General features: G+C 49.4%; 2 protein-coding genes across 2 annotated transcripts; one reads left to right on the top strand and one right to left on the bottom strand.

Moving 5' to 3' along the window:
* Nucleotides 1-759: 759 nt before the first annotated feature.
* LOC143774321 (uncharacterized) lies at nt 760-17,719 on the top strand. Its single transcript, XM_077261783.1, has 5 exons — nt 760-1,071; nt 13,096-13,234; nt 13,372-13,451; nt 13,976-14,233; nt 14,400-17,719. Exons 1-5 carry the CDS (start codon nt 1,011-1,013, stop codon nt 14,693-14,695), a joined length of 834 nt encoding a protein of 277 aa, XP_077117898.1. The 5' UTR covers nt 760-1,010; the 3' UTR covers nt 14,696-17,719.
* A 10,861-nt stretch (nt 17,720-28,580) lies between these two features.
* On the bottom strand, nt 28,581-52,731 carry ARRB2 (arrestin beta 2). Its single transcript, XM_077261782.1, has 15 exons — nt 52,445-52,731; nt 39,632-39,662; nt 39,111-39,171; nt 38,262-38,306; nt 37,867-38,063; nt 37,722-37,781; nt 37,149-37,216; nt 31,580-31,715; nt 31,416-31,500; nt 31,206-31,278; nt 30,987-31,124; nt 30,818-30,901; nt 30,662-30,735; nt 29,922-29,976; nt 28,581-29,778 (listed from the first exon to the last, which is right to left on the bottom strand). Exons 1-15 carry the CDS (start codon nt 52,465-52,467, stop codon nt 29,682-29,684), a joined length of 1,227 nt encoding a protein of 408 aa, XP_077117897.1. The 5' UTR covers nt 52,468-52,731; the 3' UTR covers nt 28,581-29,681.
* Between the last annotated feature and the right edge of the window lie 19,358 nt (nt 52,732-72,089).

The following is a 72,089-nucleotide window of genomic DNA, read 5'->3' as shown; positions in this document are numbered from 1 at the left end:
GCAACAATAAAAAGAAAAAAACGCACCTGAAAAGTAGCAATAAAGCAACAGGCAAAAAACGCAAGAAAAAAAGCATGAGTGGAACAAAAAATGTAGCAAAAAAAACAAAAAAGCAGTAAAAATGCACCTGAAAAGCATGAATTGAACAAAAATAATGCACCAAAAAAGTAGCAAGAAAAAACGCACCTGAAAAGTAGCAAAAACACACAAAGCAAAAATACAAGAAAAAAAGCATTGTTGTGTTTTTGTTTTTTATGTTGCCTTTATTTCTCCATTTATGCTTTTTGTTGTGTTTGCGCTTGGTGTGTTTTGCTGCTTTTCAGGTGCGTTTCTGCTTGTTTGGGGTTTTAGTGTTTCATTTTTGCTTTTTTGGTGATTATTTTCGTTCCATTTATGCCTTTTTTTGCTGCTTTTTTGTCACATTTTAACTTTTTCTGGTGCGTTTTTTGCTCCAGTCACGCTTTTTTCATGTGTTTTTGCTGGGTTCGTTTTTACTACTTTTCAGGTGTTTTTATTTTTGCGTTTTTATTGTTTCATTTTTGGTGTGTTTACAACGCAGATTATCCCCTCTGGACAATAACATCTCCAGGTCATTGCTGGGCTCCGACCCAATTCTGAAGGTTTGCTACAATGTATCAGAGCACTGAAAACGTGTCAGACTCACAGCCCAGACACAAGATACTGGAACAAACCCTCAGCTGTGAAGAAGAAAATATCAGGAAGTTTAAGGAAAAGCAGATGACTCAGAGCTGTAATCACGAGAAACCACCAGTGACGGAATGTCGGCCATCAGCGGGAAAATCCGGAGCGAAAGGAAAGTGAAACTGGAGGAGGAGGGAGGAGGAGAAAGGAGGAGAGAGGAGGAGAGAGGACGAGGAGACGGACGGACAGACAGACCGGGACACATTGGAGGAGTGAGGGACCCGGGGAGACGTCTGCGCTGCGCTCCGGTCCGTCACCACTAGGAGCCGCATCCACAGGTCACCCCGACATCCACAGGTCACCCCGACATGCGGGCTCCGGGGAATCTTCTGTTCCTCTTCCTGATTTTGGAGCTGATCCCACAGCCAGGTATGTGCCGCACCCCGTACAGGACGGCAGGCTCACATGGAGCGGAGCGCACTGCGGCTTTCAGGCGTTACTGGACAGCGGATCTATGGAGAATTTCTGGTGATGTACTGGGAGACCATGAATGGAAACACAGCTCTGCTCCACCTGACACGCACAGCTCTGCTCCACCTGACACCCACAGCCCTGCTCCACCTGACACGCACAGCCCTGCTCCACCTGACACGCACAGCCCTGCTCCACCTGACACGCACAGCCCTGCTCCACCTGACACGCACAGCCCTGCTCCACCTGACACCCACAGCCCTGCTCCACCTGACACCCACAGCCCTGCTCCACCTGACACGCACAGCCCTGCTCCACCTGACACCCACAGCTCTGCTCCACCTGACACCCACAGCCCTGCTCCACCTGACACCCACAGCTGCTCCACCTGACACCCACAGCCCTGCTCCACCTGACACGCACAGCGCTGCTCCACCTGACACCCACAGCGCTGCTCCACCTGACACCCACAGCGCTGCTCCACCTGACACCCACAGCGCTGCTCCACCTGACACCCACAGCGCTGCTCCACCTGACACGCACAGCCCTGCTCCACCTGACACCCACAGCGCTGCTCCACCTGACACCCACAGCGCTGCTCCACCTGACACCCACAGCCCTGCTCCACCTGACACCCACAGCCCTGCTCCACCTGACACCCACAGCGCTGCTCCACCTGACACCCACAGCGCTGCTCCACCTGACACCCACAGCCCTGCTCCACCTGACACGCACAGCCCTGCTCCACCTGACACCCACAGCGCTGCTCCACCTGACACCCACAGCGCTGCTCCACCTGACACCCACAGCCCTGCTCCACCTGACACGCACAGCCCTGCTCCACCTGACACGCACAGCCCTGCTCCACCTGACACGCACAGCCCTGCTCCACCTGACACCCACAGCGCTGCTCCACCTGACACCCACAGCGCTGCTCCACCTGACACGCACAGCCCTGCTCCACCTGACACGCACAGCCCTGCTCCACCTGACACCCACAGCGCTGCTCCACCTGACACCCACAGCGCTGCTCCACCTGACACCCACAGCCCTGCTCCACCTGACACGCACAGCCCTGCTCCACCTGACACGCACAGCCCTGCTCCACCTGACACGCACAGCCCTGCTCCACCTGACACCCACAGCGCTGCTCCACCTGACACCCACAGCGCTGCTCCACCTGACACCCACAGCCCTGCTCCACCTGACACGCACAGCCCTGCTCCACCTGACACCCACAGCGCTGCTCCACCTGACACCCACAGCCCTGCTCCACCTGACACCCACAGCCCTGCTCCACCTGACACGCACAGCCCTGCTCCACCTGACACGCACAGCCCTGCTCCACCTGACACGCACAGCCCTGCTCCACGGTGGTGTTCTGTTGGCAGTTATCATATATTGCTATAATACAGAGATAGCGCCAGTATAAATTGCTGATAAAGCCATAAATATTTATTGAATGAAACCACATAAAATAATAAATAGATGGAGTGTAAACAGGGTGCAGGGACAGGAGCCATATATAGTAAATGAGGACAGTGACCTGTGTATAAGGTACCGCCTATAGTGCTGCAGGTACAAGAAGTGACAGGAGGCAGAGGTCCTGGATCTGCGCTGTGTACACCACATAAGATACATGATGAAGAAAGATGTTTGTATGTCGTCCCCACCGCCCCAACGCACGGTTCACTTCTTCTTCAGGAGGCGTATATAGTGTTGTTGTTGTTGTAGTATAGTATATGGCGGTGATATGTGGGCTCCGTATGGCGGTGACACGTGGGCTCCGTATGGCGGTGACACGTGGGCTCTGTGTGGCGGTGATATGTGGGCACTGTATAGTAATGATATGGGGGCTCTGTATGGCGGTGATATGTGGGCTCTGTATGGCGGTGATATGTGGCTCTGTATAGTAATGATATGGGGGCTCTGTATGGCGGTGATATGTGGGCTCTGTATAGTAATGATATGGGGGCTCTGTATGGCGGTGATATGTGGGCTCTGTATAGTAATGATTTGGGGGCTCTGTATGGCGTTAATATGTGGGCACTGTATGGTGGTGATATGTGGGCTCTGTATAGCGGTGATATGTGGGCTCTGTATGGCGGTGATTTGTGGCTCTGTACGGCGGTGACATGTGGGCTCTGTATAGTAATGATATGGGGGCTCTGTATGGCGGTAATATGTGGGCACTGTATGGCGGTGATTTGTGGGCTCTGTATGGCGGTGATTTGTGGCTCTGTACGGCGGTGACATGTAGGCTCTGTATGGCGGTGACATGTGGGCTCTGTATGGCGGTGACATGTGGGCTCTGTATGGCGGTGACATGTGGGCTCTGTATGGCGGTGACTTGTGGGCTCTGTATGGCGGTGACTTGTGGGCTCTGTATGGCGGTGACTTGTGGGCTCTGTATGGCGGTGACTTGTGGGCTCTGTATGGCGGTGACTTGTGGGCTCTGTATGGCGGTGACTTGTGGGCTCTGTATGGCGGTGATATGTGGGCACTGTATAGCCTTGATGTGGGCTCTGTATGGCAGTGATTTGTGGGCTCTGTATGGTGGTGATTTGTGGCACTGTATGGCGGTGATATGCCTTTCTTCTCCTCTCAGCAGTGGCCCCACAGCCGTCATCACACACTGATGAGACGTTTCCCTCCTTATTGTGGGGGATGTGATGTACGAGCCTCCCCCGGCCCCCTGTACTGTGTTATTATGGGGGGCATTGTGTCCCCTCTCCGCTGTGCACATAGTGGGGAGAGGCTCCGTATGGGAGGAACAACAGACGCCGCACAGCATTATTCTTGGCTTCCAGCAGGATGCAGCCGTCCATCCAGGATCAATGTTATTGCTCCCACATCATCCAGCAGAGCCGGCAGCTGCTCCGCTCCTGAAATCCTCTGTGCTGCTCCTTCCCTGCTCAGTATATGACTGGTCAGCCGGGTACAATGATGGTGCGGAGCAGGCACAGGAGCGGGATTCTCCACCTCTCTTGTGTCCTTTACCACAAGTTTCCATTACCGGAGAGCCGCCTCTTTAAGTAAAGGTTTTAGAAAAACTCCGAGAACCGAAGAGCTGGCACTTGGCGCTGTTAACCCGTCTGCTGCGCTTTCTCCCGACAACTGATGACGCTGCAGCTCCGGCACTTCTCATTGGTTGGGCTACTGTTTTTTTTCCACTTATTCAGATATTTCACACAGGACAAAACATTCCACAGCCTGATCACCGACTATATTATTATTATTATTATTATTATTATACATTTTTATAGCGCCATTTATTCCATAGCGCTTTACATGTGAAATACAGGGAAAATATAGACAAATACATTAAACATGAGCAAAAAACAAGGCACACGGGTATAGACTGGAAATGGGTGTGATCAGTGATTATACAGGAGGAGGTGAGCTGTGGCATCACCTATTGTGAATAGTGGATCCTGTGTCATCTACTGTATATAGAGGTGTTATCAGTCATTGTACAGGAGGAGGAGGTGAGCTGTGACATCACCTATTGTGAATGGTGGATCCTGTGTTATCTACTGTATATAGAGGTGTTATCAGTCATTGTACAGGAGGAGGAGGTGAGCTGTGATATCACCTATTGTGAATGGTGGATCCTGTGTTATCTACTGTACATAGAGGTGATATCAGTCATTGTACAGGAGGAGGTGAGCTGTGACATCTATTGTGAATGGTGGATCCTGTGTGATCTACTGTATATAGAAGTGTTATCAGTCATTGTACGGGAGGAGGAGGTGAGCTGTGACATCACCTATTGTGAATGGTGGATCCTGTGTTATCTACTGTATATAGAGGTGTTATCAGTCATTGTACAGGAGGAGGAGGTGAGCTGTGATATCACCTATTGTGAATGGTGGATCCTGTGTTATCTGCTGTATATAGAGGTGTTATCAGTCATTGTACAGGAGGAGGAGGTGAGCTGTGACATCACCTATTGTGAATGGTGGATCCTGTGTTATCTGCTGTATATAGAGGTGTTATCAGTCATTGTACAGGAGGAGGAGGTGAGCTGTGATATCACCTATTGTGAATGGTGGATCCTGTGTTATCTACTGTATATAGAGGTGTCAGTCATTGTACAGGAGGGGGAGGAGGTGAGCTGTGACATCACCTATTGTGAATGGTGGATCCTGTGTTATCTACTGTATATAGAGGTGTTATCAGTCATTGTACAGTAGGAGGAGGTGAGCTGTGACATCCCCTATTGTGAATGTTGGATCCTGTGTTATCTACTGTATACAGAGGTGTTATCCGTCATTGTACAGGAGGAGGAGGTGAGCTGTGACATCATCTATTGTGAATGGTGGATCCTGTGTGTTATCTACTGTATATAGAGGTGTGATCAGTCATTGTACAGGAGGAGGAGGTGAGCTGTGACATCATCTATTGTGAATGGTGGATCCTGTGTGATCTACTGTATATAGAGGTGTTATCAGTCATTGTACAGGAGGAGGTGAGATGTGATTGGTGGGTTCTCACTGTTTTGATGACTGTTCTGTATTTTCCCTGTTATTCCTGACATTTGTGGTGATTTGCGGCTTTCTTGTTAATCGGACGTCGGACCCTCTGTGACCTGAGATCAGGACATATCTGCTTGCTATATGGGGGGCACATTACCTGGAGCCGGTGGGTCCGATACTGAACGCCGTGTGTGAATAGGATACTATCTGCAGTTAGAGGGAGAGCAGCTTTGTCTGTAGAAAAACTTGATATCGTTATAGCGCTTTTATCCCAGACACTGGGGGTCTCAATTACCTCAGGGAGCCCCTGCTGATCCTATAGGAGGGTTTTGGCTTTTTTCCTCACTTGCAGTATCACTTCTCACCTCTTCTGGCAATAATTCCACAACAGCGCCCCCCAATGTGCGGGGCATTTCTGAGAGCTACATTTTGGGAGTTATCAGAAAGTGAGACTATTATGGGCCCCTGTTGCTTATAAACGCCGTCATGGTGCTGTGGGCACCACGTGGAGATAAGATCTGTATGTGAGGCGATGGTTCATGTCTGGGCAGTGTCTGCCGTTACCTCACAATGTGAGGAATGTGTCTCCATGGCGGCCGGTGTAACCCGTTCTACCCGCCGCCCCGGGAAATCTGTCACTGTAGGAATGGCCCGACGTCGCCCTGTGCGGTCCCGCACTGACCCAGCGGGTATTTCCGGATTAGGGCTCGTATCTACCACCGTTCTTCAGTCCTGGAAAGTGGGACAAGTGTCATGCCATTTTCATGTGATCCGATTGCAGTGAAATTGTAACATGGGCTTTTCCGTAGAACAATTCTTCTGTCATCTACACATCGTTCATAGGCCCCGGGAGTTCAATTCACTGACGTCAGCGCGAGCACCATGGGAAAAGTTATAACCTCGGGGATTGATGTCACCTGACAATACAAAGGTGACATCAACCCCCCCAACTATCACCGCACTTGCCTCCACTACAGGGCAAGTGGGAAGAGCGAGGCCAAGTGCCAGAATTGGCACATCTTAGAGATGCGCCTTTTCTGGGGCAGCTGAGAGCTGATGTTTAGTCTGGGAAAGGCCCTTACCTCGGTTATTAATATTATCCTGCAGCTGTCTGCCTAGCCTTTGCTGGTAATTACTTATAGGTAAAGTATTTTTTTTATGGGGTCCCCCATTCAAGGCTAAGTATACAGTTGTGAGCTCATATTAATAGCCTGGGAAGCTCCATGGTTATTACCCCCTTCCCAGGCTATAAACATCAGCCCCCAGCCATCGGCTTTCCCTCAGCTGGTTAAGAAAATGTTTTTTCAGACAATTTCTTCAGTAAGCTGCACTGCACTAACATATGTGACTGACATCTTTATATCTATTCTAACCTGTCAGTGTGATCTTACTGTATGCGGCACATGAATTGCCGCTTTTCAAAGGACATCAGTGCGTAAAAAACAGAGACATCCGCATGGTCCAAGTGCCGCCTGTTTTTTTTTTTTTTCTTGCACCCATTGACTTGCATTGACAAGGACAATCACTTCAACTTTTTTTTCTTTAGTCCAATTTCGGATGAGAAATAAAATCTCAGATGAGGCAGGACTCCAAGAATAACATTGGTCAGAGCGCAGTTATTTTATCTGACTGCACTCGTCCGTTTTCCTCTCCGATGAATATGAGCCCATACAGCCATACTCAGCGTCCCCATCAGAGCTCACAGAATGAATGCCTGGAATATCGGCCATTGGAAGTGTCTGTGGAAATGTGAGAATTCAGAACAGGAAGTGTTGTCATAGGGAAAAGCCAGTCTCTGTAGTAATAATAGTCGGAGTGTGAGCGGAGCAGATGTCTGGCGCCGATTTCACTCCTGCAGTCCGGTGAGGGGTTAATAATCTCCGGGGGCTTCTTCTGCTTGGAACATAGAAGAGAAAATGATGTTTTATATCCGGAGTTTATGATTTTCCACAAAACATCGACTGTGATGCGATCCAGGAGCGAAAACAGAAAGCTCCTGACAGCGTTCTGTGAGGGTCCGGGGATGGAGGATCTCGGGTGGTACTATGGGGGCGCTGTCATATCACTGCCGGGACTATGGGGGCGCCGTCATATCACTGCTGGGACTATGGGGGCGCCGTCATATCACTGCTGGGACTATGGGGGCGCCGTCATATCACTGCTGGGACTATGGGGGCGCCGTCATATCACTGCTGGGACTATGGGGGCGCCGTCATATCACTGCTGGGACTATGGGGGCGCCGTCATATCACTGCTGGGACTATGGGGGCGCCGTCATATCACTGCTGGGACTATGGGGGCGCCGTCATATCACTGCTGGGACTATGGGGGCGCCGTCATATCACTGCTGGGACTATGGGGGCGCCGTCATATCACTGCTGGGACTATGGGGGCGCCGTCATATCACTGCTGGGACTATGGGGGCGCCGTCATATCACTGCTGGGACTATGGGGGCGCCGTCATATCACTGCTGGGACTATGGGGGCGCCGTCATATCACTGCTGGGACTATGGGGGCGCCGTCATATCACTGCTGGGACTATGGGGGCGCCGTCATATCACTGCTGGGACTATGGGGGCGCCGTCATATCACTGCTGGGACTATGGGGGCGCCGTCATATCACTGCTGGGACTATGGGGGCGCTGTCATATCACTGCTGGGACTATGGGGGCGCTGTCAGGGCAATGAGGAAAAACACTTTTGGGAGAGTGGAGGGTAATCTGGTGCTACTGCTGAGGGCTGACTAATGGCTTCCTAGTGTCACTGTGGAGTTTACACTGTACACAGTATTCGGTTCTCTCTGATGACACTGTTGATGGTACACGATTGACAGTACTAGAGACCTCTGATGAGCCCTTATAGGGTGCCATATTTACTTTATTAAAGACCCAGTTGAGGGCACTAATGGCACCTTTTGAGGCCCTCTGTTTGCAGTGTTGAGGGCACTAATGACACCTTTGAGGCCTTCTGGTGGCTCTGTTGAGGGCAGTTTGTTGGACTCTGAGACCTACCATAGTTGATACATATATAGAGAATGTTACAGGCACAGATAAGGTCTCTGTCTTGTGCTCAACATCTAGAATCCCACCAGTTTGCTATGACATTTCAGAAGACCCCTTTAAAGAGTCATTGATTTCTTGAATTTTGAAGACATCTGTTCCAGACTTATTAGGCCTCATCAGGGTAAGGTCTTCTGTAGAACCATCATACAGTAAGTGGGACGTCAGTGTTGGTCTAATAACTGACATTCTCTGTGGGTATATGGGCTCCAGGGGAATAAAGAACGTGTGTCCTGATTAGCCAAGAGGAATACTGCCATCATCTCATGCTTTACAAGCCATTGTGGGGTTAGATAATTCCTCTCAATTGTGCAATTCTTGTTTGAGCTACTCGGTGGATTCTTTATTGCCCTCGATTAATGCCTTACATCTGGTTGGTGTTATGGGTCACTAGGTGGATCAGAGTATTTGGTGTGGTGAGATACAGCAGAGCAGGATAACCCAAGCAGCATATGGAACAGCATAGCTGAATTCTCAGGTCGGCACATATGGCAGAGTGGAATAGTGAAGCTGGAAATGCAGTTGAGCCGAGTAGGTGATCTGTACTTGTAACAGCAGAGAAAGGAATGCAGACAGGCACTTTGTTACAGCAGAACCGAGTGTGCAGATGGCAGCTTGGAACAGCAGAGCTGGATATGCAGACAGGCACCTTCATACAGCATATCTGAGTCTGTAGATAAAACCGTGGAACAGCAGAGCCATGTACCTTAATTCTGCAGAGCTGAAAATGCGGACAGCACATTGGAACAGCAGAGCCAAGTATGTGATATAGTACCTTCTAACAGCAGAGAAAGTGAAGCGGACAAGCAGTCGTTTATAGTATAACCGAGTGGTGTACAGACAGCAGCTTGGAACAGCAGAGCTGGGTATGCAGATGGGCACCTTAGTACAGCAGCTCCACAGGGGAGCAGAGAGCACAGTGGAACAGCAGAGCTGGGTATGCAGATGGGCACCTTAGTACAGCAGCTCTAGAGGGGAGCAGAGAGCACAGTGGAACAGCAGAGCTGGGTATGCAGATGGGCACCTTAGTACAGCAGCTCTAGAGGGGAGCAGAGAGCACAGTGGAACAGCAGAGCTGGGTATGCAGATGGGCACCTTAGTACAGCAGCTCTACAGGGGAGCAGAGAGCACAGTGGAACAGCAGAGCTGGGTATGCAGATGGGCACCTTAGTACAGCAGCTCTACAGGGGAGCACAGAGCACATTGGAACAGCAGGGCCGGGTATGCAGATGGGCACCTTAGTACAGCAGCTCTAGAGGGGAGCAGAGAGCACAGTGGAACAGCAAAGCTGAGTATGCAGATGGGCACCTTAGTACAGCAGCTCTAGAGGGGAGCAGAGAGCACATTGGAACAGCAAAGCTGAGTATGCAGATGGGCACCTTAGTACAGCAGCTCCACAGGGGAGCAGAGAGCACAGTGGAACAGCAGAGCTGGGTATGCAGATGGGCACCTTAGTACAGCAGCTCTAGTGGGGAGCAGAGAGCACAGTTTAACAGCAGAGCTGGGTATGCAGATGGGCACCTTAGTACAGCAGCTCTACAGGGGAGCAGAGAGCACATTGGAACAGCAGGGCCGGGTATGCAGATGGGCACCTTAGTACAGCAGCTCTAGAGGGGAGCAGAGAGCACAGTGGAACAGCAGAGCTGGGTATGCAGATGGGCACCTTAGTACAGCAGCTCTACAGGGGAGCACAGAGCACATTGGAACAGCAGGGCCGGGTATGCAGATGGGCACCTTAGTACAGCAGCTCTAGAGGGGAGCAGAGAGCACATTGGAACAGCAAAGCTGGGTATGCAGATGGGCACCTTGGTACAGCAGCTCTAGAGGGGAGCAGAGAGCACATTGGAACAGCAGAGCTGGGCATGCAGATAGGCACCTTATTACAGCAGCTCTAGAGGGGAGCAGAGAGCACATTGGAACAGCAGAGCTGGGTATGCAGATAGGCACCTTAGTACAGCAGTTCTAGAGGGGAGCAGAAAGCACATTGGAACAGCAGAGCTGGGTATGCAGATAGGCACCTTAGTACAGCAGTTCTAGAGGGGAGCAGAGAGCACATTGGAACAGCAGAGCTGGGTATGCAGATAGGCACCTTAGTACAGCAGCTCCACAGGGGAGCAGAGAGCACATTGGAACAGCAGAGCTGGGCCTGCGGATAGGCACCTTAGTACAGCAGCTCCACAGGGGAGCAGAGAGCACATTGGAACAGCAGAGCTGGGCCTGCGGATAGGCACCTTAGTACAGCAGCTCTAGAGGGGAGCAGAGAGCACATTGGAACTGCAGGGCTGGGTATGCAGATAGGCAACTTTACAGCAAAGCTAAGTTTGTGGACAGCACCTCGGAAGAGCAGAGTTGGGTATGCAGACAGACATTTTGTTACAGCAGAGCCAAGTGTGTGAACATAACCATGGAAGAGCAGAGTTGGGTATGAAAACGGGCACCTTGCTACAGCAGATCCAGGAGTGCGGATAGCACCTTGGAAAAAAAGAGCTAGGGATGCAGACAGGCACCTTGTTACAGCAGAAACAAGTGTGCGGATAGCACCTTGGAACAGCAGAGCTCTGATTGTTGAATGAAACTTGGAATAGATTAGTCCAGCAGCTAGGTATCAGCGAGGATGACCAACTACCTTTAAAGGCTTTGGAAAGTAACATCTGAGGAACATCCTGGGTTAAATTGGTAACCTGACCTGTGCAATGACAAAGGGAGCTGGACACTGGTGAAGGCAGGTGCGTGGCCCGGCCCTGGAGCCAGGACAGATGAGTAACAGTTTACACGATGGCAGCTCATTGGGTAGCCGGGTCTGATTTAAATCACGATCCTCACGAGTCAGTGTGTCTACCCCATCTCGTGTGGACTTTCTCTACTTTCCAAAAACAACCCTTGTGGGGGTCTCTTTCTACTCAGCTCATGAAAGATTCCAGCTGAGAGAAGTCTTCTGCCCATTGGGAGATTCAGAGATGGACGACATCCGCTCATAGTTGAGATCCGGAATGTGATCCAACTATGGATTTACTGAAGTCCTACAAGACATGGGGTTAAGAATGAAGGATGGCGCCATTCATAATCCGGAAGCTTCCTCTGTGTTTACATCTTGAGATATTATATGAGACATCTGCTCCTGGACTTACGACATCAGGCAGCTGTGCACAACTGGGACTCGGAACCATCTGCAACATCTACAAACCCTACTTGTTAGACCAGTCTCTTGACAATAAGTTGATCAGAAATTGTTTTCCGTTCTTTGACGTCAAGCGATCAGCTGCGATCTGTGAGTAACACTAACAGTAAGTGTTCAATTTCCCTGCAGCGCCTCCACAGGAGAAATGAAGCACTGCACTCTGTCCCTTCACATCAATAAGCCATCTTCATACTCCAGGGTAGGACAGGTCCTCCAGAGAGGGAGACGTTCTCTATGTAACCTCGCATCGTATGTCTACTACAGAATGCTTTGGTTTTTTTAACTCGTTCCTTTTTGTAGGGTTCATTCATTTTAGCAATCCGTTGACTTTCTCGGAGACTACCATAACTAAACTAAAAAAAATGCTCCAACCTAGGGGTGAAATATCCTGCTGACGGGTCCTCTTTATGAATATTCAGGAGAAGATGGGATAAAATGTGGGTGGATTTGCCAAATTTATAGACCCCAACTAATTATGAAAACTGCCTTTAAAAATGTCCGATTTTGTTTGTGAAGGCGTGTGTCCGATTATTATTGTCTCATTGGGAATTTCCGTGACTCATAGAGAATTCTGCAGGGACTTATTGTTGTCATTTAACTGGTGGAGCGATGGGTTAATCATTAACCATCCCAAGGGGAGAACTTAAGGTCTGGACTCTGCAATGTTTTAACATGTGGAGGAATGTGAGCACTGACACCGCACCTTAAATCATCCGTAAGAGCGACAGATGGAGAACGGCAAACATTCCCTGATAAGAGGGGGCGATGTTACAAAATGTGACATTTATCACACCGTTTTCCATTATCGCAAAAGGCACAAACTTGGTCAAGTGTGTCCATGGTCCTACAGATGACGCTGGGACTGTATTACTACTGGTGCACACTGGTTCACAGTCTTGGGCCAGAAGGTACGTACAATACAACAGTCCTACTAGTGCACAGTCCTGGCGCCACTCACTTTCCCAGCACTACCAGTTCACACCTTCCCTAGTGGCACTGGTGCAGTCAGTCCTGTAACATTTCGACAATGTGTCATCACCCCTTTAAAAGCTATTGATGGATAATTTCCCAGTCCTACCAGTGCACATTTTTTCAACCTTACCTTGGCTGTTTCTCGCGCCTGAACGTTCCAACCGGTGAAAATCGAAATAGGGCTTGTGGTCCAAAATCAGGACTTTGTTTGATCTGTAGCCGGGGAGAATGTAGAGAGCAGGACGCTCGGATTCACTGCATCATTCTGATTGATTGTCTCTCATCTTTTCTCAGGTGTCTCACAAGGAGGCAATAACTGGAAATATTTTCCAAACTGTGGAGGATTCCTCAAGGATGCCAATATGAATGATCGATTTTACCTAAATCTGGTTGAAAATGCCACATATGAAAAATTTGCCAACAATATCGTCAAGTAAGAGAGATGTCTATGTATACAGGGGCTCCATCCTCTATATACTTAATCCCAGACACCTCTTGTCTCTGCCTCGTTTTTGGCTCTCTTTCTTTGTCTTCTCATCACTTTCTTGTCTAATTTTCTCCCATTTTCAGATTTAAGCTACCAGGAGGAATCTTCTGTGGAGAAAGAGGAGAATCATGGGTGGAAAATGTCATCAATTGCATTAACCAGGGTGAGATTCTCCATCTCCTGCAGCAATAAGACTATGGATGTAGAGGAGCAAATCATCACTGATGGGCAAAGATTGTCTCTGAGGACGTTCTATCACCTCCACGGATATAATTACTAGTGATGATCGAGTATACTCGTTGCTCGAGATTTCCCGAGCACGCTCGGGTGGTCTCCAAGTATTTGTTAGTGTTCGGAGGTTTAGTTTGCATCACCGCAGCTAAATGATTTACAGCTAATTGCCAGCCAGTCTACATGTGAGGACTCCCTAGCAACCAGGCAACCCCCACATGTACTCAGCCTGGCAATTAGCTGTAAATCATTCAGCTGCCGGTATGAAAACTAAACCTCCGAGCAGTCATAAATACTCGGAACCCACCCGAGCGTGCTCGGGAAATCTCGAGCAACGAGTATATTCGCTCATCACTAATAATTAGTTGTCCAATCTAGAACTTTATTACTCATTTGTGCGATCATAGATCGATAAATGTTTGGTCTCTTCTAATGACCTTGTTGTCCTCTTTGCAGATAGACAGCCTTGTCTAAAGCGGACAGAAATTCCCAAAGGCTCAAACGAGAAGTTGCTCTCAACCACCCAAAAAACCACATATACAACCAAAGAAGCTCCGTTTCCGGGACAGTCTACACAGACTTGGAAAGGAGGAACAAAGACGTCTTCAGAATCTGCTAATAAAAATCCTGGTACCTTGCAGAAAACCCTAGAGACCATCATGGGTGCCACCACCACAGCACAAGACTTGGATCAGAATAACGACTCACAACATGGTACGGAGAGGACAATGATAGGGGGTGGAGTGAGGGAAAAGTATTGTCTTCCTGAGGATTGATAGGTGGTGCTTCTTCAGGTTTCTCAAAACTGGGCCAATATTATTTTTTTATCTTTGTCTCCATCCAATGCCCCATGTTCATATTTCCTCCTCTTCCCTCACAGGTATTAAACAATCAGCAGAAAAAGAAGACGAGAAGAGCAAAAAGAAACAAATGATGATAGCCATTATCTCATTGATATTAATAGTCCTGGCGATGACGGCCATCGCGACATACTTTGTTTGCCGGAAGGGGAAGGTTACCAAATGTACAACAACATATAACACAGATATAAACATGGTGTACCAACAACCACTCGTAGAAGAGCAGGAACCAGGAGGTGAAATCATTCCGACGTCTTGTGTCTTAGAGGAGAAGAACTGTCTACAAGACAATATTGCTTATGAGGTCCAGAACTGAATGCGCTGACTTTGTCTTTTTCAAAGTTGCTTACGTGTGTGGTTTTTTCAGTTTCTTCTAAGGGAACTTGGCAATCTTGACCAGAACTGTGAGATTTCTACAGCAGTCCAGATATTCAATTAAAGAAGCAGTTTCTGCCTCTACCGCAGAAGGAAGTCTCAGCAAACGAAACTTGAGCTTCATGATTTTCATCTAATCGAATGCAACTTTATCCTTGTGTCAATTAGGAGGAGTTGTGGACACAAAATCTTGACCAGCACTTTGAGGTTTCTACAGCAGTCCAGATATTCAGTGAAGAAGCTCTTTCTTCCTCTACCACAGCAGGAATTCTCAGCAAACAAAACTAGAGCTCCATTTCTCATGGCCAGTCAATTAAACCTAATTTCAAAAGGTAGTTGTGAAGGGTGAGACAACGAAACTTGATTTGTTTAGGTTTCCATAGCAGTATAAATAATCAATGAAGCACTTTCTGCCTCTACCACAGAAGGAAGTCTCAGCAAACGAAACTTGAACTCCAGTACCTCCGGCCAATCGATTCCAATTCTATTCACATGAAAGTTAGGAAGGATGATAGACACCAAATCTTGACCAGCACTCTGAGGCTTCTACAGCAGTCCGGATATTCAGTGAAGAAGCTCTTACTGCCTCTCCTACAGCAGGAAGTCTCAGCAAACAAAACTTGAGCACTAATTGATTCCGGCCCATCAATTGCGACTCTATTCATAGGATAAGAATGGAACAAATAAGAGGGGTCGTAGACAACCAGTCTTGACCAGGACTTTGAATCCATCCAAATATTCCATAAAGAAGCTCTGTCAGCCTCTACCATAGCAGGAAATCTCAGCAAACCAAACTTGAGCTCTCCATTACCTGCAGCCAATCAATTATACCTCTATTCATAGGGAAGAGAGGGCTGGGAAAAATAAGATGAGCATTAGACACCAAATCTTACCAGCACTTTGACGTTGATACAACAGTCCAGATATTCAATATATAAGCTCTCACAGCCTCTACCGCAGCAGGAAGTCTCAGTAAACCAAACTTGAGCTCAATTTCTTCTGGCCTTTCATTTGCAACTTTATTCATGGGTCAGTTAGGAGGAGATGTGGAAATAAAATCTTGCCCAGCACCATAAGGCCACATGAATAACACTACTGTCTAGATACTCAGTGAAGCTATGCTCTTTCTCTCTACCATAGCAGCAAGTCTCAGCACAATATTTAAGTTAACCAAACATGAGCTTGAGTTCTTCCGGCGAACAATCTGTAGCTGCATTCATAGGATGGTTCAGGGATGAGGAGTTGTAGATACAAAATCATAACAAGCATTTTGCAAAGCAAGGTTTCTACAGAAGCTATATGAAGAACTGTGTCCAGACACTCGGTGAAGCAGCTCTCCCTGTCTTTATCATGGTGGGAAATGTCTACAAGACCTAACGAAAACCAAATCAGCACAAGGACGTCTAGTCAGTTATTTTGAACTTTATTAATAGGAATCTTAGGAAGGGTTGTAAAACAATATTTTGACGTTTAGTGAGGTTTTTACATCAGCCACATGATCAGCTCATCCAGACACCCATGGAAGCAGCTCTCTCTACCACAGCCAGAACTCTCAGCACAATCTCAAGAAAACCAAAATATGCACAATTTTTCCTTGCCGGTAAGCTTCATAGACCCCAATTCTGTTCCCTTTCAGACAAATTAACATTTGAAAACCCCTAAAAATGCCATCAACAAACACAACTGTACTCAGGAACTAAGTTTCAGTTGTAGTTATTAATTTAGAACTTCCTACTTCCAGGTAGAAAGATGCGTAAACCCCAAATGCATTGTTGATTTGGTGTCTACCACCCATTTTGTGACAGTAGAAGACTTCTTAACTGGAGCTTTTAGAGCTTGCCCCCAAAGAAAATGGCTGATTGTCCAGTAATATAGGAGTTAAGGGCTTGGTCATGGATGATAGTATGCCAAGTTTTGACCTCCGGTTCAGAGAAGAATAAAAGTTCTACCTTAAGGCCATAAAGTCCAAGGTGTCCCCTACAGTACTGAGGAGCTTGGATGGTCACCTTGGGCAGAGATATATGGACAAGTCCAGGCCATAGAATGAGCCATGAGAAGTTTGTGATGGTTTCCAGCATCTTCTCAGTGTGGATATGAAGGAGCTGAACATTGGACCATGTCACGGACTGTTCATCTCCTATCGTGGGGATATTTGGTCACTTAGGAATGGTCTTGGGTCATGATGATGACCTCGTAGTCGCTGTCAGAACGAAACAGTCACTTCTTGAAAAAAGAAAGAATGAACTTCTCAGTTTCTGAATGGATTTTCAGCCGACAAACGTCACTGTATGATCATCTGAGCGCGGGCGGCTGCAACAATTATAGGATCAGCTTTTTTATTTTTTTAATTGTTTAAGTGGACCTCCGACTTCCGTGGTCAGTAATTATTAGATACGGGATTTTGATCTCTCACAATTGCTTTTTTAACGGTTTTAACTTATTTTATATTTCATCTGCACTGTATTGAGATTTTTCTACATGGAAACCATCATCAAGTTGGTGTTGATGGATCTGTTTTTTTTTTGTTTTTTTTCTTGTAATGTGCAAATTAGTACTTTGAGATCCTAGTGGTGACCTGTCCGTGTGTGGGTTCTGTCCCTTTACCCTTTCTTCTTCCATAATGTATTATCATGCAGGTGTACGGAGCGGGCTCAGGAGCTGATCCTGCTCCATACCGGGCGAGCGCCGGCTGTGTAATATTGCTGGCATCTGTCTCCAGCAGCAGCGACCGGAGCTAGAGCTGATCACTGCTGTTTAAACAGGCATTTAAGTGGTGAAATCATGTGGTCCTTGTGTTCCGGTGCCCATAGGCCACAATGGTTATAAGGGCAAGTTGGGGAGTACCGGAGACCCCCATAGCTGCCATCTTGGTACTCCCGTGAAGTCTATAGAAAGGGCTTCATAGGAGACCCCAATTTTCCCTGAATGCTGCAATACCGATGTACTAACAGGAAATCCCCTAGTTGTATACAAATATTGTATTAGCATTAATTATTTAACCCTTAAGGTAAACGCTAAATGAATTGAATTTTTTTTTACCATAAAAAAATAAATTAAAATAAATAAAAAAAAGTTCTGCATCGTCGTAATCGCTCTGAACTGCAGAATCAGGTTACTAGGTAGATTATTCTTTATTTTTATTTTTTTAATCCGACAAACGCCGCAAAAACTAAGCACGCACTCTCCATCCCCACCTCAAAAAAAGAACGTCGGAATTGCGTTTTTTTGGTTTTTTTTCACATTTGGTTTTTCTTTTTCAGGGCATTAAATGGTAAAATAAACGGCGTAAAAACCCGAAAAAATATAAACGAAAATAAAAAAGTTTAGAGAGGGGAAAAACAAAAGTGCAAAAAAAAATGAAAAATTGCTGCGTCCCTATAGTCCTGATTATTAACCCATGCATCATCGTGGCCCCACAATTCAACTTATCCGAGCTTTCATCATTGTGGCCTCATATCTATTTACCTGACTCATTCACAATAGTTCACCCACTTGCTGATGGTTTTCATGTAGATTTTTGTTATAAATATTTTTTTTCTCCTTTTTGGGATTTTGTAATACATCAGAAATAATGATTTTTAAGACATTGGATTCTTTTTCCGTTTGTTCTTACGTTGTCCGGGTTCTGAGGCCGTGTAATCTGCTTATAATGGCCCCGTACAGAGACCTTTCTGGTGGAGGAAGGGGCTGCTCCATGTTGGGTCTGGGAGCCGGAAAGGAATCTATCACCCATTGTACATATCTTCTGTTTTAAGAAGGAAATGTGATTCATAGGAAACTTTGCTAATGTCATTTGTTGTTGTTGTTTTTTTTTATTTTTTACATTAAAATGTAAACTTCTAATTTGCAATGCTGGGAGTTGTAGTTTTGCAATCGCCGTAAAGCCACAGAGTGGAGACCATTGACGTAACGAAAAAAGGGAAGATGGACCCACAAAGGAAAAAAAATACGGGATGTGGAATCGAGGGTAAAAAAAAAAAATGCAACGCAATACTCTGGACGGGCTTCACTGCAGTATAATGGGGTGATGATGATGATGGTAGTGGGGGATCGAAGCTTTGAGCCGTTGGATCCTTGTCATATATGGCCTGCTCTCTGGTGGTCCGGTGTCCTGAAAATGTCCCTGATGGTCCATTAATATGAAAATACCTTGTGATATATGACCTAGTCTCTAGTGCTTTAGTGTCCCCAATATGTAGTAGTGATGTTTTCTGATCCCTGGTGGTCCAGTAGTCTGAATATTTGAGTGGACGTTTCCTGATCCCTGGTGGTCCAGTGGTCTGAATATTCCAGGTAATGTTTCCTTATTGTCCACTAGTCTGAATATTCAAGTGGACGTTTCTTGATCACTGGTTGTCTAGAAGTCTGAATATTCTAGGTGATGTTTCCTGATCCCTGGTAACCTAGTGGTCCAAATATTTCAGCATCAGGTGAAGTTTTCCAATCCCTGGTAGTTCAGATATCCATGGATTGTGCCAAACTGGGATTTTATAGACCCAGCCTGGATAATATTGTGCTCCCATTGCCATGTGAGATCTCTGATATGGAGCGGTCCCTTCTGGCTGGGGGGCAGGCACCTTCACCTTGCCCTGACTAGCACCTCTTTGGTAATTAGGATGTACAGAGTCACAGATTTCCCTTCCACTGACTGTCAGCTACATGTTAATTACTATGTAAAGCCTCCATGTCTGCTCTCCATCAGATAACCTGCTTCAATTACCTGTTCATAGCAGGAGGTGCAGGCAGTGATCCAGTGCTGATCTCTATCACTCATATCTCCAGAACAAAGCACAACAGACAGGAGGCGACGTGTTTATATAGTATAAGCTGCACTGACATATTTGGCACAATTTATAGAAACTATAGTCTTTACAGGATTAATTAGCCTCATTGGATTGCCAAGGGCTCGAGTTAGTGCATAAATAAGGGTGAGAGTGCAGGAGAGACACACAAAATAATCAATGAGTTAAAAAAAGTGAATTTTACTCCATTTAATTCTTTTATGGCATTCTATAGTAACCAAAGCCTCATGGGAACCATTCTAAGAAAGGAAATACTAGTTCCACCACATTCTAGAATAGGGGGGGGGGAGGGACGTCGTCGATGTAGCGCCCATCCCAAAGAGCATGCAAATACCTTCACAAACAACAAAAAAATTAATCAATTTCTCCTACGCTCTGAGAAACTGCAGAAATATTCTACCCCGCTTTACAAAATTAAGTGACATAATTAAGTGTCAGTGGATGCTATCAGTGGTGACAATGCAGGGACAAGACAAAGATGATAACCACTGAGTTAAAAAGGGAAAAAAGTGGATTTTACTACATTTCCTTAATTACATCCTCCAGTCACGAAAGTGTCACAAGAACTATACTAAGAAAGCCGTAGGGAATACTAGTTACGCCACATTCTTGAACAATAGGAGAAAAAACATCGTCGATGTAGCGACGATGGGAAACAAACAAAAAGCTTCAGAAACAAAATAAACCAAATAATGAATTTCTTCCACTCTTTGAAACACTACAGACGTATCCAACCATGCTTTCCAAATTTCGCAACATAGTCGAGTCTCAGTGACTTGATTTCCCAGCAATAAATGAATCATGGATATAAAAGCAAAGTTACACAGGAGGAGCTCACAGTACAGAATCCAATGGAGGATATATGAATGAAAACAGTGGATCATTAACCCTCCGCATGCTGCGTAGCAAGGCAGAAAAATAAAATCCAGCATACAAGTTATTCCTAAGTGGTATAAATAGGTGGGGTGTAGAAGGATGATAGACCAATAAAAGCAGGAAAATGGTGCAAATCTGCATATGTTCACAGGTTTAGGAGGAAGTGCTAAGAAAGGGGAGAACCGGCTATACTTGTATTGAATAAAAAGAGCATAAATAAGCTATGTACAAGTGTTATTAAAGGGCACCAAAACCCATGTACCCTGTACATGTAAAACCGTTACCCACCACTAGAGGGTGCACAGTACAGCTAGAAATGGATTTACACCAAGTCAAATTACAATCATCTTCAACTTGCGCCCTCTAGTGGAGGCCCGAGTATTGCCATGTAATAATGCAAGGGCGACAAGAAACAGCCACTCACGGGTGAATGCAACTATTTTTTGTATTATTATTTCTGACCCCTGTGTATTGAACGCCGCACAGATGTATTCCGGATGGACTCGCTTCTCATATGATGTCAAATTTTCCCCAGAATCAGATTATACAAGAGCAATGACCTGATGTCTGGACCCGAAATAAACAAGAATGTTGTAGACATTTGTAAGGAAGTGAAAATTGCAACATTTCATGTCCTGAAATATTTACTTCCTCTATTATTTATAATAATAAAAAAAAATTATGAGGATACTGAACATAGTTCTTCTTAAAGGCATCCTGTCCTGTAAGTCATCAGCTCTGTAACCAGCAAATACCGCACCTCATTATCACTTTTTCCTCCTGGTAACTACATGGAAATCACCAATAAGCTGCTGTTGACGGACCTGTTTCTTCTGTATAGTATAAATCATAACATGTTGGGATTCCAATTTCTCAGTCCTCCCCCAACATACAAAAGTTTAATTTTCTTAAACAGCACATCAATAATATGACCATGTATCAAGTCATCTAAAAAAATAAATATTACTACATCCACATTGCTACACCACCAGAACCATCCGAAATCCAGGAATACAGAACTAGAGCCACCATCGGTACGTGAATTCAGCACCTGAACCATCATCCATGCATAAATACAGCACCAGAATCCTCATCAGTACATGAATATACCAGAACCACCATCAGCACACAAATACAGCACCAGAACCATCATCTGTCCATGAATATACCAGAACCATCAGCACACAAATACAGCACCAGAACCATCATCCGTCCATGAATATACCAGAACCACCATCAGCACACAAATACAGCACCAGAACCATCATCTGTACATGAATATACCAGAACCACCATCAGCACACAAATACAGCACCAGAACCATCATCCGTACATGAATACAACACCAAGCTTACAATTGGTTTATGAATAAAGCACTAGAACCATAAGTACATAAATACACCAGAACCACCATCCGTACATAAATACGTCGATCGACAGGTCTCTTGCTACGGGAAAAGCCTGTCGATCACCTCTAGCAGAGCTGGGAACTTTTAAGTATATTTTCTCTGAAATGTTGGAGCCTGCAGTCGTGCAGCCATACTCTGAATCACGTTGCCCACAGTTTGGGCTACACGAGTCACATGTCAGGTTCTCTTAACTTTTGGGAGATAGTTTATATGATTTAGGCACTATAATTTTGAGCAAATCCGAGCTGAACAAACATTTTGTGACGTTTCAAAGTGATTTATGCCAGAACTTTATGCTTTGATGAAATGGGGCCTCACTCGCTCACGTTTCCTGCTCCTCAAAAATATCCTGCTGAAAGGGATCCTCTGGGGATGATGGTACTGCAGCAAAGATGGTGTCGATTCCCACAGGTGAAGTGGGGTCCCCCAGGGCTCCCTGTGTGTTTGGCAAGGATGGTGTGGTGCCGGAAATAATCAGAGGACACAAGGCTGCAGTCTCTTTATCTGGATTACTGATGGTAGACAGTCTCAGTCCTGGGTACCAGCAACAGCTGTTGGTGTGGTCCAGCTGGCCTGGAGGCAATGATGGATCCCTCCCCAGGTGAGGTTTGTAAGCCTTCCCCCTCATGCTTTGTGGCGAGTCCCTTGCTGCCTGTGGCTTCTGTCAAGGTCCTGTCCTGGGACAGTAACCCATATGGTGGGCAAAGCGAGCCTTTTTACAGGGTCTCTATCACGACCCGGGCTGTGTATTACTGCACCTTCGGATGTGGGTGTGGACAGATTACTTAAAATCTCCTGTCCTTCCGTTTCTGCTGTGGGACGTGAAGTACTACACAGCCTCGGGCTCCCGGTGCCCGATTCCTGCCCTTCAGCTCCGAGGGTGCCCGGTCACAGTTCCCCTCCAGCTCCTTTAATTCTCCCCTGACACTTTCTATCAATGCAACCCGTCTGGTTCTCTTCTCTGTCCAGGAGCTGCAGCACCACACATGGCTGCACAGCCCCACTCTCTGCTCACACTCCTCCACTGTCTGACTCCAACTCTCAACTGCCTATCTCCTCATCCAGACCAGAATATATATCTGCTGTATATATATATCTCTCTCTCTATATATATATATATATAGCTCTCTATATATACATCTCTGAATCTGGGTTCAAAGCTCCCCCTTGTGGTCTGGAATCAGAATGTGTTGCATGTATCTGTACTACCTGTTAAAGGGATCCCCCTTGCCTTCAGGCATGACATCTCCCTCCTCAAAAGGAAGGCAACATCACTGTAACAACCGGTTACCCGGGTTGTTACATATGCACACCATCCACCCACCATTACAGACTATAACCACCATACCACCCCCCTTATATTCCACACTGCACACTTCTACACACTGTACCCTCACACATTTCCCCCTCCACACTGTAACCCTACAGACACTGCCCCTCTCCACACTGTATTCCCCAACCACTGCTCCTTCACACTGTACCCCCACTCTACTTCTCCACACTGTAATCTCATCCCTACACACTGCCCCCTCTCCACATGGTATCCACCAAACACTGCTCCTTCTCTACATTGCCATCCCATCCCTACGAACATTGCCTCCACTCCACACACACACTGCTCCCCTCTCCACACACACACTCTGCTCCCTGCCCAACTTGGGACCCTCCACACACTGCTCCCTCTCCACACTGTACCCCCCACATACTGTTCACTACACACATTGCCCAGCTCCACAATGTATTCCCTACACACTGTTCCCCCCACTCTACTTCTCCACACTGTAATCTCATCCCTACACACTGCCCCCTCTCCACACTGTACCCCCCACACTGCTCCCTCTTCACACTGTACCCCCCACACTGCCGTCTCCACTGTACCCGCCACACACTACACCCCTCTCCACACTGCCCCCTCTCCAGACTGTACCCCCCACACACTGCCCTCTCCACTGTACCCCCCACGCACTGCCCCGTCTCCACTGTACCCCCCCACACACTGCATGCCCCCTCCATACTGCCCCCTCTCAACACTGTACCCCCCACACTGCCCCCTCTCCAGACTGTACCCCCACACACTGCCCCCTCTCCAGACTGTACCCCCCACACTGCCCCCTCTCCAGACTGTACCCCCCACGCACTGCCCCGTCTCCACTGTACCCCCCACACACTGCATGCCCCCTCCATACTGCCCCCTCTCAACACTGTACCCCCCACACACTGCCCCCTCTCCATACTGAATTCCCTTCAATACGGCCCCTCACTCTGTACACTCAACCACCCTCTGGACCCCCAGTACATAGTAGATCCCCTTGTATCCAGTTTGGAGCATATTTCCGGCATCTTCTCCTCCTCGGTGGCGCTGCAGTGACATCACAGAGTAATGAGGTGACGCCATCACTGATTACCACCTCTCGGCCATGGCATCAGCATGCTCCTAGCGTCAATCCCATTTGTGTCCTAAAGACGAGACTATAATTGAATGCAGGGAATCGGTTTGCTGCACTGGCTGCCATTTTAACAACCGGTCTCTCTCACCTCCTGAGGAGATGCTGGATTTGCCATGAAGACCAGCAGGAGACAATTAAAATAAAACAAACTTTCGCCCCCCCTATGACCTGAGACCACCCTAGACCCCCGGGCCTAGTGGAAAATACGTCCCTGTATTGTGTCACCAAAGGATCCGTCATATGTGGAATATACAATATTCCACAGAGATCATCGCCCTCTGGTGGCCAATGTCATGAGCTACAACGATGATTGACAGCAGTGAAAAGGGCCAGGACTATCCTCTCCTTATCCCCTGCCCTGGGTCTGCGACCGGGCGATAATCCGAGCTGGACACAAAAGTAAAGATGTTTTATTAAAAAGTTCTCTCGCTTCTGCCGATCATGTGATGGAATCCCAATAACAGCGGAATCCAGCTGCGCTACACCGATTAATTTCCATAGAAGTGAACGGAACTTTGCCGCAACTCCCGAGGTGAGGACACAGCGCCGCTCACATTGCTAAGCAATTTCCATAATTCCTATAGGAAACAGCAGAGCAGCTGCGTTCTGCTCCTTTCGCAACCTCATCCCTGGTGGCCGGGGGGTAGCAGTTATTCTGGTCGCGGCCATGAAAGACGCAGATGGGGCTGTTTACTTCACAGATTAATATGGCTCTTAGTGTGAATACCTGCCCAAAACTCATTAAGACTCCAGATCTAAGTGAATTCGTGGCCTAGCCATACCCAAGCCTAGTGGTCCTAAGGTCGAAACATTTCTCGTCATGCTCCCTGGTGGCCTTGTGGTCTAAATATCCCTGGTAAGGTTTCCAGATCCTTGGTGGTCCGATGGTCTATCGCACACTGTATGCTGAACCCTTGTACTACGGTGGTTTAAATATTGCAGGTGATATTTTATGATCCCTGATGGTCCAGTGGACTCGATAGGTGGCAGTTTTCTGATTCCCGGTGGCCTCCATGATGGGTGTAACGATCCTTAGAAACTGGTCGCCATACTGTAAGCCTGACAGTTGTTGGCCCAGATGACGACTTCTCTGACCACGTGTCGGCGATCTTACAGGAATTCCGTTATCAAGAAATTATCTATTGTTTTAATCAAGTTATTTTTTTGTTACATGTAGTGTTTTAATTTTTGGCCTTTTTTTACTTGTATTTTTTATATATTTTTCCAGGTTCTAAACATTAAAACATTCATCAACCCAGAGAGGGAGAATCAGGACGTTACCGGATAAGATAGGCGAGTCCGCGATGGATATTGGAGCAAGAATATCAAAAGGTTCGGCCAAAATCGATTCCGCAAGAACAGAGCCATGAAGTAAACACTTAGGTCCCCTTCATTAAAATTTGTCAGAAATCGGGGGTAAACCTGATTGGAAGGCGGAGCTTGATTAGGACCGGTAGCCTGGGAGAGTAACCAATCCAAATCATCCAATCTACGCTGAGCTCACTCTCCCGCTGCACTACGAGTAGGCGGCATCACCAAGCAGAAGCGCCACAGCCTCCAGACCAGTCCCAGACTGGCAGTGACCCCATCAGTGAGTAGCACAGCCGGCGCACTGACTGTACTGCCAGGATCTGACCACTTTCTGAACTTATTTAGGCCTTGCATATCTGAAAACTTTATCATCCACTACACTGAGCACCGCTGTATGCACATGTATGTGCTACCTCACACCCCACCCATCTCCTGTATAGGGGCAGTCTCACTAATGCCATGTCACATAGCATGGAGGACCATGGGGCGTGCCTTAAACCAGATATGGAGGACCATGGGGCGAGCCCTATATCATAAGGAGGTCTATGGGGAATGCATTATACTACACTGAGGACAATGGGGCACATTATACTATATGGAGGCCTATGGGGTGTGCATTATACAATATGGGGGACTGTGGGGTATATTATGCTATGTGGAGGACTATGGGGTGTGCATTATACTATATGGAGGATGATGGGGTGTGCATTATACTATATGGAGGATGATGGGGTATGCATTATACAATATTGGAGGACTGTGGGGTGCATTATACTATATGGGGTATGCATTATACTATATGGAGGACGATGGGAGATGCATTATACAATATTGGAGGACTGTGGGGTGCATTATACTATATGGGGTATGCATTATACTATATGTAGGACGGTGGGGTGCATCATATAATATTGGAGGACTGTGGGGTGCATTATACTATATGGAGGACTATGGGGTATGCATTATACAATATTGGAGGACTGTGGGGTGCATTATGCTTTGTGGAGGACGATGAATTGTGCATTATACCAGAGGTGTCAAACTGCATTCCTCGAGAGCCGCCAACAGGTCATGTTTTCAGGATTTCCTTGTATTGCACAGGTGATAATTTAATCACCTGCACAGAATGATTCCAGCACCTTGTGGAATGCTAAGGAAATCCTGAAAACATGACCTGTTGGCGGCCCTCGAGGAATGCAGTTTGACACCTCTGCATTATACAATATGGAGGACTGTGGGGTGCATCATAATATTGGAGGACTGTGGGGTGCATTATACTATATGAAGGACTGAGGTGCACATTATACTATAGGGAGGACTATGGGGGTGTATTATACTATTCAAGCAAAATGCTGCCTATTCATCAAGTGATTGGATTGTTTATGTGGGAACAGAAATCCTTGTTCTCAGCAGGACATTGCCTGGTGTAAACTGCAGACGTGCTGCTGATAACATGATACTGTGTGGGGACAGACTGATCTGCTAGTGATCGTTCTGTCCCCATCCTGTGTAGAGGTCAGGAAACAAGCGTAGAATGACTACAATATTGTTGATCACTCGCTTCACAGACTAAACTCAGCGCATGTAAATACAACCAGAATGTCTCTGTGATGGTGCAACATGTGAGCATTTGGGCCCCACTTTTAAACTTCTGCCCAGGGCCCCTATTTGTCTAAAACCGGCCCTGGCCCCGGGCCAGAGAAATGTATGATCTGTGACATTTTTTTGAGAGAGTAATCTTCATTTTAGTTTTACTTCATAAATCAATAGTAAATGTGAAAATAACCAACTTCAAAATATATCCCGAGAAATCAGCCTCTTTCTCCTCCCGGAATAATCGCTCAGTCTCAAAATTCTTAATTCTGTCTTCAGGGAAGTCAGAACGTTACATTACCGAGATAGGAAGCGACAGTTGGAGCTCGTAAAATTCTATGGAGGGGGAGGAGCTAGAGGCCAAGGGAAAGGCGCTAGAGACAGACACATGGGGAGGAGCTAGACACCAAGGGAAAGGAGCTAGAGGCAGACACAGGGGGAGGAGCTAGACACCAAGGGAAATGCTAGAGGCAAACAGGGAGGAGCTAAAGGCCAAGGGAAAAAGCTAGAGGCAAACACTGGGAGAAGCTAGAGGCCAAAGGAAAAAGCTAGAGGCAGATGGGGAGGAGCTAGAGGCCAAGGACCTAGAGGCAGACAGGGGGAGGAGCTAGAAGCCAAGGGAAACGACCTAGAGACAGACAAGGGGAGGAGCTAGAGGCCAAGGGAATGGAGCTAGACGCAAAGACAAGGGGAGAAGCTAGAGACAGACGGGGGAGGAGCTAGAGGCAGACAGACATTCCTTTGTCAAATTCTACAACAGTTGGTGCTTATAAAGTTCTATAGAGAACTAACTGTCATCTCCTGTCTCAGTAACGGGAAATGTGTAAATCACAGAAGACAGATGATTTTACCCCTATCTGAGAATAAAAGATCGGTTCTGAAGGAGGAACAAGCAGATTTCTTTTCACCTTCTGATATGATATACAACAAAGTTTTGTAATCCCACTTAAATCAATAGTATGTGTGTAAAAAAAATAAATAAAAAAACCCTACACCCAGCAGATAATTTCAACACAGCTTGCAGATGGAAGATTTTTTTTTTTGGCAGTAGGCCGTATTATGAGCTTCGTGTAATTCTCATTTTCTAACACATATTTCCTGTCTTTTCAGGAGGCTCCTTATCATCAGAGACAGGATTTCCATTTCCAGTTATACCTCTGAACAATAAGGTTGTGATGGAAAACACCAAACAGCCCGACTCCTGTCCACAGGTGCCAGAACCAGGCATTGGCTGGGCTTAGACCGAGCCAATGCAGCGCGGTGGCAATACCACACACAACCTGTGGCCAGATGTGGCGCTGTTTCAGGGGAAGCCACGCGTTTCTATTCTTGTCCTTTTCCTTATCGCAGTCTCATGCATGTACCGTAACCAGACGCAGGAGGCGGCCGTCATTCACCAGAATTTATTGCTCCTCACCAAATATTCGTAGCAAAAACGTAAAATAAAAAATAAAAGCTTTTTTTGTTGTTTTTCTTTAAACCTGTGGAGCTTTATCGACAAGACAAAGATCATTTTTACATCAGAGGACAAAAATATATTACGACTCAAAGCAGAAAAAGAAAAAAAAAAAAAAGTTAAAAACCAGGAGGGGACGGGGGCGTCTGGCACCGGCCACTTGTGCGAAGGTGGTTGGTGCTGTTTTTCGGAGTGACGGTGTGAGCGCGTGTCGTCCCTGCCCCATAGGAGGCGCCGCTGCCTACAGTTCTGAGACCCCAGAATCCCCCTGTGCCCCTCCTGTATCAGCAGGACTCCAAATGCCTCAGTTCCTCCCCCCCCCCCTTTAAAATAAAAAAAAAATAAAAAATCCAGTAAAAATTTCATGATCGCGACATAAAACTGGCCCTTAAGAGGAAATTGGCCCCCAGATCCTAATAATTCACAGCTGTTAGAATAAAATTAGTTAAAAAGAAAACCCTGCGGAGGCCTCTAGAAAGGTGCGAGAAGGCAGTGCAGTATTGTTACTGTGCTGTGTGTGCGTACGTACCGGGCAGGCCGGGAGCTGCGACCACAAGGACGCTTAAGGGAAAATAATATATATTTCTTTAAAAAAAAAAAAGTATATAAAAAAAAAATCCCAGACACAAACAGCAGGTGTGAACGCGCTCGTGTAGAAAGGTTTGATCGGTCGGTATAAACGAGACGTATAGAGTGACGCAATCACATTAAATGCCGCTTATGTACATGATCGGCAGCATGGCCCCTCCCCACCCATCCCGCGTCCTATGTACAATCGTTCCGTCGTGGCCATGCACGCTCACTGCTCCCGATGTGCAGTGACGGAGCCTACGTTGTGGCGCCATCGGTGCCCGGCGGCGCGTGCGTTTGCTATATACATACACCTGTACGCCGCCTGCCCTCGGCCGCACTCTGAGCGCGTGCGTTAAATCTGTAAGAGATTCCCCCGTTGCAGGATTTAGGGGCGGACCCCAGCTCGTGGCAAGAGGGAGGAGCCTCCAGTGACAGGGGGCGGAACCTTCGCACGTTTCGGCTAGCAGTAGGCTTCGTCGTCGTCCTTGTCGTCTTTCATTCCTTTCAGCCTCAGCCGGGCAAAGTCTTCGAATACGATGTCGTCGTCCTGAGGGAAACTGGACAGAAGAGCGGACAATCAGCGGCGGGCAGAAGGCATCGCTCCAGGGGTCAGAACAGTGACTGGCGGTATGGCAGTATGCCCCCCCCCACAAAATTAATGTGACTAAGTGGAGGCGGAGGTAGAGAAGGGTTCACTTACTTTGTTTCAAATTCTATGAGATTTGTGTCCACCGGGACGTCTGTCTGCGGGAACTCTGGGAAGCAGAAGAAACAAAGACACGGTCCGTGATCAGCTCTGACAATCCAGCAAGACTCGTTATTGAGCAAGAAAACCAGTCCGGAGCCCCCCAGGACAGAAAAACAGGAGGAAAATCTGACCAGGATGGTCCATGCACCACGTTTCCAAATGTCTCCCCACCTGTAGGTGCTGGAGTACACACGCAGGAGTATGGAGGTAATACCATGCTCTCCCCACAAGATGGCAGCAGACACAAGCAGCAGCTCAGGGCAGAGCGGCACCGGACAGTGGCGAATGAGGAGGGGGAGTGAGCAACTCTCACCGGACAGTGGAGAGTGGGTGGGGGGAGCAAGCGACACTCGCTGGACAGTGGAGAGTGGGAGCAAGCAACACTCACCGGACAGTGGAGAATGAGGAGGGGGAGTGAGCAACTCTCACCGGACAGTGGAGAGTGGGTGGGGGGAGCAAGCGACACTCGCTGGACAGTGGGTGGGGGGAGCGAGCGACACTCACTGGACAGTGGGTGGGGGGGAAGCAAACACTCACCGGACGGGGGTGGGTTGGCCGAAGTTTGTCCTCCACCACATTGTCTGAACAGGGTTTACTCCAGCCCACCATCCGGATGGGGAGAGGGTGTTTAGCACCAGCAAGCACACTCACCGGACAGGGATGGGGGAGGATTTAGGAGCTTACAAACTCACCGGACAGGGGCCGCGTCGCCGGCTCAGAGGGCTTTGGATGCATCAGGACAAAAGGCAGCTCCACCGCGACATCACTGGGGGGAGACATGGCGGCGATATCAGCTCTGCACTCACCAAACACCCCACCTACAATGGCCGCAGTGGCCGAGCACTCACCCTCCACGGGACACCACCAGCTTCACCTTCACCTTGTAGGAGACCAGTATTCCCAGCACCTCCTTACTGGAGCCTTCCTTCACTCTGGAAGGAAACCAGGCAGAGGTTACAAGCCTCGGCTGCAATACGACCCCCCACCCGGCCCGATCACCACGTAGCGGCCGCTCACATGGTACTTGACGCCAGGTTGGTGTCCTCGTGCTTCAGCTTCCCATCCAGGGCCAGGCCCCTCTTCTCCCGGTTGCTGGACAGCAGGGGGGTGAGAGTGTAAACTTTACAGAACGTGGAGCTGGGGGCGACCTGGTCACTGGGAAGAAACGAGAACGGTGGTCAGAGAGCACAGGGGGCCGACGAGCAGAGAAGTCCGGGTACGGGGGGCCGTACTCACTCCTGCTCTATCTGAGCCACTGGGCACTTGTACTGGGCCGTGCTGAAGAGACAGATGTCAGCGTACTGCCGGACTGGAGGGGGAAACAAACAAGGTTTAATAAGACCACCGCTGCCATAGTGGATACTGCCGAGACCCCCACTGAGCACCGGAACAGGGAACGTCAATGGTCGGCGGGGTTCTCCTACAATGGCAGACTGCGCCACGTACCGGATACCTTCACCCTCTTCACCGTCTTGCTGGTGTTGTTGGTTACGTGCACGTTCACATTGATGGGCTCCCCGTGGTAATACAGCTGGAAAGGCACACAAGCGTTAGAGGTGGGAACGGAAAATGAAACATCCCATAATGCACCATTGCTTGCCCCTCGGTACCTCCTTATCGAGCGAGGCCTCCAGGTGCAGGGAGCGGTCGGACATCAGGAAATGCCTGGTGGTCTCCGCTATGGGCTGCGGTCCGGCCTTCTCGGGGGCGAACTGCACCTTCCTGATAACCAGACGCACCGAGTTCCTACAGAGGAGACACAGGACGACTTGTCTGATGGCGGCAACACGACCGATCCTGCTATTCACCGCCGCGCTTACACAGCTGAGCTCGTCACAATGGGTCCGCTCAGAAAATTCATTTTATTTCACGCATTGTGTTCTCCGCCATAGGATCATAAAAGTAGAAAAATATACATTTCCCCTGAAATTGGGGCTTGGGTGTATCAGCCCCAGTTACAGGGGAGACGCTGCCTCCTGGGTGGATGGTAGAGCGGTCTGCTATACCACACCGTAAACCACAGCCAGTGTAGATCGCTCCCGACCCCCCACCCTCCCGGTCTAAGCTCCCATCCTCCCCGCACGCTTATTTTTTACCTTACCCCCCAACATCCTTCATGGCAGCTGCCAGGAGGAAAATCAATAGAGTGATCTCCCCTGCACAGGCCGTGCCGGCAGCCAGATACGTGGGCGTACGACCTTCCCAGAACCGCTGACGCCACGCGGGGTCTCACCGTCCCGCCCACCGCTCGTTATCTCCCTCTAATTAAACATTCGTTGTTTTCCGTCTGGATACAAGTTATAAATACCCCGCTGCTTTATTAACCTCCCCTCTCCCGGGTAATCGCATTCTACTGCTCTCTGTTATCAGGCTGACTTTAGGGGGTTTTGAACCAAAGGCAAATCTCCCGGCCCCCCACAATTCACCGAAGTGCTGAGAACGGGTACAAGCGGGGCTGCACACGGGGAGGACCCCTACACAGTTATACCGGTCATGTCCCTTTAAGAGGGTTCATATAAACTTCCTCTAAATGACTGGAGACTGGCGGTGAGGGAAGCAGCCAGTGGTGGCGGCAGCAATGTCTACCCGTCTTCCTGTGCAACAGCGAGAGCGCGTGCCTGTGGCTAACCACTGCGGGGCGCGCTAATGTGCGGCCACACAACTGCATCAATGGCGGGTCCTCAGTACCCGGCGCCGTCCTCACCAGCGACCCGTCATCACCTGCAACATCTCACTTCATTGTAAAGACCCAAAAAAATCTGACACTATCAGGACACCTAGACAGACTTTTTTCTTTCCAGGGAGGTGCAATTCTATGAATTAAAAAAAACGAAAAAAAAAACAAAAAGTCAGAAAGAGGTTTCCTCCTGGTAAAATTGGGGGGGCGCAGCAGAACATCTAAACATTGAAAACAAACAACAAAAAACACCTCATTTGTGTCAGCCTCCTTCCCACGGCCACGTACAGGGCCCCCCACCTTCCCACGGCCACGTACAGGGCCCCCCACCTTCCCACGGCCACGTACAGGGCCCCCCACCTTCCCACGGCCACGTACAGGGCCCCCCACCTTCCCACGGCCACGTACAGGGCCCCCCACCCTCCCACGGCTATATGCAGGCCCCCCCACCCTCCCACGGCTATGTGCAGGCCCCCCCACCGTCCCATGGCTACGTGCAGGCCCCCCCCCCCACACCCTCCCATGGCTACGTGCAGGCCCCCCCACCCTCCCACGGCTATGTGCAGGCCCCCCCACCGTCCCATGGCTACGTGCAGGCCCCCCCCCCCCACACCCTCCCATGGCTATGTGCAGGCCCCCCCACCCTCCCACGGCTATGTGCAGGCCCCCCCACCGTCCCATGGCTACGTGCAGGCCCCCCCCCACACCCTCCCATGGCTATGTGCATGCCCCCCACTTTCCCACGTACACCGCTCTGGAGTTGCTTGGGCGCCGGCTGTAAATATCGCAGCAGTTTCCGGGCCCCACAGGACAGAGCCTATAGGGAAATCTGAGCTCTCCCCAGACACGGGTGGCAGCGCTCAGCCTGCGGGGGGCACCGCTCGCACCGTTTCCTTGCTCGGAGCGGTCACAAATAACCCAGTAATTACCCTACAGATATAACCAGTAGGGAAAATGTCAGCACGTGCGTCCCTGAACGACAAATCCCTACACAACCTGTCACGCCCAATGGAAGAAGCACTGGCGGCCATATTGGTTGACAGGTCCGGAGGGTTGCTTGCCGGCCAATGGGCGCACACCGGTCTGCTGGGACAGAGGATGAAATGAAGAAGGGCTAAAGCTGAACACTAAAGTGGGGAAATCTGACATTTATCATCGTCCTCATAGGCTGAGAGATCATCTGTAGAAACCACAGGCCCAACGCCAGAGGCTGCACTACTGCGCCTCCCGCACTGGGATCTAGTGGACTGCGCGGCTTTAGGTCGCCATCTGCATGCCTCAGTGGTGCAGCCTCAGTGGGTGGCGCAGCCTCAGTGGGTGGCGCAGCCTCGGCCTCTGGGCCTCCAATGTCAGTCATCTCTCCGCAGAGGAATTAGATATTAACCCCTTCATGACCCAGCCTATTTTGACCTTAATGACCTTGCCGTTTTTTGCAATTCTGACCAGTGTCCCTTTATGAGGTAATAACTCGGGAACGCTTCAACGGATCCTAGCGGTTCTGAGATTGTTTTTTCGTGACATATTGGGCTTCATGTTAGTGGTAAATTTAGGTCGATAATTTCTGAGTTTATTTGTGAAAAAAAAAAATGGAAATTTGGCAAAAATTTTGATAAATTTTGCAATTTTCAAATTTTAAATTTTTATTCTGTTAAACCAGAGAGTTATGTGACACAAAATAGTTAATAAATAACATTACCCACATGTCTACTTTACAGCAGCACAATTTTGGAAACAAATTTTTTTTTTTTTTTTTTGTTAGGACGTTATAAAAGGTTAAAATTTGACCAGTGATTTCTCATTTTTACAACAAAATTTACAAAACCATTTTTTTTAGGGACCACCTCACATTTGAAGTCACTTTGAGGGGTCTGTATGGCTGAAAATACCCAAAAGTGACACCATTCTAAAAACTGCACCCCTCAAGGTGCTCAAAACCACATTCAAGAAGTTTATTAACCCTTCGGGTGTTTCACAGCAGCAGAAGCAACATGGAAGGAAAAAATGAACATTTAACTTTTTAGTCACAAAAAATGATCTTTCAGCAACAAGTCTTTTTTATTTTCACAAGGTTAAAAGGAGAAATTGGACCCCGACAGTTGTTGTACAATTTGTCCTGAGTACGCTGGTACCTCATATGTGGGGGAAAACCACTGTTTGGGCGCACGGCAGAGCTCGGAAGGGAAGGTGTGCCATTTGACTTCTTGAACGCAAGATTGGCTGGAATCAATGGTGGCGCCATGTAGCGTTTGGAGAGCCCCTGATGTACCTACACAGTGGAAACCTCCAATTCTAACTCCAACCCTAACCCCAACACATCCCTACCCTAACCCCAACAGTAAACATAACCCTAGCCACACCTCTAACCCGAACATGCCCCTAACCCAAACACACCCGTACCCTAAACCCAACCGTAAATGTAATCCAAACCCTAACTTTAGCCCAACCCTAACCCTAAATTTAGCCCCAACCCTAACCCAAACACACCCCTACCCTAATCCCAGCCGTAAACATAATCCAAACCCTAATGGGAAAATGGAAATAAATAAAAAAAAAATTATTTTATTTTTCCCTAAGGGGGTGATGAAGTGGGGTTTGATTCACTTTTATAGACGCTTTTTATTGCAAAAAATATTTTTTGCGTTTCCACATTTTGAAAGCTATAGTTTCCATATTTTGGCCCACAGTCATGCGAGATCTTGTTTTTTGCGGGACGAGTTGACGTTTTTATTGGTACCATTTTCGGGCACGTGACATTTTTTTGATCACTTTTTATTACGATTACAGAATGAAGAAAAACCAGGTAGTCATGAATTTCTTTGGGGGGGGGGGGGGGGGGGGGAACGTTTATACCGTTCCGCGTTTGGTAAAAATGATAAAGTAGCTTAATTTTTCGGGTCAAAACGATTACAGCGATATACGATACAAACCATTTTATAGAAAAAATAATTACCGTATATACTTAAGTATAAGCCGAGATTTTCAGCCCTTTTTTTTTTTTTTAAGGCTAAAAGTGCCCCTCTCGGCTTATACTCTAGTCATTATCCCAGGGGTCGGCTGGGGAGAGGGAGCGGCAGCTGTCACATTATACTCACCTGGTCCCGGCACGGTCTCTGCATTTCTTTTGTCCCAGCACTGGCAGCTCTTCCTGTGTTTCGCGGTCACGTGGTACCGCTCATTAAAGTAATGAGTATGGACACGAGTCCACTCCCATAGAGGTGGAGCGCATATTAATTACTTTAATGAGTGATACCATGTGACCGCTGAACACAGGAACTGTATGGAGCATTATATGGGGCTCCTGATTCAACATGGATATTCAAAAACACTTAACCTACTGAGGTCTCAATTTTACTTTTATTGGCATCTATTTGTATTTTTGACATTTACCGGTAGCTGCTGCATTTTCCACCCTAGGCTTATACTCGAGTCATTAAGTTTTACCAGTTCTTTGTGGCAAAATTAGGGGGGTCGGCTTATACTGGAGTAAATATGGAATTTTTGCACCGCTTTATTCTTATTTTTTCGCTGATTACACTGTATGGTGGCTTTTTTTTTTTTTTTTTTTTGTGGGACAAGATGACGTTTCTAGCGGTACCATGGTTATTTGTATCCGTCTTTTTGATCGTGTGTTATTCCACTTTTTGTTCGGCGGTATGATGATAAAGCGTTGTTTTTCGCCTTTTTTTTTACGGTGTTCACTGAAGGGGTTAACTAGTGGGACAGTTTTATAGGTTGGGTCGTTACGGACGCGGCGATACTAAATGTGTACTTTTATTGTTTTGTATTTCTATTTACATAAAGAAATGTATTTATTGGATTTTTTTTTTCCCCCCTTTAAAAATATAATTTTTTAAATTCCTAAATAAACAGTTTAATATTTTTTACATTGTCCCAGGGTGGGACATCACTATATAGTTGTCAGATCGCTGATCTGACACTTTGCACAGCACTTTATAGATTAGCGATCTGCCAGTGTAGGAGGCTTTTCAGCACCTGCTCTCAGCAGGCACAAAGAGAGCCACCTCCCTGCAGGACCAGGAAGGACACCGCAGCCATCTTGGATCCGGGGGCCTGCAGGATGGAGACCCTTGGAACAACGCGATCACATCGCGTTGCTCCGATGGTCTCAGGAAAGCACGCAGGGAGCCCCCTCCCTGTGCGATGCTTCCCTATGCCACCGGAATGCTGCGAACTTGTTTGATTGCAGTGTTCCAGGGGTTAAAGTGTCGGGATTGGTCGTTGACAGCTACTGGCACATAGTGCTGGGTGTCAGCTGTGATAATCAGCTGACACCCAGCCACGCTCCCCCTACTATCCCGTCCATGGGAATGAAGTCCCAGGTCACCTCGACGGGATAGTACATCCAATGGCAGAAAGGGGTTAAGAAGGGGTTTACACATTTACTGCGCAGTTGTCGGGAGCCCCAGTGGGCATTACCGGGGCACAGACCCTCTGCACTGTGCAATCAGCGAGGCGATTGCATAGAACCGGCCCAATCTCACCTTTTATGCATCTTCTCCTCCACAGATTTGGCGCAGAAGGCACGGATTTCATAATCGACACCGCAGGCCTGAAAAACACAGCAAGACATACAAGGGTTAACCTAATCATTAACAGATAGATAGATAGATAGATAGATAGATAGAGTCCAAAAAAGTCAGAGGCAGCACACCATTGCAAATGAGTTCAAAAAGTGTTCAAGTTTAATAGGCCATCACGGCAATCTTTCAGCTAATGGAGAGCCTTTCTCAAGAAAAAAAAAAAAAAAAATACATATACAAATATATATACACACACACACATATTTATAATATTTTTTAATAATAAAATATTTTATATTACGATAATTAATTATATTTAATAGTAATCAAAATAAAAAATATTAGTAGTATAATAAATAATTTTAAAAATATAAAATAAGATGTGCTATTTAGGATTATATGTTATCCTAGGGGTTGCGCTGTCAGTGACGTCGGCCATGACACTTGGGACCCCCATTACGTGCTGCACCCTGGATTAATGCAGATGTCAGTAGCGCCCCCTGGAGGTCAGGATGTAGGGGCCCGGTCACTCACCTTCCCAGTGTCCTCCGGTCCCGGCTGCAGAGTCACTGAACACGGCAAATTCTGTGGAATCTGAGTGAAAGAAAAAACAAGGAACATGACCAAAAAAGCAGAAGAAGCCCCCTGGAGAGATGAGGAGAAGAGGGTGAGGACTGACTGTGAAGTAGAAGGGGTGCGCCTGCTCCCCCAGCTTCTTGATCAGCCGCTCCTGCAGTCGGGTCAAGGGCTTCTTCTCCTCGGGCAGAGGGGGATACGCCTGGAACGTGGAGATGAACAGATCCTTCCGGAATGACAGGCCCAAGACGTCGAGATCCTCCCGGCCATAGCGGAAGGCGCAGGTCAGGGTGACGTAGACTGCAGAGGGAGAGAAGAAGCGATGCAGGGAGAAGACCCCGACCGTCCGCAGCCCCCAACCCCCAATACCAGCTGATCAGGAAGTGACAGACTAACGCTCAAACTTCCCCTTTAAGGTCAGATAAAAGTAACAACTGGGAAGTAAAGGGACGATGGAGCAAGAGCCGCCGACACATGACTGGGGGAGGGGAGCCGTACCTTTCCGGTCCTTCAGATAATCCGTATCCACCAGAACCACGCCGTCTACAAAACAAGACACAGGAAGGTGATGAGCGGACCGAGCCAGAGGTGTAACGTCACACACAGGAGCGCAGCTCTGGGGTATAATACAGGACCAGTACTGTAATGTATGTACATAGTGACTGCACCAGCAGAATAGTGAGTGCAGCTCTGGGGTATAATACAGGATGTAACTCAGGATCAGTAATGTAATGTATGTACACAGTGACTGCTCCAGCAGAATAGTGAGTGCAGCTCTGGGGTATAATACAGGATGTAACTCAGGATCAGTAATGTAATGTATGTACACAGTGACTGCACCAGCAGAATAGTGAGTGCAGCTCTGGGGTATAATACAGGAGGTAACTCAGGATCAGTAATGTAATGTATGTACATAGTGACTGCACCAGCAGAATAGTGAGTGCAGCTCTGGGGTGTAATACAGGATGTAACTCAGGATCAGTAATGTAATGTATGTACACAGTGACTGCTCCAGCAGAATAGTGAGTGCAGCTCTGGGGTATAATACAGGATGTAACTCAGGATCAGTAATGTAATGTATGTACATAGTGACTGCACCAGCAGAATAGTGAGTGCAGCTCTGGGGTGTAATACAGGATGTAACTCAGGATCAGTAATGTAATGTATGTACACAGTGACTGCTCCAGCAGAATAGTGAGTGCAGCTCTGGGGTATAATACAGGATATATAAAAGGTTAGGCAGCTTTAATCAGTCTCCACTTAGTGGCTTTTATTTCATCACAGAAGGGCAGAATACAAAGATATAAAACCCCAGTGCTGCAATTAGTGGCATAAACATGTTCTCACCGACAGGATCCACACGATCAAGGTGATCCACAAAATCCCTCTTGCCCAGGTACACTGTCAGCTGTAAGAAGCGGGAGAACATTAGATTAATACGCTGATTTCCTGCCGGTTGTCGCTCCCCCTGCCGTCCCCCCGTCAGTACCACGTCCCCCCCGTCAGTACCACGTCCCCCCCCCCCCGTCAGTACCACGTCTCCCACCCCCCCCCGTCAGTACCACGTCCCGCAGCTGCTTCTTGTAGACTGTGGGGCCCCGGGGCACGATGCAGCGGATCCTCTCCAGATCGGACAGGTCCATGCCTCCTTATCTGTCGCCTGCAGACCTCTGCCTCCTCCTCAGCTGTTTACCTCGCCCTGTACCCGGCCCACCCTGGGGACCTCCAGCACCGCAGGCCTCCGGAGATAAGGCTGCTGCTGCCTCCTCCTCAGCTGTTTACCTCGGCCCACCCTGGGGACCGCCGTGGTGACTGCAACATTACCGGCTAACCCCTTCCTCGCTGGACAGTCACCGTGGAGCACTCACCTTACAATTCGGGCTGGATTTCTTAAAAACTCTGCCAAGAAAGAAAATAAATAAAATTAGAATTCACATCTATGTTATAGAAATGACTGACATTTCACCACTTGGTGGCGAAGCAAATATTTTACATAGGACTGCGCCTTTCGATAGCAGAAGAGCACCCCTGCACGTCCCTTTAACGAGAACACAGGTGTCCGCAGGGTCCTACTGCCAGGCATTTATCACTGGGGCCCGTGACATCCCGTCAGCGGCTTCCTCGGCTCCTTAGTTACAGGATCTCTGCTGCCTGTCAGTCACTGGATCACCCGGGGTGTCTTCATCTTCCCACTCAGTGACAGAAAGCAGAGTTCTTGTAAACTTCGACCGCTCGGACCCGTGACACCATGCGGAGCCCCACGTTACACCGGGACTGCAGCTTTGGATGTGACTGGAGTATAATATGTGGTGCAACTAGAGGAAGGCAGCGACGTGACCCCTCAGAACGGGCACACGATGCCATGAGGCGCTTCCTTCCTGATCGCACAGAAAAGAGGAAACGTGGGCGCGACATGATGGAAAGGCCTCACTGTCGCCCATAGCAACTAGAGCCACTTTGTTTCACTGTCCACGACAACCAATCACAGCACGGCTATCATATCTCCAGCTACCCAGGTAAAATGAAAGCAGCTCTGCGATTGGTTGCTCTTAACGACATTAATATCACGATAAGAAGTGAAAGCCGCCTTTTGATTGGTCACAACATAACTTGAAAAAATAAAAAAAACACCTTTCTAATTGCCACCATTAAGAACTCAGCTTTCATTTCTGTCAACTACACAAGTAAAATGAAAGCTGATCCGTGATTGGCTGCTGACAGATGTGGCTCAGCTCAGGTTGCTCATAACCAATCACAGTGTAGCTTTCATTTTACCTGACTGCTATGAAGGACTCAAAAGCTGCGTGCTGATTGGCCGATAAACTTCCTAAATACTAAAGAAGGTTTACACCAGGAGTCAGCGGAGCAGAGTCGCCCACGTGTCCCGTTACCGGAGCAGAGGCCACAAAGATGGCGGCCAGGCCTGTCCACTATGTCTTCCTAGCTCATTAGTGGCTACAGCAGAGCGGACCTGGCGCAGGCCTCCGTACCGCAGGTGTCCACCCGGCCGCGCTCTCCACACGACCAATTTCCCTTGTAAATGCGGCCGTGCGCCCCCTCCTCCCCCCAGAACGCACACAGGTCCCGAGCAGCGCCGGGTGTGCTAACATTCACAACGACGGCTGACAGGGCACCCGCCACACCCCAGAGATTAGGACCAGTCCCCTAATCTGCAGCGGTCACAGTGTACAGAGAGATTACAGAAGGAGGAAGGAAAGAAAGAGGAAGCGTCCCTGGAAGTGAGGTTACCCAAGAGGCCACAGTGTGAGGACACCACACCGGCCGCACACTGATCACACCTCTCCCAGGCTTCCAGATGCCGGAGGATCGGAGTCCTGAACCATCAGACGGGGCGGCATCTATTACCACAAATGTCCCTGATGATCGGGATTACTATAAAAATGCCTTTAATCCAGAATGATGGATCGGCAATGAGCAGACGCCTCCCGGCAATGTTCTTCACCCTTGTCCAGGCCCATCCGATAGTCAGACATCCATGGGATCAATGTCAGTACATCCAGGCCAAGTGACCACCGCCTTTAAGAGGCTCGGACATCACCAAGCAGAACGGACACGGGCCTGCGCTCCGTCCTGTACAGGGACAGGGGACGAGCAGGAGAAATACACAAGGATTACGCAGAAAATGTCGGCATGTGACCGGGATTCCAGCACTGGGGGAGATTAATATCAGCAACGACATAACACACCCCTTTAAGGCGCTGTATGTGGAGGCTTTAAGGCAAAGCGGCCCAGAAATAATCTGCATATAAGGAGAGAGATGCGGAGTCATCGACCTATGGATGGAAAAACACAAAGCAGACCCGAAAGGAGGCCCGGGGCGAGCAGGGGCCCGACAGGAGGCTCGGGGCGAGCAGGGGCCCGACAGGAGGCTCGGGGCGAGCAGGGGCCCGACAGGAGGCTCGGGGCGAGCAGGGGCCCGACAGGAGGCCCGGGGCGAGCAGGGGCCCGACAGGAGGCCCGGGGCGAGCAGGGGCCCGACAGGAGGCCCGGGGCGAGCAGGGGCCCGACAGGAGGCCCGGGGCGAGCAGGGGCCCGACAGGAGGCCCGGGGCGAGCAGGGGCCCGACAGGAGGCCCGGGGCGAGCAGGGGCCCGACAGGAGGCCCGGGGCGAGCAGGGGCCCGACAGGAGGCCCGGGGCGAGCAGGGGCCCGACAGGAGGCCCGGGGCGAGCAGGGGCCCGACAGGAGGCTCGGGGCGAGCAGGGGCCCGACAGGAGGCTCGGGGCGAGCAGGGGCCCGACAGGAGGCCCGGGGCGAGCAGGGGCCCGACAGGAGGCCCGGGGCGAGCAGGGGCCCGACAGGAGGCCCGGGGCGAGCAGGGGCCCGACAGGAGGCCCGGGGCGAGCAGGGGCCCGACAGGAGGCCCGGGGCGAGCAGGGGCCCGACAGGAGGCCCGGGGCGAGCAGGGGCCCGACAGGAGGCCCGGGGCGAGCAGGGGCCCGACAGGAGGCCCGGGGCGAGCAGGGGCCCGACAGGAGGCCCGGGGCGAGCAGGGGCCCGACAGGAGGCCCGGGGCGAGCAGGGGCCCGACAGGAGGCCCGGGGCGAGCAGGGGCCCGACAGGAGGCCCGGGGCGAGCAGGGGCCCGACAGGAGGCCCGGGGCGAGCAGGGGCCCGACAGGAGGCCCGGGGCGAGCAGGGGCCCGACAGGAGGCCCGGGGCGAGCAGGGGCCCGACAGGAGGCCCGGGGCGAGCAGGGGCCCGACAGGAGGCCCGGGGCGAGCAGGGGCCCGACAGGAGGCTCGGGGCGAGCAGGGGCCCGACAGGAGGCTCGGGGCGAGCAGGGGCCCGACAGGAGGCTCGGGGCGAGCAGGGGCCCGACAGGAGGCTCGGGGCGAGCAGGGGCCATAGGGAGAAGGATGAGATATCAGTACAGGGGATATACGGCACCGGGGGAGGAGGAGATATCAGTACAGGGGATATACAGCACCGGGGGAGGAGGAGATATCAGTACAGGGGATATACAGCACCGGGGGAGGAGGGGATATCAGTACAGGGGATATACGGCACCGGGGGAGGAGGAGATATCAGTACAGGGGATATACGGCACCGGGGGAGGAGGGGATATCAGTACAGGGGATATACGGCACCGGGGGAGGAGGAGATATCAGTACAGGGGATATACGGCACCGGGGGAGGAGGAGATATCAGTACAGGGGATATACAGCACCGGGGGAGGAGGGGATATCAGTACAGGGGATATACGGCACCGGGGGAGGAGGAGATATCAGTACAGGGGATATACGGCACCGGGGGAGGAGGAGATATCAGTACAGGGGATATACAGCGCCGGGGGAGGAGGGGATATCAGTACAGGGGATATACAGCACCGGGGGAGGAGGAGATATCAGTACAGGGGATATACAGCACCGGGGGAGGAGGAGATATCAGTACAGGGTGTATACGGCACCGGGGGAGGAGGGGATATCAGTACAGGGGATATACGGCACCGGGGGAGGAGGGGATATCAGTACAGGGGATATACGGCACTGGGGGAGGAGGAGATATCAGTACAGGGGATATACAGCACCGGGGGAGGAGATGTCAGTACAGGGGATATACGGCACCGGGGGAGGAGGGGATATCAGTACAGGGGATATACAGCACCGGGGGAGGAGGAGATATCAGTACAGGGGATATACAGCACCGGGGGAGGAGGAGATATCAGTACAGGGGATATACAGCACCGGGGGAGGAGGGGATATCAGTACAGGGGATATACGGCACCGGGGGAGGAGGGGATATCAGTACAGGGTATATACAGCACCGGGGGAGGAGGAGATATCAGTACAGGGGATATACGGCACCGGGGGAGGAGGGGATATCAGTACAGGGGATATACAGCACCGGGGGAGGAGGGGATATCAGTACAGGGGATATACGGCACCGGGGGAGGAGGAGATATCAGTACAGGGGATATACAGCGCCGGGGGAGGAGGAGATATCAGTACAGGGGATATACGGCACCGGGGGAGGAGGGGATATCAGTACAGGGGATATACGGCACCGGGGGAGGAGGGGATATCAGTACAGGGGGATATACAGCACCGGGGGAGGAGGGGATATCAGTACAGGGGATATACAGCACCGGGGGAGGAGGAGATATCAGTACAGGGGATATACAGCACCGGGGGAGGAGGAGATATCAGTACAGGGGATATACAGCACCGGGGGAGGAGGGGATATCAGTACAGGGGATATACGGCACCGGGGGAGGAGGAGATATCAGTACAGGGGATATACAGCGCCGGGGGAGGAGGAGATATCAGTACAGGGGATATACGGCACCGGGGGAGGAGGGGATATCAGTACAGGGGATATACGGCACCGGGGGAGGAGGGGATATCAGTACAGGGGGATATACAGCACCGGGGGAGGAGGGGATATCAGTACAGGGGATATACGGCACCGGGGGAGGAGGGGATATCAGTACAGGGGGATATACAGCACCGGGGGAGGAGGGGATATCAGTACAGGGGATATACGGCACCGGGGGAGGAGGGGATATCAGTACAGGGGGATATACAGCACCGGGGGAGGAGGGGATATCAGTACAGGGGATATACAGCACCGGGGGAGGAGGAGATATCAGTACAGGGGATATACAGCACCGGGGGAGGAGGAGATATCAGTACAGGGGATATACAGCACCGGGGGAGGAGGGGATATCAGTACAGGGGATATACGGCACCGGGGGAGGAGGAGATATCAGTACAGGGGATATACAGCGCCGGGGGAGGAGGAGATATCAGTACAGGGGATATACGGCACCGGGGGAGGAGGGGATATCAGTACAGGGGATATACGGCACCGGGGGAGGAGGGGATATCAGTACAGGGGGATATACAGCACCGGGGGAGGAGGGGATATCAGTACAGGGGATATACGGCACCGGGGGAGGAGGGGATATCAGTACAGGGGGATATACAGCACCGGGGGAGGAGGGGATATCAGTACAGGGGATATACGGCACCGGGGGAGGAGGGGATATCAGTACAGGGGGATATACAGCACCGGGGGAGGAGGGGATATCAGTACAGGGGATATACAGCACCGGGGGAGGAGGAGATATCAGTACAGGGGATATACAGCACCGGGGGAGGAGGAGATATCAGTACAGGGGATATACAGCACCGGGGGAGGAGGGGATATCAGTACAGGGGATATACGGCACCGGGGGAGGAGGAGATATCAGTACAGGGGATATACAGCGCCGGGGGAGGAGGAGATATCAGTACAGGGGATATACGGCACCGGGGGAGGAGGGGATATCAGTACAGGGGATATACGGCACCGGGGGAGGAGGGGATATCAGTACAGGGGGATATACAGCACCGGGGGAGGAGGGGATATCAGTACAGGGGATATACAGCACCGGGGGAGGAGGAGATATCAGTACAGGGGATATACAGCACCGGGGGAGGAGGAGATATCAGTACAGGGGATATACAGCACCGGGGGAGGAGGGGATATCAGTACAGGGGATATACGGCACCGGGGGAGGAGGGGATATCAGTACAGGGTATATACAGCACCGGGGGAGGAGGGGATATCAGTACAGGGGATATACAGCACCGGGGGAGGAGGGGATATCAGTACAGGGGATATACGGCACCGGGGGAGGAGGAGATATCAGTACAGGGGATATACAGCGCCGGGGGAGGAGGAGATATCAGTACAGGGGATATACGGCACCGGGGGAGGAGGGGATATCAGTACAGGGGATATACGGCACCGGGGGAGGAGGGGATATCAGTACAGGGTATATACAGCACCGGGGGAGGAGGGGATATCAGTACAGGGGATATACAGCACCGGGGGAGGAGGGGATATCAGTACAGGGGATATACGGCACCGGGGGAGGAGGAGATATCAGTACAGGGGATATACAGCGCCGGGGGAGGAGGAGATATCAGTACAGGGGATATACGGCACCAGGGGAGGAGGAGATATCAGTACAGGGGATATACAGCACCGGGGGAGGAGGAGATATCAGTACAGGGGATATACGGCACCGGGGGAGGAGGAGATATCAGTACAGGGGATATACAGCACCGGGGGAGGAGGGGATATCAGTACAGGGGATATACAGCACCGGGGGAGGAGGAGATATCAGTACAGGGGATATACAGCACCGGGGGAGGAGGAGATATCAGTACAGGGGATATACAGCGCCGGGGGAGGAGGGGATATCAGTACAGGGGATATACGGCACCGGGGGAGGAGGAGATATCAGTACAGGGGATATACAGCGCCGGGGGAGGAGGAGATATCAGTACAGGGGATATACGGCACCGGGGGAGGAGGAGATATCAGTACAGGGGATATACGGCACCGGGGGAGGAGGGGATATCAGCAGGGCCGGCGTCAGCACCCGGCGTACCCGGGCAAGTGCCGGGGCCCTGGCGAGACAGGGGGGCCCATTTATGGTAGTAACGTTGGTACACTCACACACTCCACACAGACACACTTCCGTTATGCGCTCCTGGGGGGGCCCGCTGATGCTGTTCTGTTGTGTGACACAGTGTGACAGTCTCCCAGCCAGAACTTAGAGGTGGAGCACATCCATCATCTACGCCCCGCTGCGCAGCTGCAGGAATACTCACCTCCGGGAGCGGGACCGTCACCATGGATACGCTCGCAGAGTCACTTCCGGGCCGTCTGTCCTGTCACTTCCGGTCGGGTGAGCGCCTCAGAGAAGAGATCTGTCGTCCACGTCCTCCACCGTCTGTCCAGGTGTCCAGCGGCAGCGCCAAGCAGAAAGACGAGCAGGAGGCAGCAGGAGCAGCACTGCAGTCAGGTGCACGGACGGTGCGACCCGGTCCCTGTCTCGCTGGGAGGGAGAGTGGATTGGTTGTCCCTGGCAGCCAATCATATTTTATTTTATGTCTTCCCAGTTGAGGTTTGACGATGTAAACTGGCACCTGATTGGCTGTTAGCCACTTCTTGTCTCTATGTCTGTGTTAGTACATGTGCTGGGACTTTTACTTCCCCAGTAGCTTTAGTAAACAAACGTTCCTACTTTTGCAGCCACATGGACACCTATGGAGCTATTGGAGGAATAGATAGTCCCTTGTCAGCGTCGCTCTGTGTTACGTTGTGATGTTATGGCAGTACAGCGCTGCACATGATCGCATTATCACTGAGGCCAGTGATTGGCTGCAGCGGTATTGTTGGTTTTCGCTGCTGCAATGATGTGTGTGGTGGGGTTATTACATGAGTAGGGAGGGTTTTTCTCAATCTGTTTTTTTATGTTTTTGCCTAAATTGATTATTTTTTCAAACAGTTAAAGGCAGTAATAAAGAGAGGTCCAACTGGCAGCCTGACTGCTGGTTCCTGCTACCTGAACCAGGGGCTGCACCCATCAGACCCCCAGCTCTGTGATATCAGCCGGGTACCCTGAAATAAAGCGGCGTTCCAGAGTGGTCATACATGTGACATGCTGCCTAGCCCAAGAGGCCAGTCCCTAGCGGCTTCTCTAAGCCCTGCTTCCCAGGACTATAAGCCTAGGGGAATGGGCTCCTGGACTAGTTACCCGTGCGGCCTGTTATACGCCAGCAGTGCAGGCGCAGCGCCAAGCAGAAAGACGAGCAGGAGGCAGCAGGAGCAGCACTGCAGTCAGGTGCACGGACGGTGCGACCCGGTCCCTGTCTGTCCCTATGCCCACAACGGAAGCAAGTAACGGCGAAGTGTGAGTCTTCCCAAGTTCCAAGTTCCTGGTGGTCTCAAGGCATTGCGGGGGCGGGGGCGATGCAGCCTGCTGTGAGCCTGGGAGTCACAGTGGATCATCATGCCTGGTCTCTGCTCTATGCAACTTTTCTCTGTCTGGGACTTGTGCAGTGTGCAACAATATGGTATGTTAGCGATGCTGGGACTTGTAGTCCTAGACTGTCTGTATATACAAAATGGCTGGCTGAGTTATATACTACGTACGTGGGCTGTGTTATACTACGTCACGGCCCGGGCCTGTGCTATATACTACGTGGGTGGTTGTGCTATATACTGCGTGGGTGGCTGTGCTATATACTGCGTGGGTGGCTGTGCTATATACTGCGTGGGTGGCTGTGCTATATACTGCGTGGGTGGCTGTGCTATATACTGCGTGGGTGGCTGTGCTATATACTACGTGGGTGGTTGTGCTATATACTGCGTGGGTGGCTGTGCTATATACTGCGTGGGTGGCTGTGCTATATAATGCGTGGGTGGCTGTGCTATATACTACGTGGGTGGTTGTGCTATATACTGCGTGGGTGGCTGTGCTATATACTGCGTGGGTGGCTGTGCTATATACTGCGTGGGTGGCTGTGCTATATACTGCGTGGGTGGCTGTGCTATATAATGCGTGGGTGGCTGTGCTATATACTGCGTGGGTGGCTGTGCTATATACTGCGTGGGTGGCTGTGCTATATACTGCGTGGGTGGCTGTGCTATATACTGCGTGGGTGGCTGTGCTATATACTGCGTGGGTGGCTGTGCTATATACTGCGTGGGTGGCTGTGCTATATACTGCGTGGGTGGCTGTGCTATATACTGCGTGGGTGGCTGTGCTATATAATGCGTGGGTGGCTGTGCTATATACTGCGTGGGCTGTTATATACTGCGTGGGCTGTTATATACTGCGTGGGCTGTGTTATACACTGCGTGGGCTGTGTTATATAATGCGTGCCGGGCTGTGCTATATACTGCGTGCCGGGCTGTGCTATACGCTGCGTACCGGGCTGTGTTATACGCTGGGTGCCGGGCTGTGTTATACGCTGCGTGCCGGGCTGTGTTATACGCTGCGTGCCGGGCTGTGTTATACGCTGCGTGCCGGGCTGTGTTATACGCTGCGTGCCGGGCTGTGTTATACGCTGCGTGCCGGGCTGTGTTATACGCTGCGTGCCGGGCTGTGTTATACGCTGCGTGCCGGGCTGTGTTATACGCTGCGTGCCGGGCTGTGTTATACGCTGCGTGCCGGGCTGTGTTATACGCTGCGTGCCGGGCTGTGTTATACGCTGCGTGCCGGGCTGTGTTATACGCTGCGTGCCGGGCTGTGTTATACGCTGCGTGCCGGGCTGTGTTATACGCTGCGTGCCGGGCTGTGTTATACGCTGCGTGCCGGGCTGTGTTATACGCTGCGTGCCGGGCTGTGTTATACGCTGCGTGCCGGGCTGTGTTATACGCTGCGTGCCGGGCTGTGTTATACGCTGCGTGCCAGGCTGTGTTATACGCTGCGTGCCAGGCTGTGTTATACGCTGCGTGCCGGGCTGTGTTATACGCTGCGTGCCGGGCTGTGTTATACGCTGCGTGCCGGGCTGTGTTATACGCTGCGTGCCGGGCTGTGTTATACGCTGCGTGCCGGGCTGTGCTATACGCTGCGTGCCGGGCTGTGTTATACGCTGCGTGCCGGGCTGTGTTATACGCTGCGTGCCGGGCTGTGTTATACGCTGCGTGCCGGGCTGTGTTATACGCTGCGTGCCGGGCTGTGTTATACGCTGCGTGCCGGGCTGTGTTATACGCTGCGTGCCGGGCTGTGTTATACGCTGCGTGCCGGGCTGTGTTATACGCTGCGTGCCGGGCTGTGTTATACGCTGCGTGCCGGGCTGTGTTATACGCTGCGTGCCGGGCTGTGTTATACGCTGCGTGCCGGGCTGTGTTATACGCTGCGTGCCGGGCTGTGTTATACGCTGCGTGCCGGGCTGTGTTATACGCTGCGTGCCGGGCTGTGTTATACGCTGCGTGCCGGGCTGTGTTATACGCTGCGTGCCGGGCTGTGTTATACGCTGCGTGCCGGGCTGTGTTATACGCTGCGTGCCGGGCTGTGTTATACGCTGCGTGCCGGGCTGTGCTATACGCTGCGTGCCGGGCTGTGCTATACGCTGCGTGCCGGGCTGTGTTATACGCTGCATGGGCTGTGTTATACGCTGCGTGCCGGGCTGTGCTATACGCTGCGTGCCGGGCTGTGCTATACGCTGCATGGGCTGTGCTATATTTCTCTGCTGTATCTGCATCATGAATCGTGGTATGTGTTAAAGAGGGGGCCCACTGAGACTCTTTTGCCCGGGGCCCTCAAAAACCTGGAGCCGGCCCTGGATATCAGTACAGGGGATATACAGCGCCGGGGGAGGAGGAGATATCAGTACAGGGGATATACAGCGCCGGGGGAGGAGGAGATATCAGTACAGGGGATATACGGCACCGGGGGAGGAGGAGATATCAGTACAGGGGATATACGGCACCGGGGGAGGAGGGGATATCAGTACAGGGGATATACAGCACCGGGGGAGGAGGAGATATCAGTACAGGGGATACACAGCACCGGGGGAGGAGGAGATATCAGTGCAGGGGATATACGGCACCGGGGGAGGAGGAGATATCAGTACAGGGGATATACAGCGCCGGGGGAGGAGGAGATATCAGTACAGGGGATATACAGCGCCGGGGGAGGAGGAGATATCAGTACAGGGGATATACAGCGCCGGGGGAGGAGGAGATATCAGTACAGGGGATATACGGCACCGGGGGAGGAGGAGATATCAGTACAGGGGATATACAGCACCGGGGGAGGAGGAGATATCAGTACAGGGGATATACAGCACCGGGGGAGGAGGGGATATCAGTACAGGGGATATACAGCACCGGGGGAGGAGGAGATATCAGTACAGGGGATATACGGCACCGGGGGAGGAGGGGATATCAGTACAGGGGATATACAGCACCGGGGGAGGAGGAGATATCAGTACAGGGGATATACAGCACCGGGGGAGGAGGAGATATCAGTACAGGGGATATACAGCACCGGGGGAGGAGGGGATATCAGTACAGGGGATATACAGCACCGGGGGAGGAGATGTCAGTACAGGGGATATACAGCACCGGGGGAGGAGGAGATATCAGTACAGGGGATATACAGCACCGGGGGAGGAGGAGATATCAGTACAGGGGATATACGGCACCGGGGGAGGAGGAGATATCAGTACAGGGGATATACGGCACCGGGGGAGGAGGAGATATCAGTACAGGGGATATACGGCACCGGGGGAGGAGGGGATATCAGTACAGGGGATATACAGCACCGGGGGAGGAGGAGATATCAGTACAGGGGATATACGGCACCGGGGGAGGAGGAGATATCAGTACAGGGGATATACGGCACCGGGGGAGGAGGGGATATCAGTACAGGGGATATACAGCACCGGGGGAGGAGGAGATATCAGTACAGGGGATATACGGCACCGGGGGAGGAGGGGATATCAGTACAGGGGATATACAGCACCGGGGGAGGAGGGGATATCAGTACAGGGGATATACAGCGCCGGGGGAGGAGGAGATATCAGTACAGGGGATATACGGCACCGGGGGAGGAGGAGATATCAGTACAGGGGATATACAGCACCGGGGGAGGAGGAGATATCAGTACAGGGGATATACAGCACCGGGGGAGGAGGAGATATCAGTACTGGGGATATACAGCACCGGGGGAGGAGGAGATGTCAGTACAGGGGATATACAGCACCGGGGGAGGAGGAGATATCAGTACAGGGGATATACAGCACCGGGGGAGGAGGGGATATCAGTACAGGGGATATACAGCACCGGGGGAGGAGGGGATATCAGTACAGGGTGTATACAGCACCGGGGGAGGAGGAGATATCAGTACAGGGGATATACAGCGCCGGGGGAGGAGGAGATATCAGTACAAGGGATATACGGCACCGGGGGAGGAGGGGATATCAGTACAGGGGATATACAGCACCGGGGGAGGAGGGGATATCAGTACAGGGGATATACAGCACCGGGGGAGGAGGGGATATCAGTACAGGGGATATACAGCACCGGGGGAGGAGGAGATATCAGTACAGGGGATATACAGCACCGGGGGAGGAGGGGATATCAGTACAGGGGATATACGGCACCGGGGGAGGAGGGGATATCAGTACAGGGGATATACGGCACCGGGGGAGGAGGGGATATCAGTACAGGGGATATACAGCACCGGGGGAGGAGGAGATATCAGTACAGGGGATATACAGCACCGGGGGAGGAGGAGATATCAGTACAGGGGATATACAGCGCCGGGGGAGGAGGAGATATCAGTACAGGGGATATACGGCACCGGGGGAGGAGGAGATATCAGTACAGGGGATATACAGCACCGGGGGAGGAGGAGATATCAGTACAGGGGATATACGGCACCGGGGGAGGAGGAGATATCAGTACAGGGAATATACAGCGCCGGGGGAGGAGGAGATATCAGTACAGGGGATACACAGCACTGGGGGAGGAGGAGATATCAGTACAGGGGATATACGGCACCGGGGGAGGAGGAGATATCAGTACAGGGGATATACGGCACCGGGGGAGGAGGAGATATCAGTACAGGGGATATACAGCACCGGGGGAGGAGGAGATATCAGTACAGGGGATATACAGCGCCGGGGGAGGAGGAGATATCAGTACAGGGGATATACAGCACCGGGGGAGGAGGAGATATCAGTACAGGGGATATACGGCACCGGGGGAGGAGGAGATATCAGTACAGGGGATATACAGCACCGGGGGAGGAGGAGATATCAGTACAGGGGATATACAGCACTGGGGGAGGAGGAGATATCAGTACAGGGTGTATACAGCACCGGGGGAGGTGACGGACCGGGACACACACACCCCGGCCAGCACTCACCGGGTTCCCGCTCTCTCCCCCATGCTCACGGATCCGCCGCCTGTGGAGGCCGCACTGTGGTTCCTTCTTCTCCTCCCCTGACGGTTACGCGCACGGTTTCAAACAAGGCGGAGTCCCGAGTACGTTCCCGCCACCGCGCATTCTCATAGGCTCACACCGTCAAGGACTGGCACGCCTACTGACGTCATCAGTACGGCGGTGACCCCGCCCTCTGAAGGTGTGTAGTGACGTCATGGAGTGCGAACACTGATGACATCTCCGTGGGGGAGACACGGAAAAGAAGCGATGTCATTGGCTGAGCGCGGATATGTAAATACAGTCACTGAGATCGCCTTCTGATTGGCTGACTATTCTATAAGATAATGCCCAAATCACATCTCCCTACTGCTCAGCTGTGCTGCACCTGTGATACGGGGCCGCCCGCGGCGTGAGCAGGGGCTGAGAGCTACACAGCCCCCCATAGTAACAGCGATATCCACAGTGCCCCCCATAATAACAGCGATATCCACAGTGCCCCCATAATAACAGTGATATCCACAGTGCCCCCATAATAACAGTGATATCCACAGTGCCCCCATAATAACAGCGATATCCACAGTGCCCCCATAATAACAGTGATATCCACAGTGCCCCATAATAACAGCGATATCCACAGTGCCCCCATAATAACAGCGATATCCACAGTGCCCCATAATAACAGCGATATCCACAGTGCCCCCATAATAACAGTGATATCCACAGTGCCCCCATAATAACAGTGATATCCACAGTGCCCCCATAATAACAGCGATATCCACAGTGCCCCCATAATAACAGTAATATCCACAGTGCCCCATAATAACAGCGATATCCACAGTGCCCCATAATAACAGTGATATCCACAGTGCCCCCATAATAACAGTAATATCCACAGTGCCCCCATAATAACAGCGATATCCACAGTGCCCCATAATAAGTGATATCCACAGTGCCCCCATAATAACAGTGATATCCACAGTGCCCCCATAATAACAGCGATATCCACAGTGCCCCCATAATAACAGCGATATCCACAGTGCCCCCATAATAACAGTGATATCCACAGTGCCCCCATAATAACAGCGATATCCACAGTGTCCCCATAATAACAGTGATATCCACAGTGCCCCCATAATAACAGTGATATCTACAGTGCCCCCATAATAACAGCGACATCCACAGTGCCCCATAATAACAGTGATATCCACAGTGCCCCCATAATAACAGTGATATCCACAGTGCCCCCATAATAACAGCGATATCCACAGTGCCCCCATAATAACAGTGATATCCACAGTGCCCCCATAATAACAGTGATATTCACAGTGCCCCATAATAACAGCGATATCCACAGTGCCCCATAATAACAGTGATATCCACAGTGCCCCATAATAACAGCGATATCCACAGTGCCCCCATAATAACAGCGATATCCACAGTGCCCCCATAATAACAGTGATATCCACAGTGCCCCCATAATAACAGCGATATCCACAGTGCCCCATAATAACAGTGATATCCACAGTGCCCCCATAATAACAGTGATATCCACAGTGCCCCCATAATAACAGCGATATCCACAGTGCCCCCATAATAACAGTGATATCCACAGTGCCCCCATAATAACAGTGATATCCACAGTGCCCCCATAATAACAGCGATATCCACAGTGCCCCCATAATAACAGTGATATCCACAGTGCCCCCATAATAACAGCGATATCCACAGTGCCCCCATAATAACAGTGATATCCACAGTGCCCCATAATAACAGTGATATCCACAGTGCCCCCATAATAACAGTGATATCCACAGTGCCCCCATAATAACAGTGATATCCACAGTGCCCCATAATAACAGCGATATCCACAGTGCCCCCATAATAACAGTGATATCCACAGTGCCCCCATAATAACAGCGATATCCACAGTGCCCCCATAATAACAGTGATATCCACAGTGCCCCCATAATAACAGTGATATCCACAGTGCCCCCATAATAACAGTGATATCCACAGTGCCCCCATAATAACAGTGATATCCACAGTGCCCCCATAATAACAGCGATATCCACAGTGCCCCCATAATAACAGTGATATCCACAGTGCCCCCATAATAACAGTGATATCCACAGTGCCCCCATAATAACAGCGATATCCACAGTGCCCCCATAATAACAGTGATATCCACAGTGCCCCCCATAATAACAGCGATATCCACAGTGCCCCCATAATAACAGTGATATCCACAGTGCCCCATAATAACAGTGATATCCACAGTGCCCCCATAATAACAGTGATATCCACAGTGCCCCCATAATAACAGTGATATCCACAGTGCCCCATAATAACAGTGATATCCACAGTGCCCCCATAATAACAGCGATATCCACAGTGCCCCCATAATAACAGTGATATCCACAGTGCCCCCATAATAACAGTGATATCCACAGTGCCCCCATAATAACAGTGATATCCACAGTGCCCCCATAATAACAGCGATATCCACAGTGGCCCCATAATAACAGTGATATCCACAGTGCCCCCATAATAACAGCGATATCCACAGTGCCCCCATAATAACAGTGATATCCACAGTGCCCCCATAATAACAGCGATATCCACAGTGCCCCCATAATAACAGTGATATCCACAGTGCCCCCATAATAACAGTGATATCCACAGTGCCCCCATAATAACAGTGATATCCACAGTGCCCCCATAATAACAGTGATATCCACAGTGCCCCCATAATAACAGCAGTATCCACAGTGCCCCCATAATAACAGCGATATCCACAGTGCCCCCATAATAACAGCGATATCCACAGTGCCCCCATAATAACAGCGATATCCACAGTGCCCCCATAGTAACAGTGATATCCACAGTGCCCCCATAATAACAGTGATATCTACAGTGCCCCCATAATAACAGTGATATCCACAGTGCCCCCATAATAACAGTGATATCCACAGTGCCCCCATAATAACAGTGATATCCACAGTGCCCCCATAATAACAGCGATATCCACAGTGCCCCCATAATAACAGTGATATCCACAGTGCCCCATAATAACAGTGATATCTACAGTGCCCCCATAATAACAGCGATATCCACAGTGCCCCATAATAACAGCGATATCCACAGTGCCCCCATAATAACAGCGATATCCACAGTGCCCCATAATAACAGCGATATCCACAGTGCCCCATAATAACAGCGATTTCCACAGTGCCCCCATAATAACAGCGATATCCACAGTGCCCCCATAATAACAGCGATATCCACAGTGCCCCCATAATAACAGCGATATCCACAGTGCCCCCATAATAACAGCGATATCCACAGTGCCCCCATAATAACAGCGATATCCACAGTGCCCCCATAATAACAGCGATATCCACAGTGCCCCCATAATAACAGCGATATCCACAGTGCCCCCATAATAACAGCGATATCCACAGTGCCCCCATAATAACAGCGATATCCACAGTGCCCCATAATAACAGCGATATCCACAGTGCCCCATAATAACAGCGATTTCCACAGTGCCCCCATAATAACAGCGATATCCACAGTGCCCCCATAATAACAGCGATATCCACAGTGCCCCCATAATAACAGCGATATCCACAGTGCCCCCATAATAACAGCGATATCCACAGTGCCCCCATAATAACAGCGATATCCACAGTGCCCCCATAATAACAGCGATATCCACAGTGCCCCCATAATAACAGCGATATACACAGTGCCCCCATAATAACAGCGATATCCACAGTGCCCCATAATAACAGCGATATCCACAGTGCCCCATAATAACAGCGATATCCACAGTGCCCCCCATAATAACAGTGATATCCACAGTGCCCCATAATAACAGTGATATCCACAGTGCCCCATAATAACAGTGATATCCACAGTGTCCCCATAATAACAGCGATATCCACAGTGCCCCATAATAACAGCGATATCCACAGTGCCCCCATAATAACAGCGATATCCACAGTGCCCCCATAATAACAGCGATATCCACAGTGCCCCCATAATAACAGCGATATCCACAGTGCCCCCATAATAACAGCGATATACACAGTGCCCCCATAATAACAGCGATATCCACAGTGCCCCATAATAACAGCGATATCCACAGTGCCCCATAATAACAGCGATATCCACAGTGCCCCCCATAATAACAGTGATATCCACAGTGCCCCATAATAACAGTGATATCCACAGTGCCCCATAATAACAGTGATATCCACAGTGTCCCCATAATAACAGCGATATCCACAGTGCCCCATAATAACAGTGATATCCACAGTGCCCCATAATAACAGTGATATCCACAGTGCCCCCATAATAACAGCGATATCCACAGTGCCCCCATAATAACAGCGATATCCACAGTGCCCCCATAATAACAGCGATATCCACAGTGCCCCCATAATAAGTGATATCCACAGTGCCCCCATAATAACAGTGATATCCACAGTGCCCCATAATAACAGCGATATCCACAGTGCCCCATAATAACAGCGATATCCACAGTGCCCCCCATAATAACAGTGATATCCACAGTGCCCCATAATAACAGTGATATCCACAGTGCCCCCATAATAACAGCGATATCCACAGTGCCCCCATAATAACAGCGATATCCACAGTGCCCCCATAATAACAGCGATATCCACAGTGCCCCCATAATAACAGCGATATCCACAGTGCCCCCATAATAACAGCGATATCCACAGTGCCCCCATAATAACAGCGATATCCACAGTGCCCCATAATAACAGCGATATCCACAGTGCCCCATAATAACAGCGATTTCCACAGTGCCCCCATAATAACAGCGATATCCACAGTGCCCCCATAATAACAGCGATATCCACAGTGCCCCATAATAACAGCGATATCCACAGTGCCCCATAATAACAGCGATTTCCACAGTGCCCCCATAATAACAGCGATATCCACAGTGCCCCCATAATAACAGCGATATCCACAGTGCCCCATAATAACAGTGATATCCACAGTGCCCCCATAATAACAGTGATATCCACAGTGCCCCCATAATAACAGCGATATCCACAGTGCCCCCATAATAACAGTGATATCCACAGTGCCCCCATAATAACAGCGATATCCAGTGTGCCCCCATAATAACAGCGATATCCACAGTGCCCCATAATAACAGTGATATCCACAGTGCCCCCATAATAACAGTGATATCCACAGTGCCCCCATAATAACAGCGATATCCACAGTGCCCCATAATAACAGTGATATCCACAGTGCCCCATAATAACAGTGATATCCACAGTGCCCCCATAATAACAGTGATATCCACAGTGCCCCCATAATAACAGCGATATCCACAGTGCCCCCATAATAACAGTGATATCCACAGTGCCCCATAATAACAGCGATATCCACAGTGTCCCCATAATAACAGCGATATCCACAGTGTCCCCATAATAACAGTGATATCCACAGTGCCCCCATAATAACAGCGATATCCACAGTGCCCCATAATAACAGCGATATCCACAGTGCCCCATAATAACAGCGATATCCACAGTGCCCCCATAATAACAGCGATATCCACAGTGCCCCCATAGTAACAGTGATATCCACAGTGCCCCCATAATAACAGCGATATCCACAGTGCCCCCATAATAACAGCGATATCCACAGTGCCCCATAATAACAGTGATATCCACAGTGCCCCCATAATAACAGCGATATCCACAGTGCCCCCATAATAACAGCGATATCCACAGTGCCCCCATAATAACAGTGATATCCACAGTGCCCCATAATAACAGCGATATCCACAGTGCCCCCATAATAACAGCGATATCCACAGTGCCCCATAATAACAGTGATATCCACAGTGCCCCCATAATAACAGCGATATCCACAGTGCCCCCATAATAACAGCGATATCCACAGTGCCCCATAATAACAGTGATATCCACAGTGTCCCCATAATAACAGCGATATCCACAGTGCCCCCATAATAACAGTGATATCCACAGTGCCCCATAATAACAGTGATATCCACAGTGCCCCCATAATAACAGTGATATCCACAGTGCCCCCATAATAACAGTGATATCCACAGTGCCCCCATAATAACAGCGATATCCACAGTGCCCCCATAATAACAGTGATATCCACAGTGCCCCATAATAACAGCGATATCCACAGTGCCCCATAATAACAGCGATATCCACAGTGCCCCCATAATAACAGCGATATCCACAGTGCCCCCATAGTAACAGCGATATCCACAGTGCCCCCATAATAACAGCGATATCCACAGTGCCCCCATAATAACAGCGATATCCACAGTGCCCCATAATAACAGCGATATCCACAGTGCCCCCATAATAACAGCGATATCCACAGTGCCCCCATAATAACAGCGATATCCACAGTGCCCCCATAATAACAGCGATATCCACAGTGCCCCATAATAACAATGACATCCACAGTGCCCCCATAATAACAGCGATATCCACAGTGCCCCCATAATAACAGCGATATCCACAGTGCCCCATAATAACAGCGATATCCACAGTGCCCCATAATAACAGCGATATCCACAGTGCCCCCATAATAACAGTGATATCCACAGTGCCCCCATAATAACAGCGATATCCACAGTGCCCCCATAATAACAGCGATATCCACAGTGCCCCCATAATAACAGCGATATCCACAGTGCCCCCATAATAACAGCGATATCCACAGTGCCCCCATAGTAACAGTGATATCCACAGTGCCCCCATAATAACAGTGATATCCACAGTGCCCCCATAATAACAGCGATATCCACAGTGCCCCCATAATAACAGCGATATCCACAGTGCCCCCATAATAACAGCGATATCCACAGTGCCCCATAATAACAGTGACATCCACAGTGCCCCCATAATAACAGCGATATCCACAGTGCCCCCATAATAACAGCGATATCCACAGTGCCCCCATAATAACAGCGATATCCACAGTGCCCCATAATAACAGCGATATCCACAGTGCCCCCATAATAACAGCGATATCCACAGTGCCCCATAATAACAGTGATATCCACAGTGCCCCATAATAACAGTGATATCCACAGTGCCCCATAATAACAGCGATATCCACAGTGCCCCCATAATAACAGCGATATCCACAGTGCCCCATAATAACAGCGATATCCACAGTGCCCCCATAATAACAGCGATATCCACAGTGCCCCCATAACAGTGACATCCACAGTGCCCCCATAATAACAGTGACATCCACAGTGCCCCCATAATAACAGTGATATCCACAGTGCCCCCATAATAACAGCGATATCCACAGTGCCCCCATAATAACAGCGATATCCACAGTGCCCCCATAATAACAGCGATATCCACAGTGCCCCCATAATAACAGCGATATCCACAGTGCCCCCATAATAACAGCGATATCCACAGTGCCCCCATAATAACAGCGATATCCACAGTGCCCCATAATAACAGCGATATCCACAGTGCCCCATAATAACAGCGATTTCCACAGTGCCCCCATAATAACAGCGATATCCACAGTGCCCCCATAATAACAGCGATATCCACAGTGCCCCCATAATAACAGCGATATCCACAGTGCCCCATAATAACAGCGATATCCACAGTGCCCCATAATAACAGCGATTTCCACAGTGCCCCCATAATAACAGCGATATCCACAGTGCCCCCATAATAACAGCGATATCCACAGTGCCCCCATAATAACAGCGATATCCACAGTGCCCCCATAATAACAGCGATATCCACAGTGCCCCCATAATAACAGCGATATCCACAGTGCCCCCATAATAACAGCGATATCCACAGTGCCCCCATAATAACAGCGATATACACAGTGCCCCCATAATAACAGCGATATCCACAGTGCCCCATAATAACAGCGATATCCACAGTGCCCCATAATAACAGCGATATCCACAGTGTCCCCATAATAACAGCGATATCCACAGTGCCCCCATAATAACAGTGATATCCACAGTGCCCCATAATAACAGCGATATCCACAGTGTCCCCATAATAACAGCGATATCCACAGTGCCCCCATAATAACAGTGATATCCACAGTGCCCCATAATAACAGCGATATCCACAGTGCCCCCATAATAACAGTGATATCCACAGTGCCCCATAATAACAGTGATATCCACAGTGCTCCCATAATAACAGTGATATCCAGTGTGCCCCCATAATAACAGCGATATCCACAGTGCCCCATAATAACAGTGATATCCACAGTGCCCCCATAATAACAGCGATATCCACAGTGCCCCCATAATAACAGCGATATCCACAGTGCCCCATAATAACAGTGATATCCACAGTGCCCCCATAATAACAGCGATATCCACAGTGCCCCCATAATAACAGCGATATCCACAGTGCCCCATAATAACAGCGATATCCACAGTGCCCCCATAATAACAGCGATATCCACAGTGCCCCATAATAACAGTGATATCCACAGTGCCCCCATAATAACAGTGATATCCACAGTGCCCCCATAATAACAGCGATATCCACAGTGCCCCCGTAATAACAGCGATATCCACAGTGCCCCCATAATAACAGCGATATCCACAGTGCCCCCATAATAACAGTGATATCCACAGTGCCCCCATAATAACAGTGATATCCACAGTGCCCCCATAATAACAGTGATATCCACAGTGCCCCCATAATAACAGCGATATCCACAGTGCCCCATAATAACAGTGACATCCACAGTGCTCCCATAATAACAGCGATATCCACAGTGCCCCCATAATAACAGTGATATCCACAGTGCCCCATAATAACAGTGATATCCACAGTGCCCCCATAATAACAGTGATATCCACAGTGCCCCCATAATAACAGTGATCTCCACAGTGCCCCCATAATAACAGTGATATCCACAGTGCCCCATAATAACAGTGACATCCACAGTGCCCCCATAATAACAGCGATATCCACAGTGCCCCCATAATAACAGCGATATCCACAGTGCCCCCATAATAACAGCGATATCCAGTGTGCCCCCATAATAACAGCGATATCCACAGTGCCCCATAATAACAGTGATATCCACAGTGCCCCCATAATAACAGTGATATCCACAGTGCCCCCATAATAACAGCGATATCCACAGTGCCCCCATAATAACAGTGATATCCACAGTGCCCCCATAATAACAGCGATATCCAGTGTGCCCCCATAATAACAGCGATATCCACAGTGCCCCATAATAACAGTGATATCCACAGTGCCCCCATAATAACAGTGATATCCACAGTGCCCCCATAATAACAGCGATATCCACAGTGCCCCATAATAACAGTGATATCCACAGTGCCCCATAATAACAGTGATATCCACAGTGCCCCCATAATAACAGTGATATCCACAGTGCCCCCATAATAACAGCGATATCCACAGTGCCCCCATAATAACAGTGATATCCACAGTGCCCCATAATAACAGCGATATCCACAGTGTCCCCATAATAACAGCGATATCCACAGTGTCCCCATAATAACAGTGATATCCACAGTGCCCCCATAATAACAGCGATATCCACAGTGCCCCATAATAACAGCGATATCCACAGTGCCCCATAATAACAGCGATATCCACAGTGCCCCCATAATAACAGCGATATCCACAGTGCCCCCATAGTAACAGTGATATCCACAGTGCCCCCATAATAACAGCGATATCCACAGTGCCCCCATAATAACAGCGATATCCACAGTGCCCCATAATAACAGTGATATCCACAGTGCCCCCATAATAACAGCGATATCCACAGTGCCCCCATAATAACAGCGATATCCACAGTGCCCCCATAATAACAGTGATATCCACAGTGCCCCATAATAACAGCGATATCCACAGTGCCCCCATAATAACAGCGATATCCACAGTGCCCCATAATAACAGTGATATCCACAGTGCCCCCATAATAACAGCGATATCCACAGTGCCCCCATAATAACAGCGATATCCACAGTGCCCCATAATAACAGTGATATCCACAGTGTCCCCATAATAACAGCGATATCCACAGTGCCCCCATAATAACAGTGATATCCACAGTGCCCCATAATAACAGTGATATCCACAGTGCCCCCATAATAACAGTGATATCCACAGTGCCCCCATAATAACAGTGATATCCACAGTGCCCCCATAATAACAGCGATATCCACAGTGCCCCCATAATAACAGTGATATCCACAGTGCCCCATAATAACAGCGATATCCACAGTGCCCCATAATAACAGCGATATCCACAGTGCCCCCATAATAACAGCGATATCCACAGTGCCCCCATAGTAACAGTGATATCCACAGTGCCCCCATAATAACAGCGATATCCACAGTGCCCCCATAATAACAGCGATATCCACAGTGCCCCATAATAACAGCGATATCCACAGTGCCCCCATAATAACAGCGATATCCACAGTGCCCCCATAATAACAGCGATATCCACAGTGCCCCCATAATAACAGCGATATCCACAGTGCCCCATAATAACAATGACATCCACAGTGCCCCCATAATAACAGCGATATCCACAGTGCCCCCATAATAACAGCGATATCCACAGTGCCCCATAATAACAGCGATATCCACAGTGCCCCATAATAACAGCGATATCCACAGTGCCCCCATAATAACAGTGATATCCACAGTGCCCCCATAATAACAGTGATATCCACAGTGCCCCCATAATAACAGCGATATCCACAGTGCCCCCATAATAACAGCGATATCCACAGTGCCCCCATAATAACAGCGATATCCACAGTGCCCCCATAGTAACAGTGATATCCACAGTGCCCCCATAATAACAGTGATATCCACAGTGCCCCCATAATAACAGCGATATCCACAGTGCCCCCATAATAACAGCGATATCCACAGTGCCCCCATAATAACAGCGATATCCACAGTGCCCCATAATAACAGTGACATCCACAGTGCCCCCATAATAACAGCGATATCCACAGTGCCCCCATAATAACAGCGATATCCACAGTGCCCCCATAATAACAGCGATATCCACAGTGCCCCATAATAACAGCGATATCCACAGTGCCCCCATAATAACAGCGATATCCACAGTGCCCCATAATAACAGTGATATCCACAGTGCCCCATAATAACAGTGATATCCACAGTGCCCCATAATAACAGCGATATCCACAGTGCCCCCATAATAACAGCGATATCCACAGTGCCCCATAATAACAGTGATATCCACAGTGCCCCCATAATAACAGCGATATCCACAGTGCCCCCATAACAGTGATATCCACAGTGCCCCCATAATAACAGTGACATCCACAGTGCCCCCATAATAACAGTGATATCCACAGTGCCCCCATAATAACAGTGATATCCACAGTGCCCCCATAATAACAGCGATATCCACAGTGCCCCCATAATAACAGCGATATCCACAGTGCCCCCATAATAACAGCGATATCCACAGTGCCCCCATAATAACAGCGATATCCACAGTGCCCCCATAATAACAGCGATATCCACAGTGCCCCATAATAACAGCGATATCCACAGTGCCCCATAATAACAGCGATTTCCACAGTGCCCCCATAATAACAGCGATATCCACAGTGCCCCCATAATAACAGCGATATCCACAGTGCCCCCATAATAACAGCGATATCCACAGTGCCCCCATAATAACAGCGATATCCACAGTGCCCCATAATAACAGCGATATCCACAGTGCCCCATAATAACAGCGATTTCCACAGTGCCCCCATAATAACAGCGATATCCACAGTGCCCCCATAATAACAGCGATATCCACAGTGCCCCCATAATAACAGCGATATCCACAGTGCCCCCATAATAACAGCGATATCCACAGTGCCCCCATAATAACAGCGATATCCACAGTGCCCCCATAATAACAGCGATATCCACAGTGCCCCCATAATAACAGCGATATACACAGTGCCCCCATAATAACAGCGATATCCACAGTGCCCCATAATAACAGCGATATCCACAGTGCCCCATAATAACAGCGATATCCACAGTGTCCCCATAATAACAGCGATATCCACAGTGCCCCCATAATAACAGTGATATCCACAGTGCCCCATAATAACAGCGATATCCACAGTGTCCCCATAATAACAGCGATATCCACAGTGCCCCCATAATAACAGTGATATCCACAGTGCCCCATAATAACAGCGATATCCACAGTGCCCCCATAATAACAGTGATATCCACAGTGCCCCATAATAACAGTGATATCCACAGTGCTCCCATAATAACAGTGATATCCAGTGTGCCCCCATAATAACAGCGATATCCACAGTGCCCCATAATAACAGTGATATCCACAGTGCCCCCATAATAACAGCGATATCCACAGTGCCCCCATAATAACAGCGATATCCACAGTGCCCCATAATAACAGTGATATCCACAGTGCCCCCATAATAACAGCGATATCCACAGTGCCCCCATAATAACAGCGATATCCACAGTGCCCCATAATAACAGCGATATCCACAGTGCCCCCATAATAACAGCGATATCCACAGTGCCCCATAATAACAGTGATATCCACAGTGCCCCCATAATAACAGCGATATCCACAGTGTCCCCATAATAACAGCGATATCCACAGTGCCCCATAATAACAGCGATATCCACAGTGCCCCCATAATAACAGCGATATCCACAGTGCCCCCATAGTAACAGTGATATCCACAGTGCCCCCATAATAACAGCGATATCCACAGTGCCCCCATAATAACAGCGATATCCACAGTGCCCCATAATAACAGTGATATCCACAGTGCCCCATAATAACAGTGATATCCACAGTGCCCCATAATAACAGCGATATCCACAGTGCCCCCATAATAACAGCGATATCCACAGTGCCCCATAATAACAGTGATATCCACAGTGCCCCCATAATAACAGCGATATCCACAGTGCCCCCATAATAACAGCGATATCCACAGTGCCCCATAATAACAGTGATATCCACAGTGTCCCCATAATAACAGCGATATCCACAGTGCCCCATAATAACAGCGATATCCACAGTGCCCCCATAATAACAGCGATATCCACAGTGCCCCCATAGTAACAGTGATATCCACAGTGCCCCCATAATAACAGCGATATCCACAGTGCCCCCATAATAACAGCGATATCCACAGTGCCCCATAATAACAGTGATATCCACAGTGCCCCCATAATAACAGCGATATCCACAGTGCCCCCATAATAACAGCGATATCCACAGTGCCCCCATAATAACAGCGATATCCACAGTGCCCCATAATAACAGTGACATCCACAGTGCCCCCATAATAACAGCGATATCCACAGTGCCCCCATAATAACAGCGATATCCACAGTGCCCCCATAATAACAGCGATATCCACAGTGCCCCATAATAACAGCGATATCCACAGTGCCCCCATAATAACAGTGATATCCACAGTGCCCCCATAATAACAGTGATATCCACAGTGCCCCCATAATAACAGCGATATCCACAGTGCCCCCATAATAACAGCGATATCCACAGTGCCCCCATAATAACAGCGATATCCACAGTGCCCCCATAGTAACAGTGATATCCACAGTGCCCCCATAATAACAGCGATATCCACAGTGCCCCCATAATAACAGCGATATCCACAGTGCCCCATAATAACAGTGATATCCACAGTGCCCCCATAATAACAGCGATATCCACAGTGCCCCCATAATAACAGCGATATCCACAGTGCCCCATAATAACAGCGATATCCACAGTGCCCCATAATAACAGTGACATCCACAGTGCCCCCATAATAACAGCGATATCCACAGTGCCCCCATAATAACAGCGATATCCACAGTGCCCCATAATAACAGCGATATCCACAGTGCCCCATAATAACAGCGATATCCACAGTGCCCCCATAACAGTGATATCCACAGTGCCCCCATAATAACAGTGATATCCACAGTGCCCCCATAATAACAGCGATATCCACAGTGCCCCCATAATAACAGCGATATCCACAGTGCCCCCATAATAACAGCGATATCCACAGTGCCCCCATAATAACAGTGATATCCACAGTGCCCCCATAATAACAGCGATATCCACAGTGCCCCCATAATAACAGTGATATTCACAGTGCCCCCATAATAACAGTGATATCCACAGTGTCCCCATAATAACAGCGATATCCACAGTGCCCCCATAATAACAGCGATATCCACAGTGCCCCATAATAACAGTGATATCCACAGTGCCCCCATAATAACAGCGATATCCACAGTGCCCCCATAATAACAGCGATATCCACAGTGCCCCCATAATAACAGCGATATCCACAGTGCCCCATAATAACAGTGACATCCACAGTGCCCCCATAATAACAGCGATATCCACAGTGCCCCCATAATAACAGCGATATCCACAGTGCCCCATAATAACAGCGATATCCACAGTGCCCCCATAATAACAGTGATATCCACAGTGCCCCCATAATAACAGTGATATCCACAGTGCCCCCATAATAACAGCGATATCCACAGTGCCCCCATAATAACAGCGATATCCACAGTGCCCCCATAATAACAGCGATATCCACAGTGCCCCCATAGTAACAGTGATATCCACAGTGCCCCCATAATAACAGCGATATCCACAGTGCCCCCATAATAACAGCGATATCCACAGTGCACCATAATAACAGTGATATCCACAGTGCCCCCATAATAACAGCGATATCCACAGTGCCCCCATAATAACAGCGATATCCACAGTGCCCCATAATAACAGCGATATCCACAGTGCCCCATAATAACAGTGACATCCACAGTGCCCCCATAATAACAGCGATATCCACAGTGCCCCCATAATAACAGCGATATCCACAGTGCCCCATAATAACAGCGATATCCACAGTGCCCCATAATAACAGCGATATCCACAGTGCCCCATAATAACAGCGATATCCACAGTGCCCCATAATAACAGCGATATCCACAGTGTCCCCATAATAACAGCGATATCCACAGTGCCCCCATAATAACAGCGATATCCACAGTGCCCCATAATAACAGCGATATCCACAGTGCCCCATAATAACAGCGATATCCACAGTGCCCCCATAATAACAGTGATATCCACAGTGCCCCCATAATAACAGCGATATCCACAGTGCCCCCATAATAACAGCGATATCCACAGTGCCCCCATAATAACAGTGATATCCACAGTGCCCCCATAATAACAGCGATATCCACAGTGCCCCCATAATAACAGTGATATTCACAGTGCCCCCATAATAACAGTGATATCCACAGTGCCCCATAATAACAGTGATATCCACAGTGTCCCCATAATAACAGCGATATCCACAGTGCCCCCATAATAACAGCGACATCCACAGTGCCCCCATAATAACAGCGATATCCACAGTGCCCTATAATAACAGCGATATCCACAGTGCCCCATAATAACAGTGATATCCACAGTGCCCCCATAATAACAGCGATATCCACAGTGCCCCCATAATAACAGCGATATCCACAGTGCCCCATAATAACAGTGATATCCACAGTGCCCCATAATAACAGTGATATCCACAGTGCCCCCATAATAACAGCAATATCCACAGTGCCCCATAATAACAGTGATATCCACAGTGCCACCATAATAACAGCGATATCCACAGTGCCCCATAATAACAGCGATATCCACAGTGCCCCCATAATAACAGTGATATCCACAGTGCCCCATAATAACAGCGACATCCACAGTGCCCCCATAATAACAGTGATATCCACAGTGCCCCATAATAACAGCGATATCCACAGTGCCCCCATAATAACAGTGATATCCACAGTGCTCCCATAATAACAGTGATATCCACAGTGCCCCCATAATAACAGTGATATCCACAGTGCCCCCATAATAACAGTGATATCCACAGTGCCCCCATAATAACAGTGATATCCACAGTGTCCCCATAATAACAGTGATATCCACAGTGCCCCCATAATAACAGTGATATCCACAGTGCCCCCATAATAACAGTGATATCCACAGTGCCCCATAATAACAGTGATATCCACAGTGCCCCCATAATAACAGCGATATCCACAGTGCCCCCATAATAACAGCGATATCCACAGTGCTCCCATAATAACAGTGATATCCACAGTGCCCCCATAATAACAGTGATATCCAGTGTGCCCATAATAACAGTGATATCCACAGTGCCCCCATAATAACAGTGATATCCACAGTGCCCCCATAATAACAGCGATATCCACAGTGCCCCATAATAACAGTGATATCCACAGTGCCCCCATAATAACAGTGATATCCACAGTGCCCCATAATAACAGCGATATCCACAGTGCCCCATAATAACAGTGATATTCACAGTGCCCCCATAATAACAGCGATATCCACAGTGCCCCCATAATAACAGCGATATCCACAGTGCCCCCATAATAACAGTGATATCCACAGTGCCCCATAATAACAGTGATATCCACAGTGCCCCCATAATAACAGCGATATCCACAGTGCCCCCATAATAACAGTGATATCCACAGTGCCCCATAATAACAGTGATATCCACAGTGCCCCCATAATAACAGTGACATCCACAGTGCCCCCATAATAACAGCGATATCCACAGTGCCCCCATAATAACAGTGATATCCACAGTGCTCCCATAATAACAGCGATATCCACAGTGCCCCCATAATAACAGCGATATCCACAGTGCCCCCATAATAACAGTGATATCCACAGTGCCCCCATAATAACAGCGATATCCACAGTGCCCCCATAATAACAGTGATATCCACAGTGCCCCCATAATAACAGTGATCTCCACAGTGCCCCCATAATAACAGTGATATCCACAGTGCCCCATAATAACAGTGACATCCACAGTGCCCCCATAATAACAGTGATATCCACAGTGCCCCCATAATAACAGTGATATCCACAGTGCCCCCATAATAACAGTGACATCCACAGTGCCCCCATAATAACAGCGATATCCACAGTGCCCCCATAATAACAGTGATATCCACAGTGCCCCATAATAACAGCGATATCCACAGTGCCCCCATAACAGTGATATCCACAGTGCCCCCATAATAACAGTGATATCCACAGTGCCCCCATAATAACAGTGACATCCACAGTGCCCCCATAATAACAGCGATATCCACAGTGCCCCCATAATAACAGTGATATCCACAGTGCCCCCATAATAACAGTGACATCCACAGTGCCCCCATAATAACAGCGATATCCACAGTGCCCCCATAATAACAGTGATATCCACAGTGCCCCATAATAACAGCGATATCCACAGTGCCCCCATAATAACAGTGATATCCACAGTGCCCCCATAATAACAGCGATATCCACAGTGCCCCCATAATAACAGCGATATCCACAGTGCTCCCATAATAACAGTGATATCCACAGTGCCCCATAATAACAGCGATATCCACAGTGCCCCATAATAACAGCGATATCCACAGTGCCCCCATAATAACAGTGATATCCACAGTGCCCCGTAATAACAGCGATATCCACAGTGCCCCCATAATAACAGCAATATCCACAGTGCCCCCATAATAACAGCGATATCCACAGTGCCCCCATAATAACAGCGATATCCACAGTGCCCCCATAATAACAGTGATATCCACAGTGCCCCCATAATAACAGCGATATCCACAGTGCCCCCATAACAGTGATATCCACAGTGCCCCCATAATAACAGTGACATCCACAGTGCCCCCATAATAACAGCGACATCCACAGTGCCCCCATAACAGTGATATCCACAGTGCCCCCATAATAACAGTGACATCCACAGTGCCCCCATAATAACAGCGATATCCACAGTGCCCCATAATAACAGTGATATCCACAGTGCCCCCATAATAACAGTGATATCCACAGTGCCCCCATAACAGTGATATCCACAGTGCCCCCATAATAACAGTGACATCCACAGTGCCCCCATAATAACAGCGATATCCACAGTGCCCCATAATAACAGTGATATCCACAGTGCCCCATAATAACAGTGATATCCACAGTGCCCCCATAATAACAGCGATATCCACAGTGCCCCCATAATAACAGCGATATCCACAGTGCTCCCATAATAACAGTGATATCCACAGTGCCCCCATAATAACAGTGACATCCACAGTGCCCCCATAATAACAGCGATATCCACAGTGCCCCCATAATAACAGTGATATCCACAGTGCCCCATAATAACAGTGATATCTACAGTGCCCCCATAATAACAGCGATATCCACAGTGCCCCCATAATAACAGCGATATCCACAGTGCCCCCATAATAACAGCGATATCCACAGTGCCCCCATAATAACAGCGATATCCACAGTGCCCCCATAATAACAGCGATATCCACAGTGCCCCCATAATAACAGCGATATCCACAGTGCCCCCATAATAACAGTGATATCCACAGTGCCCCATAATAACAGCGATATCCACAGTGCCCCCATAATAACAGCGATATCCACAGTGCCCCCATAATAACAGTGACATCCACAGTGCCCCATAATAACAGTGATATCCACAGTGCCCCATAATAACAGTGATATCCACAGTGCCCCCATAATAACAGTGACATCCACAGTGCCCCCATAATAACAGCGATATCCACAGTGCCCCCATAATAACAGTGATATCCACAGTGCCCCCATAATAACAGTGATATCCACAGTGCCCCCATAATAACAGTGATATCCACAGTGCCCCCATAATAACAGTGATATCCACAGTGCCCCCATAATAACAGTGATATCCACAGTGCCCCATAATAACAGTGATATCCACAGTGCCCCCATAATAACAGCGATATCCACAGTGCCCCCATAATAACAGTGATATCCACAGTGCCCCCATAATAACAGTGATATCCACAGTGCCCCCATAATAACAGTGATATCCACAGTGCCCCCATAATAACAGCGATATCCACAGTGCCCCATAATAACAGTGATATCCACAGTGCCCCCATAATAACAGTGATATCCACAGTGCCCCCATAATAACAGTGACATCCACAGTGCCCCCATAATAACAGTGATATCCACAGTGCCCCCATAATAACAGCGATATCCACAGTGCCCCCATAATAACAGTGACATCCACAGTGCCCCATAATAACAGTGATATCCACAGTGCCCCATAATAACAGTGATATCCACAGTGCCCCCATAATAACAGTGACATCCACAGTGCCCCCATAATAACAGCGATATCCACAGTGCCCCCATAATAACAGTGATATCCACAGTGCCCCCATAATAACAGTGATATCCACAGTGCCCCCATAATAACAGTGATATCCACAGTGCCCCATAATAACAGTGATATCCACAGTGCCCCATAATAACAGTGATATCCACAGTGCCCCCATAATAACAGTGACATCCACAGTGCCCCCATAATAACAGCGATATCCACAGTGCCCCCATAATAACAGTG

This window comes from Ranitomeya variabilis, chromosome 5, assembly GCF_051348905.1.
Source record: "Ranitomeya variabilis isolate aRanVar5 chromosome 5, aRanVar5.hap1, whole genome shotgun sequence".
NCBI classification, from domain to species: Eukaryota; Metazoa; Chordata; class Amphibia; order Anura; family Dendrobatidae; genus Ranitomeya; species Ranitomeya variabilis.
The sequence above is the reverse complement of the archived record's forward strand: the minus strand, read 5'-3'. Positions and strand labels throughout refer to the sequence as shown.

Bases quoted from the DNA above. Each gene is read 5' to 3' on its own strand.
- LOC143774321 (XM_077261783.1), top strand. From the start codon at position 1,011: ATGCGGGCTCCGGGGAATCTTCTGTTCCTCTTCCTGATTTTGGAGCTG. The intron at 13,452-13,975 runs GTGAGATTCTCC...TCCTCTTTGCAG, and splicing joins CATCAATTGCATTAACCAGG to ATAGACAGCCTTGTCTAAAG. The intron at 14,234-14,399 runs GTACGGAGAGGA...CTTCCCTCACAG, and splicing joins GAATAACGACTCACAACATG to GTATTAAACAATCAGCAGAA.
- ARRB2 (XM_077261782.1), bottom strand. From the start codon at position 52,467: ATGGGGGAGAGAGCGGGAACCCG. The intron at 30,902-30,986 runs GTGAGCGGCCGC...GTTTCCTTCCAG, and splicing joins AACCTGGCGTCAAGTACCAT to AGTGAAGGAAGGCTCCAGTA. The intron at 29,779-29,921 runs GTAAGTGAACCC...TCTTCTGTCCAG, and splicing joins CTCATAGAATTTGAAACAAA to TTTCCCTCAGGACGACGACA.